Genomic DNA, 72089 nt, shown 5'->3' on the forward strand with positions numbered 1-72089 from the left:
GCGATTATGCAGATGTATTTCCTACAGAATTACCAGGATTGCCACCAACCCGAGAAGTAGACTTTAGCATTGAGCTACAACCTGGAACTACCCCAATATCCATGGCTCCGTATCGCATGGCACTAGCAGAACTACGAGAATTGAAGACACAACTACAGGAATTGCTCGAGAGAGGATTCATTAGGCCAAGTACTTCACCATGGGGAGCACCCGTGTTGTTTGCTAAAAAGAATGATGGATCGTTGAGGCTATGCATCGATTATCGTCAACTCAATCGAGTCACGATTAAGAACCGATACCCACTCCCAAGGATTGATGACCTTTTTGACCAACTTAGAGGCTCTAAGTGCTATTCAAAGATTGATCTCAGGTCAGGTTACCATCAACTACGAGTCAAGGAGGAGGATATACCAAGGACTGCCTTTCGTACTAGATATGGCCACTATGAGTTTGTAGTAATGCCCTTCGGACTAACCAATGCACCGGCAGTATTCATGAGCCTAATGAATAAGATTTTTAGACCACACCTTGACCAATTTGTAGTAGTATTCATTGATGACATCTTGGTATATTCAAGGTCTGAAGAAGAGCATGAACAACATTTAAGGACTATCCTCCAAGTTCTTAGGGATAATCGGTTATATGCTAAGGCGAGTAAATGTGAGTTCTGGTTGAATGAAGTAAAATTCTTAGGGCACGTGGTATCAGAGAATGGGATTACGGTGGATCCAACCAAGGTGGAGGCAGTATTAGATTGGAGACAACCAAAAACCGTGTCAGAAATCCGCAGCTTCTTAGGATTGATCGGTTATTACTGGAGGTTCATCCAAGATTTCTCCAAACTAGCTAAACCAATGACTCGTTTGACGCAAAAGGGGGAAAAGTATGAGTGAGACAAAGCTTGCGAAAAATCCTTCCAAGAGCTAAAGAAGAGGTTAACTAGTGCGCCAATTTTGACCATCCCAGAACAAGAAGAGGGGTACACTGTGTATTGCAATTCGTCGAGAGAAAGGGTTAGGTTGCATGCTCATGCAAAATGGAAAGGTAGTGGCATATGGGTCCAGGCAGTTGAAACCTTATGAGCGCAACTACCCCACACATGACTTGGAGTTAGCAGACGTAGTTTTTGCCCTAAAGCAATGGCGACATTACCTGTATGGGGAACAATTTAAGATTTTCACAGATCACAAGAGTCTGAAGTATCTATTCACACAGAAGGACCTTAACTTGAGACAGAGACAATGGATGGAGTATCTTGAGGATTTCCAGTTCACTCTCTCATATCACCCCGGTAAAGCCAATGTAGTAGCAGATGCTCTAAGTCGTAAGAGCAAAGGGATGACAGCTAAGATCTCCGTCAAGGAATGGGATATGGTTAAGACACTCAATGAGTTCAGGATCCAAGTGGAATGTCGAGATACGAAAGCATATCTTAGTGCACAGAAGGTGATGCCTAAGTTGATGAATGAGGTCATGGAGGCCCAGAAGCACGATCAAGGAGTAGCCTATATCAAGGGACGTCTGGGATCAGGAGAGCCCATGCCCGATTGGGTAATTCACCCTGATGGGAGTTTAAGATACCAAGGTAGATTGCTTGTACCATGTGACGAGTTACTTAGAGAAAAGGTACTGAAGGAATGTCATCATTCTGCATTTGTGGTGCATCCAGGAGAGACCAAAATGTACCAAGATTTGAAGAGGCAGTATTGGTGGAATGGAATGAAGAAGGAAGTGGCTAGGTTTGTAGTGAAATGTCTGACATGCCAACAAGTGAAGGCAGAACATCAGAAACCAGGGGGAATGTTGCAACCTCTACCAATAGCAGAATGGAAGTGGGAGTATGTAACAATGGATTTTGTGACAGGGTTGCCTAAGTCACCCAGAGGGCACGATGTTATATGGGTAATAGTGGACCGTCTCACCAAGTCAGCACATTTCTTACCCTATAAGATGACCGACACTTTAGAGTTTATGTGCAGACTCTACATTGGGGAGATTATTCGACTACATGGTGTAAGAGGAGGGTTCAAGAAAGGAGTTGGAAAATTCGAAGATCTTCGAAGGTCCTTGAAGAACAACTTCGAATTCTCTAGAATATGATGAGAGGCTTAGATTCTTCAATAATCTCAACTTAGGAACACAAAAACAAAGGAGATGATGGAGATAAGAGATTGGGTGAAGAAGAATGGCTAGAGAGAGAATAATGGCAAGGCTCTCCCATGGATCTCCCACTTTCACTCTCAAGGTTGATAATGGAGATGGGAAATTAGTTCTTTCCCAAGAGTTATCTCTCCAAAATCCATTCCTTGTAAAGCTATGGGTGGGTGCTATTTATAGGCACCTTATGATGTAGGATGGAGCCCATGTGCAAGGCACATGGGAAATATTCTAACCACCCTGTCCGAGGAGGTGACCTCTCCGAGGATGAGGAAAACCCCGAAGAGGAGATCAACCTCTCGGCGAACCCTTCTTCTTAGCCACACCTAACCAATGATCCCCAATCATCCCAAAGGGTCAGGGGTAGTCCCAGAGGACGTCCTGCCGCTAAATATTGTCGAGTCTCATGGACCCCCCAGAGTCGTGCCACCTCGACCCAGGTATAGGCTAGTTTAACCGAAGAGTGAATTTATCTCCACTCACTGTCCTCGGGATCAGGTCCTTTGTTCGAACTCCATTACGCCCATGGCTCTGGTGCGTAGATCCCGGAAAGCTTCGAGCCCGCAAGTGTTCAGGGACTCATTAATGGAGCGACTTCTAGATTGCATTTGAATCCGTTCAAAGCCAGGTGCTTCGGATCTCTAGGTTCGTGGATCCGAACCCTTTCGAGTCTGAACTTGAGTAAGTCTCTAAGTTCGTGGATCCGAACCCTTTTGAGGCTTAGAGTGATTCAGCCCGTTTGATGGCGATAAATCAGGGCCCACCAATCTTGGACTTGCGATAAATTCGGGCCCGCCAACCTTGGACTATTGGGCCTAATTAATTTAGCGGACTGAAATTAGCTCCTCTTACACATGGAATTTCGATATCTATTGTGTCAGATCGTGATCCACGATTCACCTCTCGATTTTAGGGAAGCTTGCAGGAAGCTCTTGGTACTGAGTATGTTTTAGCACCACCTTTCACCCACAGACAGATGGACAATCTGAGCGCACTATCCAGACACTCAAAGATATGTTGAGAGCTTGCACAATGGATTTTCAAGGAAGTTGGGAACGATACCTACCCCTAATTGAATCCGGCTACAACAACAGCTTTCAAGCTAGCATCGATATGGCACCCTTTGAAGCATTATATGGATAACCTTGTAGATCGCCGATTTGTTGGACGGAAGTGGGTGATGCAAATTTGATAGGACCAGAACTTGTTCTAGAGATTACTGAGAAGGTCAAATTGATTCGACAACGGTTAAAGACTGCCCAAGACCGTCAAAAGAATTACGCAGACAGGAGGAAAAGGCCATTGATGTTTGAAGTAGGCAGCCACGTGTTCCTAAAGGTACAACCTAGGCGTGGAGTTGTACGTTTTGGGAGCATATTTTGAACATTCTTAAGCATAAATTGAGCATCCTAAATGAATTAATGAGTTAGAAAGAAGCCTAAGAGAATTGAATAAGTTAGAGAATGATTCGAATAAGTAATATGATTCAACGTGTGTATGTGTTTATGATCATCCGTGAGGACTTATCAACAAACGAATTATTGTGAGTAATATCGTAGTAAAGATATTTTTCTTATTTACTCTATTTTCCGAATGTCCTAATGTGGTAAGCTTTCCAAAACAATGATTTTGCAAGTATCAATGAGTTTTTATCTGTTTGAACAACATGATGTCTGCAAATGTGTTTGATAAACTATGAACGTATATGATGGATGTAAGGTCATTCTGTATATCTGAAATGAACCCAAGGTCGTTCCGTATATTTGACAAGATGGACCCAAGGTCATTCTGAATATCTAATAAGTTTGATTATTTGTATGAGTTGACCGAATAGTCATTACACAGTTACAATTGATTGGACTCGAGATCGTTCCGATAAGTAAGATCTGTTTTTGTTTTGAATCTCTGTTTACATTAGACCCAAGGTTATTCCGTCATGTATTGAACCCAAGGTTGTTCCACTATGATACGAAATTAATACGTGAATGATTTTATTCAAGTATTAGAACCCATTCATATAACCTTTTTACTTTGATGTTATTCACTAGGCTTTCGCTCACTCTGTTATATATGTATGTAGGTGAGTAGTGGGAAGTCCAGCCCCAATCCTAATTAACCTGTGGAGAACTACCAAGTTTTTGTGAAGTTAGCCAAGGCTTTTGTCTTTTGATTTTCTGATTTCTTTTGTTGGTTATGCTTGACCGTGTCTGTATATAAGTTTGGTGTTTGTATGTTAATGACATATGTATGATATTGGACATGTGAGACTTCTTAAGTATGAATGAGTCTGAGTTATTAATATAGATGAAAATGTCTTTGATATGTCATATATGCATAACTCATTAGACAAAAATTGTTAGTCTACTTTCGCTTCTGGCTCCCTTATTATTAAATATGTTTGAATTTTATCTGAGGCTGTAAAGAATCTCATGATTACTGGCTAATTATGATCCTAACCTCTAGAGGCGGGTTCAGGTCATGACAAGAGGTTTATTTGTGAAATTGTTAGGCTAGTAGGTCCAAACTTAAATCTTTTTTGGCCAAAAAGATACCTATTTGTCTCTCTGTTCAATATAACTTGTCTATCCAACTATTTGTTCAAATGAAAAACTATCTGTTTAAATGTCATCTATATGTACACGTGTTACTTATCTATTTACCTAATTCTTCAATGTGACCAATTTGTTCACCTCACCACCACTAGTTGAGGGCCATCACCAGCTGTTGACCGCCAACAACTTTTCCTGTAACTTTTTCAACCAATTTTCTAGCTACTTTTCTGGCAACCTTTTGATGCATGTCCTTATCACAAAAAAAGATTAAACCTTAAGCTAAATAACATATGACCCCATACAAATGAACTTTTCACAAATTAACCCGTTTTAATATCATATTTTCAAACACAATTTTAATTAATTGAAATTGTGTCTTAAAAGTAAGGTTTGAGTTTTAAAATTGAAATTATGTTTTAATTTCAAATAACAACATAAATTTAAGAAATAAGTTTAAAATAGGATTATGTTTCTTTCAAATTGGCCATCTCAACTTGAGAGAGCATTTGGATTTGGTAATTCTATTTTATGACCGATTTCGGTGATCCGAATGATTCACTTTTTAAGACTCATTGAGTAAAATATTTATGCAAAAAATAAGATGATTGGATTTCGATAACTATATGTTTGAATCAATTTTGTATTATAAAAAATGAATAGTTATTCTTGAAATTATATTTGGCATTCATTTTTTTAAAACAAATATGATTCAAACATATAGCTACTGATATCTAATTATTTTGATTTTTTACATGAATATTCTACCCAACAAATCTTAAAAAATGAACGATTTGAATCACTAAAATCGGTATTATAATGGGCTTACTAAGCTTTTAAATTGATATGATAATTTAAGAGAAGCCAAATCTTTTAAAATAATTTGAATTCAAAAAATCTATTTTAAAATAATATGAATTAGGTAGAGCAACAACCATAATTTCTCGTAGGCCTAGTTTGTTTGGCTCCATAGGATTGAGGGGATTATGAGTATAGTATGATTAAGTGAGGAGATTATTAGTGTGGTTATATTAGGTTGGAGATGTAGGATAAATAGTATTTGGGTGTATACTATCAGATTAGTAATACTACATTAATATATAAAATTAATATTTTTTCTCTTAGGATAATGATGTGCAACATATGTAAGGTAAGACATTTATATGACTAATTAATATAAATATCATAACTCAATTTTATGAGAGTCATAATAAAATATATAAAAAAAATTATAACAAAACAAATATAATCAATGAATTATTGATTCATAATCAAAATAATATCATAATTAATATTATATCTTAATTAATATTCAAATAATGCTATATGCACTAATTAGTGTACTAACTAACGTACCAATTGATGATGTGTCATAATTTAAAAAGTTTTTGGTATTTGTAATGTAATTAATGAGTGAGATCAATAATAATATCATAACTAATATTAGTATACTAATTAGTACATTGAGAAATGTTTTTTTCCCCGAAATTTTCCCCTCCCCGAATAGCCCGAAATTTAGAAGAGAGAGAGAGAGAGAAGAGAGGAGAAGAGGAGGAGCTCCGCCCGCCGTCGCCTCGCCTCCGCCCGATCGTCGCCCGCCGTCGCCTCCGCCTCTACCTCGCAGTGCCCCCTATTTCTGCCTCCGCCCTCCGCCCCCGCCTTCGTCTCCCCCCGCCTCCGCCTTCAGCCCGATTTTGTTGGCCTCCTCCCGTCCTTCTTCTTCCCTCCTCCTTCTTCTTTCTTCTCTTCTTCTTCTTTCTTCTTCTGATTCTCTTCTTTTGAAAAAAAAAAAAAAAATCAAAACGACGAAACGACGTCGTTTCATCGTTTCGGGGGATTTGAGAAAGGCAAATTCGAGCTACAAACCACTTTTATTAGTACATTAATTGATGCATATAGCACCGCCGTTAATATTTTAATATATGATAATTAAAATCACAAAAATCATAATTAGGATGAATAGAATTTACTTTACATGCATTTATTTTCTTCGGCCGTAAGATACCTTGCGGTGCTCAAAGCCATAAAAGTAAAAGCAAACACTGCTTAATGGGTACGCAACGGTCTCCCAAGTCAAACACGAAAGGAATCGTTGGTGGACGCGTGTTTCATTTAAAACAGATGATTCGTCGTCATTGGCATCCGTAACAATTTTTATTAAAAAAAGTGTTGGCAAATGTTATTTTTTAATTTTTTAGATTAGAGTTTATAAAAAACAAAAATAATAGTTAACATAGTTAATAATATAAAATGTTATATCAAATTTATAATTATTTTATTTTTTCTATTATAAATGTCGTATCTAATTACAAAAAAAATTAATTATCTTCTAAAATATAAAAATTTTAACCTACTAAAATAATTAAAAATTAAAATAATAACTTTTTAAACACCCACTAAATACTTTATATAAATATAAACCTCATATAAAATTCATATTATATAAATCTCAAGTCTATATTAGATATTTAATAAAATTTTTAGTACTAACCATTTACTCCCCGCATCCTTAGCCCGTAAGTAAGTAAGGGGTTGTTTGGAGTGTCCTAAATAAGTGGACTTTTTATCTTTTTAGACTAAAAAGTTAAAAAAAAATATATAAATGTTTGGATTAACTTTTAGACTTTTTATAAAAAAATATATAATAAAAAATTATAAAAATTAGTTTGTAGAAAAAAATTAAAATTAAGAGTTATACAGTCATAATTGTTGATTTTTAATGAATAATATTAACTTTTTAACTTTTTAAATAATTTTTTGACTTTTTAATTTTTTTTTTAATATCCTAACTTGGCCTGAGTAATTTTGGAGACTCATTTTGGAGACTCTCTCTATATATTAATATTTCCACTCTTCTCTTCTTCAAGTTCTTTGCACTCTCGGGGAACGCGTTTAGTATTGTGGCACAAAAATGGACCTCCGACAATTGATCAACAAGCAAACAGACGTCTCGTTGGCCATCGCAAAGCAAGTGGTGCTAAGCGAGGCCAAGGACTCGAACCTCGTCTTCTCACCCCTCTCCATCCACGTTGTCCTGAGCTTGATCACCGCTGGCTCCAAACCCCCAACCCTTGACCAGTTGCTGTCCTTCCTCAACTCCAAATCCTCCGACGAACTCAACTCTCTCTCTTCGCAGCTCGTCTCCCTCGTCTTCGCCGATGGTGGACCCACCGGTGGTCCGAGGTTGTCCTTCGCCAACGGGGTGTGGGTAGACCAATCTCTCTCTCTCAAGCCTTCTTTCAAACACATTGTCGACACTCTCTACAAGGCCGCTTCCAATCATGTCGATTTTCAGACTAAGGTCACTTCTCTCTCTCTCTCTCTCTCTCCTACAACATCATTATAATATATAGTATAGATTACCATAATGTTAGCTGCAGAATTTTAGAATTGATTGGTAAATAAGCTATCTATCTAGAATTCTACCAGCTTCTATGGTGAAATATGGAAGCCTAGACGTTTAATTGAATCAGTATCAGTGTCGATAAACCCGGATAAAGATTGGTACTTCGACTGTGTTCACCATTTGGAGGAGCATAGGGGGTAATTCCTACTTTGATTGCCTCTTTCGACTATTTTTTTTTTATTATTATTTGCAAAAATAATACAGTTTGGATTTGCAAGAAAAAATAAAATAAGGGGAACTTATAACCAAAAAACCAAATACCATAAGAGGCATATCCAAAAATCTCATCTGTCAAAACTAATATGTTGTCATAACTAATGAAAAAAATTGGTCATAACTAAAAGAAAGAATTTTAGAAAATGGTATAACTAGGGATGGTTATGGTACACCCCTTTGAAGGAGTGTGTATGGTAGAATTTCCCAAAAAATAATAAGAGTTTCTGATCCTTCCAAAACAATAAATGAACAGAGCATTAGCTTTGACATGTAACTGTTGCCCAAACAAATTTGACCTGAAAGTAAATTTTCTTAAGGGTGTTGTGCCCAGGGAGAAACAACCACCAATACACGCTATCAAAGACAACAAGATTTACGTGGTTCAGTAGTGCACCTATGTCCATAGGGAGAAAAAAAAACAAAAAAACAAAAATATTAACAACCGATAAACTCAATACATAGATTACACATAGGAGGAGGAGCTCACTTTGCTCTACTCAACTCACATGAATCGCATATCACTCTCTCACCCTTTGCTTCTGCTACACCTCAGTTGCACTCAAAACCCATCACATATACTCCCTATTTATAAATGAAATGGGGGAGCCAAAGTCAAGTTTGGCCACCAGCAAGCCACCGACAAGCTTTACGACAACCACCCTCCAACGGATTGTTTGGCGGGCTTGGGCACCAAATCTACAGCTCACCTTCATTTTCTTCATTTGCATTCAATCTTGACTTTCATGTTACAATTTGGATGAGAAGTTGAGCCAACAAGCAACAAATCTCCATCTTGGAAAGGATTCTCCAACTACTACACTAAAACAACCATTGATTAAAGTCATGCAAACTTGAACAAAACTCCACCTTGGCGGGATACCCAACTAACCAACCAAACAAGTTCTTTGAAGCAAACACAATCCAATGTCAAACGAACCAAGCAAACGCTCGAGATACATTGAGTCAATCCAAGCAATCAGCCCGTCTACCCTTGTGGGGTAATCCACATTCCCACCCCCTAATGAGTGTCCTGCACCCTGTCGCCTAGGTTGCCCTACAAAGCTCACTTTGCAAACTATTGTGGCTCCTTCTCTCCTCCCTTTTGTGTACATTTGGTGAGATTGCAATAAGTCATCAAAGCTTGAGCAAAAGAAACTCTCTTCTTTCTTGGCGCACACTTCGCCGTGTTGGCCTCTTTGTTTTGAACGTCTTTCTAAATAGTTAGAAATTGTCCCTACACATTTGAACCGCCAACCAATGGCAACTCCAGGAATTTATAGGGATGGGGTCACTCCAAAAGCTTAAGTTCCACAAATTTTTTGAGAATTTCTTTTGAACTAATTAACATTTGAGCTTCTCCAACTTTAAGTAGAATAAACTTTTAATAAAATACTATTATCTTCATAAAACAAAAAAATACACAAACTTCTACAATTGCATTCGACGAGGTGCCATTTTTTGGAATCATTGCATGATAACTCATTGTCAATAGTGCCAAATGCATCATTTTCTATATATGTGATCAATCAATCATTTAACAATTGATCTCCTATTCGGTTACATGCCCGACTCTTTAAATATTTCATTGCCAAGAAAGCTCTTTCTACAATAGCAGTTGCAACTGGTAAAAGCAATGATAATTTCACAAGCAAATATACCAATGGTTATATAAGATTCTTCTTTCTCTTCACCAATTTCTTATCAGGCTCGACAATTCCTTTTACTTCTAAGAAATCATTGTTTGAGCGTACAATAAAAATATAGTTCACAAGTTGATCATCAAGCTTCATGAGTTCTAAGGAAGAAAAATTTGATGGATAAAACTCTATTAAACGGATCAACCTTTGTTTGTCAAAAGTAGAAAAAGTGTCATTAGGATTCAAGCAAGCCACACAAACAAGCAATTCAGTAGTTGCCTCAGTAAAGCGATTGTTAAGCTCTTGAAATTGCATATCTATAACTCTGTAGTTTAGCTCAACGCGAAAGTGATGTAAATTTGTGGTTTTGGGACTTTGCGTTGTGGCCTTCTAGGAACTACATATATCTCATCTATGTTCAGGATTTGAATATCATGTTTCCTACAAAATGGAAGACACTTCAGTTACTAAAAAATCCCACCCATCATCTCTCATCATCTATAATCGTTGCTTAGACACTCACTCTTACTAATGTCATAGCTTTTACAATATCTTGCTTTTGATTTTGTAATGGTAGTGACAAATCATTAGTGATTCCCAATATCCTTTTCATCAAGTGTAAACCAAAGGCAAACTCAAAAGTTTGCACATTTTGCATAAGAGAACAAGCCTAAACTCTTTGGTCGGATTGTAGATCATCTTCTACAACAAATTCCAATACATCAATCACAAAAGGGAACATTAAAATCATGTTTGCAATTGTCCCATGATGTGATCCCCAATGAGTATCACGGGCTCGTTTATGGCTAGTTTCTTGATTCAAACCTCTTCCACTTTTAAGTTCACCATTGTCTAATGCTTCCACAACCTTAGCAGCCTATTTTTCTCGAAGGATATCTCTTCTCTTACAAGAGCCTCCTACAACATTCACTAAACTGGCAATCAAGCAAAATATTTCAGCAACATCAATGTGATTTTTAGCAACAGCCACAAGAGTTAATTGATGAGCAAAGCAATGAACATAAAATGCAAATTTATTCTCTCTCAAAATTAATGCCTTGAGGCCATTGAATTCACCTTGCATATTGTTAGCCCCATCATAACCTTGCCCACATACTCTTGATAAACTTAATCCATATCTTGTAAGTAAAAACTCAATCCCCACTTTGAGTGATAACGCAGTAGTATCAACTACATGTACAATACCAAAAAATGGCTCAATAATACTGCCACATCTATCCACCTATTGAACAACAACGACCATTTGTTCTTTGATTATTATATCTCGAAACTCGTCAACTAATGTGGAGAAAAGATCATTATTAAGATTCTTGATGATAGCATTTGTAGTTTCACTCGCACAAGTATTTGTAATGTCCTTTTGAATATCAGAATGACGCATCTTTTTTGGTTTGAAGAGCATAGCCAAAACTAAGCATCCAGAGACCCAAGGAGACATGCCCGCTGTATATCCTTTGCAATCAATGTTGATAATGCCCGAGCGGCCAAATCTAGGATCTCACGATAAACCGTACGGTGGAGAGCATTCTTTGCCTAGAGTATTCCCTAACACAATCTCCTTGATGGATTTGTTATGATCATCAATATGCTTTAGAAGCTCAAGAAAATTCACTTTAATAATGGAATCATCAGATTCATCATGACCACGAAAAGGTAACCCATTACATAAAAGAAATCTTCCACAATAAATTGATGCACTCAATCGAGTTCGATACGCACTCTTATCTTTTTTAGATTGCTTATGGAAAACACTTTGAATACTTTGCTTTTGATTCATTAGAGCTTCACACTTCTTCCAAGCTTCGTTATGGGCACTATTGTGATCTACAACATGTGATTTTAGCCTTTCTTTTCTATTTCAAACCGAGAATCCCTCTGTCATAAAAGCATGCCAATTGACATTAGACCTAAACTAGTAACACCACAAACAAAAGGCTACATCTTTTTCAATAGTATATCCTAACTAGTTTTATATTCTTCAAACCAAGAAAGGATAAATCGGTGAGGCTTTCCGCCAATGTTTCTTTGAGGGAAGTTATGGCTTACTGCTGGCAAGGGCTATTTTGCAAATAAGCTCTTTTTCTTGCATTTTGATAATTTGGATGATAACTTGAGATTCTTTTTCTTAGTCCCGGGCCTGAAGGAATGCTTAAATCAAATCGAGTTTGTTTATCACGATGAGTTTCTTGAGTAGAAAGATGACTCTTGTATTGCGGTTGACTTTCTTTTGAGAAACTCAAACTAAAAATAAAATAAAATAAAATAAAAAAATTCAATTCTAATGAAACATTTACAATGAAATTTGTCCCTAAAACCAACAATTTAAAGATTTTATTCTAAGCATGAACAATTTAAAAAAATTGTACAAAGTATATCAATTTCATATATATATATATATATATATATAAATAGATACATATATTGTACAAACATAAAGGGTATTCAATGGAACATTGAAGTTAATTAAGAATACCTGTTCTTATTATTCAACAAATTTTTCACAGCGAAGCTCACACGAATATTATTGGCCAATAATCAGGTTCATGCAATCATACCAATGTTCCAACCAACAACCATGACAAAAAATTCTATAAAGAGCAACAAAAATATTTACAATCACAAAATTAATCCCAAATTTTATTTTCCCCAAATTGAAAATCATAAACCCGAGATTTACATAAACAAATTTGAAGTTGAAGAAATTTGTTTTGTTGCCACAAACGAGAGAGAGAAATGGATGTGGTCCACGAAGAAATATGTAAGTTAGAGGGACTTTCGGTTCCTTGAAGTTGACTTCTAGTGATAGTGGTGGGTCCTTATATTATTATTTTATTTGTTGGGGTCAGTTGGTTAACTAAAACTTTTGTTAGATTTTTGTAATTGACAATCTCGTTTGACAAAACTTATTTCAGTTGTAATTTTATTCGTTGTTTTGTTTCAGTGAGGTTATGAGTGTTTAAATGCGAATCCAATCCGAATTGTGCTTATGCCGAGGGGTTTGAAATCTTAATCCTTTCATGTTTACCACTTCACTGACTAAGTACTGGGATCGACTGTCCGGTTAGCTCGCTGGGGTTGAGGGAGTAGCGCCACGGCGGGGTCGAGGGGCAACACCCCAAAGCAAAAAGCAAAAATGCATTCTAAGTTGTTTGACCGCTCGAGCGATCATTTGTGCACTTGAGCAAAGAAAATGATCATTTAGTATTTTTGCAGAACGCTTGAACTTCTGGGAAGAAAGTTTTACCGTTCAAGCGGTGAAAATTTTGCTCGAGCGGTTTGTGCGATCATATTTTCTATAAAGTGCACTGTTTGCTGTTTTAAGGGTGGGTGTCGTGCAGATTTTCAGAGAGGAAGAAAATACAAAGTGTCGTATATTGGAGGGTGCTTTAGGAGCGTTTCCTTGATGATTTAAGAGTGATCAATGGATCCGTGAACTTCATATCAACATTATCAAGGATTTGTTTGTTTTCGTTTATTCACAAAAGAGAAAGTTGTTCTTCGGTAGATTCCGAGAAACTTGGACTTGAAGCTTTGGTGGATTTCGGAGTGGCTCATCGTTGTAGATTCGACATCGGCGTTGTGCATTCAACGTTGAGCAAGACAATTACAAGGTGAAGATGGTGGTGGAAGAAGCATATAGGAGTCGGTTCAATTCAGGTGTGGATTCACTAGGAAATTGAGGGTACATCTATGTAATTCCTTTTTGTCTTCGTAGCGGATTGTTTTATGGTTTTGGCCCGTGATTTTTTATCACTCCAATTGTGGGTTTTCCACGTTAAATCGTTGTGTCGATTTGTTTTTGATTATTTGATTGAGATTATTATTTATTGTTTAAAAATTGAAATATAATCACAAATCAATATCTCGAAAATTTTTAGATTTTTCTACTTTTACTATAATTTATTTTTCAAAGCTTTTTGGTTGGCTAGTAGGGGGTGTGGGACCCCTTCACCTGCTATGTACCGTCGCCTTGCTGCCAACTTGTGCTTCTGAACAACTTCATTGCATACCTAAACGTTTGTTGTCTGTGCCCTTTTGCTACTCCCGATTCCCTCGTTCAACCATACATGTTACCTACATATTCCTTTCACTTGTACTGGTTGACTGACAGTTGATAGTAGTTCTCTTTGTCAAAACATCCTCCACAAGTCTGTACAAGTCACCAATCATCTTTCCATGCAGCATCACCTAGTCTCCCTTGAAAACCTAGAGAACTCCATTACTAGATGAGAACCTGCACCCTCTCAAATCTAGCATTCCTAAGGAAATTAGATTCTTTTTCAAACCAGGCACATGTTGGATTCTTATCATTTTGAGTATGCTTCCATCCTTCATACGGAACTACATTGTCCCCATGCCAACAATCTTATTCACTATGTTGTTAGTCATCTTGATAGCTAAGAAACACGGAGACTTCTAAAAGGGTGGCGTGTCTGTGTCGAACACCGACACTCGTCGGATACTTTCCCAACACGTGTTCGACACTCATCTAAATGTGTCCTATTTTTTTAAAAAGAATTTAGACTCAAACACTCTTTGGATACTCTTTGGACACTTGGACAACACGTGTCCATTGATTAGACACACACAACTAATTATAAGTTTAAACAAAATAACTTAGAATATGATGATAAAGAAAAATAATATCAATTTATAGAAATTAGTGTTATATTGCATTTATTTATTGTTTTAGAATGATATATTCATATATACATGACATCTAATAAATATATAAAATTATATATTATGTGTGTGTCCCCCATGTGTTGTGTCCTACATGTCTTGAAAATTGCCATGTCGGCGTATCTGTGTTGTATTCATGTTGTGTCATGTCTCTGTGTCTGTGCTTCGCAGCTCGATAGTATTTTAGCAATAGCCTGATATGTAGAAAAATATCTCCTGTTCACACATGTGAAAAGAACAATCTGAATCTAATATCCAAACCATTTTCTCCTTACCTGAAGAGACTGTGAACGCTTCGGCCTCATCATCAGAAGTGTCAACTACAACTGTTGTCTCTGATGGACTTGCCTTCGCCTTGTCTACTTTGTGCTTCAGGCTCCTTAATGATGTGATCTTCTTGATTACAATAATAGCACCTTCTTCTATTGCCAGATCTTGACTGTGAATTGTTTGGATCCACTCCGTCTTCTTGATATCCTTCCTCTTGACATGTCTATCTTTCGATGCAACCATGACATTCTCTGGTGAGAATTTACCACTATTCTTTGTCCGCATTGACTCGTGCGATACGAGCATAGCAATCACCTCATCTAACTTTAGAGTGTCCTTTCTGTACATCAAGGTAGTCTAGAGACATTCGTACTTCGAAGGTAAGGAGACCAACAAGAGGATTGTCTTATCCTCCTCAATCTTCGCCTTGATGGCATCCAAATCCATTACGAGCCTATTAAACTCGCCCAAATGGCTTATCATGTTTGTTCCTTCGGTTGTATGAAATGTGTACAATTGCTTCTTCAAAGTGAATTGATTTGTCAAAAACTTGGACTTATACCTGCTTTCCTATTTTGGTCAAAGGGATCTGTCTCATTAATGATTTCCCAAAGTGTTATTTTTGAGAAGTAATTGGATCATGTTGTTAGCCAGTTCCCTCATCTCTTGCAACTTGTCATTCTTCATCTCTGTCGGCTTTTCATACTTCCATTTGAGAGCTTCTACCATGCCCTCTTGTGTAAGAATTTCCTTCAACCTTCACTGCCATATGGTGAAGTCATTGCTGCCATCGAACGGTTTAATATTGAAACTTGTATTTTTTCCAAGCATGAGAATGTTGATCTCCATCGATTTATCCTATCCCAAAACAACTTTCAGAATTTGAGAATTCTGACCTTGTGGTTGTCTGGAATGGTTAGTTAGTTTAGGACAAGGTTTCACAAGTCAGCAATTATGAGGGCCTTACTGAAATTCCCAAAACATGGGGGTTAAACTGCAACTGGAATTCTCCAAAAGTCAGCAGCCAAAAGGCAATTTTGGAGACTTGTGTTGGAATATTCCTCGCCGGTGACAGAATATTTCCTCACCAGTCATTGGAATCTATAGGTCTCACTGGAGAAGATGTGTGTAGTGCATGGGGCGAGTGTTGACCACTCTCGACAACTTTGACCGGAATGTGTGATTCACCCCGGTGTCCGTTTGAGCTGATTTTTGCGCTGCTGAACTTGTATCGACGAGACACACCTTTTGTTACACTCATTGATTTCGGGCAACTTGATTTCTCGACAGTTTCGGAAAATCACACAAAACCTTGCTCTAATACCAGTTTGTCATGTCCAAAGGTCCATAAACAAAAACCAATACACAAACACAATCAAAGACAACAAAATTTTTGTGGTTTGGCAATACGCCTACATCCACGGGGAGAAAAAAAAAATGCACTAAAAATAACTCAATAAAGAGATGACACACGAGGAGCTCACTTAGCTCTTCTCAACTCATATTGCTCTCTAATCATTCTCACCCTTTGCTTCTGCTAGATCTCAGTTGCACTCAAAATTCATCACATATACTTCCTATTTATACATGAAATAGGAGAGCCAAAGTCAAGTTCGGTCACCACATCGACAAGCTTTACAACAACCACCCTCTAACGGGTTGTTTGGCGGGGCTTGGGCACCAAATCTATAGCCCACCTTCATTTTCTTCATTTGCATCCAATCTCGACTTTAATGATACAACTCGGATGGAGAAGCTAAGCCAACAATCAACAAAGGGACTTATGATCTTGACCAGGACTTCACTCTATAGTATGACCAATATAATCCACAAAAACTTTGGGGATTTCGACCTTGGGACTTTGCCCCACCCTCACAATTGGATCAAGGAGCCTAACATAGATGGTGGTATTATTTTACCGTTGCCTGTGTAGCAACAAGAGGGGCTTCTAGGGGTTATTAAAGGCGTGCCTATGTGTGCGCCTAGGCCCAAGGCTCATCAAGGCGTAGTCAACGCGCTTTGGAACATCTCAGGCCTGGTGATGTAAAACAAGTCCCATAAAGGCGCATTTGCGGTTAGTCTCAAGGCGCACAATTTGTGCGCTTCTTTAAAAATGTTTGTTTATTACAATTACAACCCTTGATTTCACTTAATCTCTCTCTTTTTTTTTTTTTTTTTTTAGTATGTTGCTACTAGATTAAACCCATAAATAAACATTATACAAAGACGTTTGGATAGAGCTTTCTCTTCGACCAGACTAACAATTGTCGTTCTTTTCTTCTTCTTCATCTACTTAATCTCCGTATCTTTCTCTATGCTTATATTGTAAGACACTTTAATTTCATCGCTATTTTTAAATATTTATGATTTTTGAGTTAGATGACTGTGTTTATGTGCAACCTTAAATTATTTGTCTATAATAAAATATTGGTGTTTGTTGGTATTTATGTTTTAAAATATTTAATATTACATTTTCTTATGTTGAACCATGAATTATTTGCATAATTTAAATTATCTAATTTTTATCGTTGACATGAGCCTTGCTTCGATAAAGCCCACATCTCATCTTGCGCCTAGGCCCTAGGGCTTCAGTCCGCCTATCGCCTTTAATTACACTGCAACATCACTATGGGGTCACCATACTAACCAATATTGTGAAGTCCCTGAAAATGTATTCGCTTTTAAAAAAATAAATAATGTTTAAATTATTGCTTACGGCCCCTCAGTTACTAGAATTATTTTGAATCTTGTCGATTAGCATTTTTTTTATCGAAACAGGAGTATCCTAACTTGTCCATTCAATTCCAACTAGTGGTCCATTCAATTTTCCAATTTTCCAAGTAATGGTCCATTCAATTCCAACTAGTGTCCATTCATTTTCCAACTAGTGGTCCATTAAATTTTCCAAATAATGGTCCATTCAATTCCAACTACTGTCCATTCATTTTCTAACTAGTTGGCTTTAATGACAAGTAAATCCTAACTTGTCCTTTCAATTCCAACCAGTGGGCTTTTATGCCATGTTACACCAAATTTGCCTATAAATATCACCACTCCCTAGCATGGCAAACACTAGCAACACTCTCACACACACACATTTGACTAAAGGAGAGGAAGGAGAACAAGAGAGAAATCTTGAGAGGAAGAGGAAGGGAGAAGAGAGCCATCTTGTTCAAGCTTAGTAAGTAAGCCACAACACAACCTTCTCTTTCATTTTCCTTTTTCAAACACATGTTCTTAAGGGTTCTAGACACTGTTTTCAGATGTGTTATTGATGAGTTACTTGTGTTAAAAATGATAAGAGCTGGGCCATGATTCTATCTCTCTTGTAGTTTCCCTCATTTCGGTACAAAACTATCATTTTCATACCAATCTCTCAAATTTTCCAAAGGCACACCTTCAAGCAAATTTTCTGAGTTTAATATATGTTAGTTAGCATGTTTTCATCACAAAAGAAATGAAAATTTTCCCGTAATGGGTCCCTTTTCTCACAAATCTTCTTGTTTTGGGTATTATGCCATAGAATCTATTTTCGCAGCCAACTTTCAAAATTTCTAGATAAATGTATAAAATTATTCTGGACCTTTATTTTATGTCAAAATCTTCTTTAAGGAGTTAGCTTTCAACTAAAATTGGTTTCGTTGAAAAACAGTGAACGGTTGCAAGAAAATCAAATTTTCGTAACGGCCGACGAATCTAGACAGCGCTGGAGTGTTTTCTAAATAACTTAAAATCTAAAAAAGCTATCCCATTTCCGAAATATGTTCTGGAAACTAGATTAAATTCTCTACGAACCATAGAAAGGCCGAGTCCGGTAAAAATTCTAGAATAGCCCTTTTCATTCTAATCCTTATGTGATATTGAATCTGGAAATTTTGTTGTACATGGATGTTTTATGCTCTAGTATTCATGATAATGCTTATTAGCGTATGATCGTATCTTGGCATGATATTATATGTGTTACGGTTATGTTCTTTATCTTCTTCATCTTAATGATGCATACTTTTGTAGATATTATTATCTTGTTAAGTTGGTCTAACCTTGATTTAAACCATTTAACTCAACGGATAACTTAATTGGGATGATATTGGGTTTTCGACCACTTGAGTAATGAAAAGATGATGATATGTAATGTATGGATTGTTGGGATGCGTTCCCTATTTGGAAGTTAAAGTCTTGCGCAAGCGGTTTTCGGAACCCTTGAATGGAGCGGTTGTATTCGGACCCTAGGTGGTTTGGTGTGAGGAGGGATTTGGGCAAGGCCCATTATTACCGTCTCTTTTGAGGCCCTGCGGTTGGCGCTACGCGGTATATAACCGTTGGTAGGCATACGAGGTTAGTTCTGCAACAAAGTAGCAAAAGAGGGGGCATACCGAATAATCCGCGTCCGATTCTTGTGGTTGGGAGGACGAAATCTCTGTACTAACATCTAACCTGTAACCCTTTGTTTATCTATTTTGAGTATCATGCTTTACTACTTGTTGTTATATTTGTGATTGTGTATTGGACTGGGAAAAATGGATGGGGTGTGTGTGTGTTTACTGGGCATTCAAAGCTCACGGCGTGTTATGCCAGGTGCCGAAGAGGAACATATAGCTGGAGACGACGAGCCTGAAACCTTCGAAGACCTTTGGCTACCTTAGTAAAGTTAAAAATTTCTCTTTTAATATTTTTGGGATGTAAATGTAATGTAATGGAACAAGCTTTTGCAATTAAGAATATTTGTGGTTGTTATGTATTTATATTCAATATAATCAGAGGTATACACCTTATCGTTGCTTATGAGACCTTGTGTCAATACTTGTTAGGATCTATCAAAATTGACCATAGGACTCAGCAGTGACTCTCCCTTCCCTACAACCAATAGTGTAGAATCGGGGCGTCACAAATATTCTCATAGAGACATGAGGAACCTCCTGCATTCCGGCCGATGGTAGAAGATGATTAGCCTATTGATGAGCCTTCTACTTTGTTGAAATTAACATGCCAATGTAGGACAAAGAGATGAGCAAAATCCGCGATGAGATACTGAAGACCTGCTCGAAAGGGTAACCAAACCTAGATTTTCACTTAAGATTGAAATTGCAGATTGGGAAGAAGCCTTTGAGATGGAGGTATTTTACACCATCGCAACAAGGTTAATGTTTCCGGAAGCCTACAAGAAGCAACCAACGTTTCAATCAACAGTTGAGTGGAGGAAAATGAAGTCAGATTTCACAACTTGCACAGAAACAAAGATGGCGAAGTTGAGAGAATTCGTAGAAGTAGAGGTGATTGTTGGTTTAGCTTCTCCATTTGAATGGTAGTATGAAAGTCAAGATTGGTTGCAAATGAAGAGAATGAAAGTGATACATATTTTGTAAATCTATTTTAGCCGAGCTAGACTGTTGTAGGGTGGTTGGTGTAAATGTTGGCTTTTTCTGTTGGTGGCCGAACTTTACGCTCTCCCACTTTATGTAGGGTCTTGCTAACAAGTGCGCTTAGGGCATATGTAAAAGATGAAAAATTTGAAGAATACAAGACACTTTTCACTAAATTCAATGCACTTTTACTTAAATTAATATACTTTTCAACATTTTTACATATTTTCAAAAGACTTTTTACGTGCTTCCCAACATTAAACAATGCCCGTGGCGCACTTGATAGCATTTGCCATAGGGAGTATGTGTGATGGGTTTTGAGAGTAGCAGAGGAGTAGCAGAAGCAAAAGGTGAGAGAGTGATGTAAGTTGAATAGAACTAAGTGAGATGTTCCTCTTGTGTGTAATTTCTTTATTGAGTTTGTTCTTAGTGAACTTTCTCTCTCTCTGTCTCTTTCTCTTTCTCCGTTGACGTAGGCGCATCACTGAACCATGTAAATCTCGTTGTCTTTGATTGTGTATTGGTGTTTGTTTCTGGGCCTTGGGCAAAACAAACTAGTATCAAACCACGATTCTGTGTGATTTTTCACAATTGTGCAAAAATTATGTTGCTCAAAATCAACTTTTGAGCATACCAAGAGGTGTGTCTCATTGACGTGAGTTCAAAGGCTTAAAAATCACAGCTCAAACGGACGCCGAGGTGAATCACACCTTCCAGTCAAAGTTGCCGAGAGCGGTCAACACTTGACCCACACGCCACAAGAATCTTATCCAGCGAGATTGTAAGATTTCTAAATATTTTATGTATATTCAAATTGTGTTGTAATACAAAGAATACATCTGATTATATAGTAATCCTATAACCCTAAGACTAAAATGGAAAAGAAAACAGAAAACACTGCCATATACATACACAATCTCTCAGAATATATATACAATATACATTACCATATATATAAACCTAACCTAATATTCTCACACCCCCGCTCAAACTCAAGGTGTTTTAGTAGAAAATACTGAGAGTTTGCCAAGAAAAAACTAAAGCCGAGCAGTGGTGTGAGTCTTGGTAAAGAAGTTAGCAAGTTGCAAAGCTGAAGAGACGAAGGGAAGTGAGATAAAGCCATACTGCAGATGCTGACAGACAAAGTGACAATCAATCTCAATGTGCTTTGTCCGCTAATGAATACAGTGTTATGGGCAATCTGAATAGCATTATGGTTATCACAATAAAGGGAGGTCGGAGAAGACTGAGGGATGCCCAAGTCAGAGAGAAAACGAGGCCAGACAATTTTAGTAGTAGAATGAGCCATAGCACGGTATTCAGCTTTGGCAGTAGAACGGACAACAACAGTTTGTTTCTTGCTTTTCCAATAAAGCAAGGAATCACCAAGAAACATACAGAAACCAGAAGTGGACTTACGATCTGTAATATCACTAGCCCAATCAGCATCAATATAGGCTACTAAAGCCAAAGAAGTAGAGGATAACAACAATCCTTGGAAGATAGTATTGCGAAGATAGCGAAGAATCCGAACCAAAGCAGCGTAATGTGTAGAACGAGAAGCAAAAATGAATTGACTAACCACATAAATAACATAGGTCAGATCAGGGCGAGTAACCGTCAGATAGACTAAGCAATCCACGAGCTCTCAATATAAAGTAGCATCAGGTAGAGGAACACCATCAGTAATATTAAGTTTCACATTAAGCTCAATGGGGGTATCATCAATCTTAGTGTCAGTATGACCAGTATGGTGAATAACTTCATTAGCATACTTGGCTTGAGACAGAAAGTAGCCCTTGAGAGAAGAAGTCACCTTAATACCAAGAAAGTACCGCAATGGGCCCAAATCCTTCATTTCGAAGGTGCAAAAGAGATGCTACTTGACCTCAGAGAGAGCAGAAGAATCAGAACCAATAATAATCATATTATCCACATACAGTAATAAGGCAACAAAACCAACAAGCAGAGTCCTAGGCAGATGGATGAAATCCAAGCTCAGTAATAGTAGTCTGAAGCGATCATACTAAACACGAGGAGATTGCTTCAGACTATACAGAGCACGCCAAAGACAACACGCCTGTCCAGAGGAATAATAATAAAGGCCAAAGGGAGGACGTATGTAAAGTTCCTCAACAAGATGACCGTTAAGAAAAACATTTTTAACATCCATCTGATAAAGAGGCCAATGATGTATAACAACGACAGATATCAAAGTACGGACAATAGTCATCTTGGCAACAAAGGTCTCCTCATAATCAATACCATACTCTTGTGAAAAACCCTTGGCAACCAAGCGAGCCTTGTAGTGCTCAAGAGAACGATCAGAATGAGTCTTGACTTTTTAGACCCATTTGCAACCAACCAGATTCTTACTAGCAGGCAAAGGAACTAATTCCCAAGTACTAGTTTTCTGTAGAGCAGACAACTCATTCTCTATAGCTTGAATCCAACGAGGATCCTGACAGGCCTTCTTGTAAGACTGGGGTTCTGAAAAAGAGAATAGCAAACAAAAACATACAATATGATGGAGAGGAGGGAACAGACTCATGGGAGTCAGTGGAGAGCGACTCATTAGGAGGGATGGTACAAGGAGAAGAGGGAATGTACCAAGGTTTTGAAAAGCGGTTGCGGTCGCTGTAACGGTGGCGGTGCCGCAGTTGCGGTTGCGGGGTGTAAAGGCCGTAGCGTAACGGTTGTGGTAACCGGAACCGTGAATTTTTTTATTTTTCACACAATTTGAAAAAAACTTACCAATACGCATATTTTTTTTCCATAATCATATTTATTGGGTTTTAAAATAAATATTGATCAATTTTTATAAATTTTTAAGTATGATTCAATATATTTCATATTTTTAAATCATTATAAACTGAGTTTTTTACATTTTATTTTACTAATTAATGACTTTATATGTCATAAGTCCATATTACACTTATGGTAAAAAAAAAATATTGGAGTTAGACGTATAAATTTATTTTTTAATTATTATACTTGTAGAAGCATATGCAAATTTTAACTTGAATAGTTTTTAAAAAATAAATTAGACATGCTAATATAATCATATAAAAATTAAAAAATAAATTATAAAGAATTTTTTTTGGGGGGGTTTGGATCAGTTGAATATTCATTCTCTTTTTAGATAACCTGTAAATAAAAATAAAATAAACTAATAAAACTTGACATGTGTAAAATATCTATTAATATATAATTATAGGTGTTATGTTTTCTAGATATTTTATAAAAAATCAATCACTAATTATTATATATAAGATAAACCAAGACAAAAGTAAGAGAATAAATAAGAGTCTAAATATATATATATATATATATATATATTTTAATCAAGCCAAATCGATAATGACCACATTATTATTATGATTTTCAAATAATATATAGATAGATACATACAAACAAAATGGTTGACTGATAGTAGCTGAATAGAATATCATAGGTCTTACAACTTCAACAAATCAATAACATATTATTCATCTTCCCTTTTCTCTCTCTATCCCCTTTTCCCTATTTTCAGTTTTTTTTTTTTTATGTTTTTTTTTAAAGAAGCAGTTCGGAACCGTTACGTAACGGTACGTAACAGGCCGTTACGGCACCGTTACGACCGCTATAGCGGCCGCTACGGCCAACACACCTGTGAATCTCAATCACACTGCAAAAGCGGCCGTAACGGGTGGCGTTAACCACCAAAACCGTTACGTAACGGCGTTACGTAACGGTTGCGGCCGCTTTTTAAAACCTTGGAATGTACTCATCAGGAGGGACCTTAGAAGGAAATGGATCAATATGAACCAAATCTTCTTTGGAAACTGGGGTTGTGAAAGGAGGAAGCTGAAAGTAAGATAGATGTTCAAGAGAGGCAACATGGCGGCGGGAGACATAAAGGCGACAGAAAACAAGGTCATAACAACGATAAACTTTCTGAGTGAGTCTGTAACCCAAAAAGACACATAGGACAAACCAAGCACTAAGTTTGGTTGTATCTTTACGAGTAAAAGGACAAAACAAGTAGATCCAAACACACGAAGGGGGGAGTAATTAGGAAGTTGAGAAAACAGAGCCTCATAAGGAGACTGACTAGAAAGAAGGGGGGTAGGCATATGGTTAAGAAAAAAGTAGCAGTAAGAATTGCCTCACCCCAAAACGGAGCCGGAACGGAGGCAGAGCGGAGAGACCTAGCCGTCATGCTATTTACGCTTAGTTCGACCATTTTGGGCAGGTGTATTAGTACAGGAAGTTTGGTGAATGGTACCCAAATTGGCCAAATATTCACATAACTTAGTTTTAAAGTATTTCTCACCGAAGTCAAACCGCAACAATTTAATAGTGGACCCAAACTATGTAGTGACCATAGACTAAAAAGTACGGTATATTTGGTAGAAGTCAGACTTATGAATCATAAGATAAACCCAAGTGTAACAGGTGCAGTTATCAACAAATGAAACATGGTATGTAGAGCCCCTTTAGTGAGAATAGGAAAAGGACCACAGATATCAGTATAAACTAAAGAAAACTGTGTATCAGATATAGAGGCATTTTTACGGAAAGGTAAGGCTATCATTTTGGCAAGTTTACACCTCCGACACTTGGTAAGTTGACCAGGAGAAATTTTATCCAATATACCTGACTGAGCTAAAGACCATAAGCGGTCAGTAGACAAATGCCCTAATCTGGAATGCCACAAATAGAAAGGACTTGACAAAGAATCTAACTGAAAAGAGGAAAAAACAGTCGGAGAGGTAGTCATATGCAAATGTAGGCTCTCCATCACACAGAGGTCTCCAACTCTACGACCAGTCCTAATCTGCTGCTTGGACATCCGATCTTGCACAGAACAAATAAAAAAAGAAAAGATAACATCAAAATCGAAGGCATCAAGTTGACTAATAGATAATATACTGACAGATAATTGAGGAACTTAAAGGACAGACGGAATAGAAACAGTAGACAGAAGACTGTAAGACAAACCCAACATATATAACAGACATACTAGACCCATTAACAGCATGAACAGTAATAGGAAATGGAGGGAGAGTATAATTTTGAAGTAAGGAGAGATGGGAAGTCATCTGATGAGAAGCACTGGAGTTCAAAATCCAGACAGACGAAGAGATACCTAAAGAAGACCCAAGCAAACCTGAATGAAGAGAGGAAACAATGGAGGCAGATGGGAATGGTTGGAAGGTAGACAATATATGCTGCAGCTGACTAATTTGAGTACTTAAGGAAGCCAAATCAACATCAGGAGCCAGAGCAGATGCAATATAAGCAGCAAGAGGAGCCCAGAATTGGTTCTGAGACTGTTGAAAAGATGAGGCAGGCTGACGTCCCTTCTTGGGACAGTGGTATTTTCAATGGCCCCGTTGATAGCAGAAGGCACACTTACCAGGAGCCAGAGACATCATAATAACTTGAAAACTGAGGGGATCAAGCAAGGTTTTGAAAAGCGGTTGCGGTCGCTGTAACGGTGGCGGTGCCGCGGTTGCGGTTGCGGGGTGTAAAGGCCGTAGCGTAACGGTTGCGGTAACCGGAACCGTGAATTTTTTTATTTTTCACACAATTTGAAAAAAACTTACCAATACGCATATTTTTTTTCCATAATCATATTTATTGGGTTTTAAAATAAATATTGATCAATTTTTATAAATTTTTAAGTATGATTCAATATATTTCATATTTTTAAATCATTATAAACTGAGTTTTTTACATTTTATTTTACTAATTAATGACTTTATATGTCATAAATCCATATTACACTTGTGGTAAAAAAAAAATATTGGAGTTAGACGTATAAATTTATTTTTTAATTATTATACTTGTAGAAGCATATGCAAATTTTAACTTGAATAGTTTTTAAAAAATAAATTAGACATGCTAATATAATCATATAAAAATTAAAAAATAAATTATAAAGAATTTTTTTTGGGGGGGTTTGGATCAATTGAATATTCATTCTCTTTTTAGATAACCTGTAAATAAAAATAAAATAAACTAATAAAACTTGACATGTGTAAAATATCTATTAATATATAATTATAGGTGTTATGTTTTCTAGATATTTTATAAAAAATCAATCACTAATTATTATATATAAGATAAACCAAGACAAAAGTAAGAGAATAAATAAGAGTCTAAATATATATATATATATATATATTTTAATCAAGCCAAATCGATAATGACCACATTATTATTATGATTTTCAAATAATATATAGATACATACATACAAACAAAATGGTTGACTGATAGTAGCTGAATAGAATATCATAGGTCTTACAACTTCAACAAATCAATAACATATTATTCATCTTCCCTTTTCTCTCTCTATCCCCTTTTCCCTATTTTTAGTTTTTTTTTTTTTTATGTTTTTTTTTAAAGAAGCAGTTCGGAACCGTTACGTAACGGTACGTAACAGGCCGTTACGGCACCGTTACAACCGCTATAGCGGCCGCTACGGCCAACACACCTGTGAATCTCAATCACACTGCAAAAGCGGCCGTAACGGGTGGCGTTAACCACCAAAACCGTTACGTAACGGCGTTACGTAACGGTTGCGGCCGCTTTTTAAAACCTTGGGATCAAGTGTAATAAACCCTAAATAGCCAAACTAGGGGTCGAAGCGTAATAAACAAAAATCTCAAATGGGTCACACGATCAAATCAAGATCCAGAGAGAATCGCGAGGTGACTCAGCATCAGCGAGAGAAAGCGATGTCGCGAGGTGAACCAAAACCAGAGAGAAACAAAGTTGCGAGGTCCAAAGAGAGAATCAATCACCAGCTGATTCACGAAACACCAGGTGAGTTGTGAGAACTAGGTGATTGACCGTAGGTAAGTTGTGAGGAATGAACTAGAAGGCAACCACGAACCAGAAGTTGAACAAGATAAACCTAAACCATGAGGGTCGTAAATGGATCGCGATGTTGGGGCAAACGAGCCGATGGAAGTTGCGAGAGAAACAATGTCACGATTTCGGCCTAGAAAACTTGATTCCGATGGTCACCCACAAGACTCGAACTTGATCGAATTCAGAGATCAAAACCAGAGATGATTTCGAACTAGAGGGAGAAAACCTCGAACCAGAGGGAACCTTCAAATCGAAGTGAGAACTTCGAACTAGGGTTTCAGACACGACTCTGCATATAAGATTTTTGAATGTTTTCTGTATATTCAAATTGTGTTAATACAAAGAATACATCTAATTATAAAGTAATCCTAACCCTAAGACTAGAAATGAAAAGAAAACAAAAACACTGCCATATATATACACAATCTCTCAGAATATATACACAATATACACTACTATATATATAAACCTAACGTAAAATTCACACAGTGACCTACAGATTCTGGTTACTGGCGAGGGAATATTCTGTCACCAAAGAGAATATTCTAGTACACGTTTTTGAAATTGTAGTTTGGCTCTTGTTTTTTTTTGGGAATTTCATTTTGGCCTCTAAATTGTGTAAATTTGCAATTTAGCTCCTAGGTTTTGGGAATATTTAGTAAGGTCCTCGAAACAGCATTGAAGCTTCGTTCGAAATCTAAATGGACTATTCTGGACGCAACTGTGAGGTCAGAATTTTCAAATTCTCAATGGTTTTTTAAGGATAACATAAATAAATCAGTGGAGATTGACATTCTCATGGCTCGAAAAAATATAGGTTTCAATATTGAACCCTTTCAATAGCAGCAATGACTTCACCCTAGGGTAGCGAAGGGTGAAGAACATTCTTACATGGGAGGGTGTGGTAAAAGCTCTTAAAGGAAGTTTGAAAAGCTAACAAAGATAAAGGATGACAAGTGGTAAGAGATGAGGTAATTGACTAACAGCACAATCGAGTTATTAATAACACTCTTCGAGAAGTCATCAATAAGACAGATCCGACAGAGCTTTGGCTAAAATTGGAAAGCTAGTATAAGTTCAAGTCATTTACAAATCGGTTATCTTTGAAGAAGCAATTGTACGCACTTTATATGACTGAAGGAATGAACATCATGAGCCATTTGGATGAGTTTAATAGGCTCATAATTGAGTTGGATGCCATCGGGGCGAAGATTGAGGAGAATAAGGCAATCCTCTTGTTGGTCTCCTTGCCTTCTTATGAATATCTCCGGACTACGTTGATGCACATAATGGACAGTTTCAGGTTAGATGAGTTGATTGCTGCGTTCATATCGCATCAATCAATGCGGACAAAGGAGAGCGGCAAATTCTCACGTAAGAATGTCATGGTTGCATCATAAGGTAGTCATGTCAAAGGAAGAACATTAGGAAGATAGAGTGGATCCCAACAGAGGAGCCATTCATAGTCAAGATCTGACTATAGAAGGAAGTGCTATTATTGTGATCAAGAGGATCACATCATTAAGGATTGCCCGAAACACAAGTAAACAAGGCAAAGGCATGTCCATCAGAGGTAGAAGTTGCAGCAGACACTTCTAATGATGAGGTTGAAGCTTTCATAGTCTCTTCAGGTAGGGAGAAATCGGTTTGGATATTAGAGTTAGGTTGTTTTTTTCACACATGCAACATGAGGTATTTTTCCACATATCATGTTGGTGGAATTACTGTCAGGATAGCTAACAACATAGTGAATAATGTTCTGGCATGACGACATTGTGGTTTTGTATAAAGGATGGAAGGGTGCTCTAATTAACAGTGTCTGACATGTGCCAGGTTTGAGAAAGAATCTAATTTCCTTACGAATGCTACATTTGAGAGGGTGCAGGTTCTCATCGAGTAATGGAGTTCTCCAGGTTTTTAAAGGAGACAAGGTGATGTTGCATGGAAAGATGACTGGTGACTTGTGTGGACTTGTGGAGGATGTTTTGACGGAGGGAGCTATTGTCAACCGTTTGTCAAGAAGTATGAGTGGAAAGAATATGCAGGTAACGCATATGGTTGAGCACATACAAGCACAGGTTGGTGGTTCAAATGTGCAAGGGCAATTCCTGACTGTTCAGAAGGAAGTTCCGAGCAAAGAGGCCGACATGGCTAAGCACGCGCTAGGAAAGAAGATTTGATGACTTAATCTCTCCAAATGTACACAAAAGGGAGGAGTGAAGGAGCCCCGACAATTTGCAAAAGTGAGCTTTGCAAGGCATCCGTTTAGGGGGTGCAAATGTGGATCACCCTACAATGGTGGAGAGGGTGATTGGCTCAATGTATCTCAGTTGTTTGCTTGGTTCGTTTGGCATTTGATTGTATTTTCTTCAAAACACTTGTTTGGTTGGTTAGTTGGGTCTCTCGCCAAGGTGGAGTTTTGTTCAAATTTGCGTGACTTGATTCAATGGTTGTTTTGGTGTAGTAGATGGAGAATCCTCACCAAAGGTGGATATTTGTTGATTGTTGGCTCAGCTTCTCCATCTGAATGGTAGCATGGAAGTCAAGATTGGCTACAAATGAAGAAGATGAAAGTGAGCTACAGATTTTGTAAATCTGTTTAAGACGAGTTAGATTGTCATAGGGTGGCTGCTGTAAATGTTGGTGTCTCCTGTCCGTGGCCGAACTTGATTTGGCTCTTCCATTTCTTGTAGAAATAGGGAGTATATGTGATGGGTTTTGAGAGCAACTGAGGTGTAGCAGAAGCAAAAGGTGTGAGTGATTAGAGAATGATGTGAGTTGAGTAAGCTAAGTGAGCTCCTCTTGTGTGTAATCTCTGTATTGAGTTTATTCTTAGTGAATTTTTTCTTTTTCTACCCATGGATGTAGGTGCATTGCTGAACCATATAAATCTCATTGCCTTTGATTGTCTGTTAAGTGTTTGTTTCTAGGCCCTGGGCAAAAAACTCACATTTTAGGTAATTTTTGGAGCAAAAATTCATGACAGATGGCATTTTCCCCCAATTATTGCTGCAGGAAAGGCCCAAGTATAATGCATTCTAGAATATCATCATTTATCAGAGTGTCTCCAATGGGATAGCTAAAATTGTCTATTAATTGACAAAAGTGGTAAAAGTGGACTGAATTTTATGTGTTAAATGTTTGTTAATTAGGGAGTGAACGAGTGTTCAGTGGATTTACAAAATTAAAAAAGAAAAAATGTGTTAGTTTTTTTATTTTTGAACAAGCATCAACAGAATTTTATTAATAACAAAAGGTGAAAACGAGAGGACAAGAAGTCCTCATACAATGACTAAAGATCAAAGCAGTAATCCAAACCAAACAGTAAAAACGAGAAAAACGAAAAAGAAACCAATCCATGCTTATGCACAAAAAACGTACAAAGCGCACCTAAGGCGCATGTCTCAAACTGTGATGCGCAAGCCTTTGGGGAGTAATTTCTAAAAATCAAAACCTTGATGCGTTTTTACCTTAGTCTCAAGGCGAGGCGAGCATTGAGGTGAGCCTCAGGAAAGAGTTTTAAAACTAGGGTTTACTATAGTTATGATTTATCCTGAGAGATCAGTCTTGTAAAGATAACCTCTAGGTGTAAGTGAAATACAATTTTATGTTAGCGTATGCCTCTATTTGTAAGACCTTTTTGTTCCATATTGTAAATAACCTATGCTAGTTCAATTTTGTCATTTTGATAATACTGCTGTCAATACTGTGCATGATTTTATAAGATCTGATCTCAGTTTGTTGTTCTGTTGGTCTCTGAAGCATTATATATATATATATATATATATTTTTTTTGGATAAGCTCTGATGCATTATATTCATTACCTGAAAGTTTATCTACTAGTTTTTGCTTAACCTTAAAGATAAGATTCTGGGTTCTCCTGGTTATCAATGTTAACCCTACAAACTTCAAAATATTTGAAAGAGGAAATTTTATTTTGCTCCCCAAACTATCACTCAAAAAATCAATTCAACTCCTATCCTTTCAATTGTATCAATTTGACACGTAAACTATTCGATTTTTGATCAATTTCACCATGTCGTCAACTACCCGCCTATAATTAGACGTAACTTGCTAGCATGGCACCAAAGTTCATTTAAAACATCATTTTAAACCCCCCCCCCCCCCCCCCAAAAAAAAAAAAACTATTGCTCAAAAATCAATTAGACTGCTGAATATAAAAAATAATAATTTAAATTTAAATATTTAATAATAATTTTTCATCTAAAAAAGTGAAATAAATTTTAAATAAGAAAGGTTTGAGTATTGGTGATGTTGAATACTCTTTAGAGAGTAATTGCTAACTTTTGCGTTAAAGTGTCATTTAATCGATGATATTATCGAATAAGTACTAATCTCAATTTTGTAGGCGGAGCTCTTGGCATATTCATTTTCATCCTTCAATATAGTTTCCCAAATGTGAGAAGAAGATGTTTCTCTCATAATAAGTGTGGTCAATCAATCCTATTGAAATTAATCTAGGGAATAAACTAGCTACGCACGTGTGCGCGCATGTACACACATAAATAGAGTAGCTAATGAATTTTGAGTTCAATTAGTTTCTCCAAGATCAGCTCATGGTAATTTGAGACTAAAATAGACAAATTCTAAATGAGGCTTTTTATATTTTTCATTTTTTTTTTTTTTGTAATGTATACTATTTAAAATTTATTTTTCTCATTTTTTAGTATATAAAAATGTATCAATCAAATATTTAAATTTAATTTTTTTTATATTTAGGGTTCTAATTGATTTTCAAGGGATAGTTTGGGAGGTGAAATGAAATTCCAAATGATGTTTTGTGTCACGTTAGCAAATTTCGTCTAATTTTAAATGGCAGCCAACGATGGGGTAAAATTGATATAATTGAAACTAGAGGGGTTGAATTGATTTTTTAGTGAAATGCTTTTCGTCGCCCATTTTTTTAAAGTTATATTTGGAAGAATGATCCGGTGAATTGTTTTATCCATGGATGGATGAAAGTTGTAATGGAGAGGCATCATTATATCTCCACAGTCCCTGGCTGTTGGACTGATTATATATACACCAGCACAATGTAAATTAAGGGTTAATTACACTTTTCATCTCTGTAGTTTGATCCAAATTTCACTTCAGTCCCTATAGTTTTAATTAGATCAATTTGATCCCCACATTTTAAGTCTAGTTTCAATTTTGTCTTCCCTTTAAATTTTTATTAATTTTCTATGTGTATACCTTAGAAAATTGACGAGTATCTCAAAATTGTTAATTCTAACTTTCAATTTAGACAGAAGGACCGAATTAAAATTAAACTTAAAGTGGACAAGTGTCCTAAAACCATTAATTTTAACTTTCAAATTAGATGCAAAGACGAAATTGAAACTAGACTTAAAATGTAGGGGTCAAATTGTTCAAATTGAAACCATAAGGAGTAAAGTGAAATTTGAGTCAACCTACAGGGGTGAAAGTGTAATTAACCCATAAATTAATTATGCTTATTGGCTTCATGTTGACTGTTTTGATAATAGATGTGCTAATATCATTATTTTTGTTGTTGGTCATGGTGAAGGCAGTTGAGGTCACCAGTATAGTGAATTCATGGGCTGAAAAGGAGACCAATGGCCTTATCAAAGAAGTTCTTCCTTCTGGTTCAGTTGATGGTTCAACCAGGCTCGTCTTTGCAAATGCACTGTATTTTAAGGGAGCATGGAATGAAAAATTTGATGCATCAAAAACAAAAGATCATGATTTCTACCTCCTTAATGGGACCTCAGTTCAAGGGCCCTTCATGACCAGTAAGAAGAAGCAACTTGTTAGTGCATTTGACGGTTTCAAAGTCTTGGGGATTCCTTACAAACAAGGTGAAGATAAGCGCCGTTTTACTATGTACTTCTTTCTCCCAGATGCAAAAGATGGATTGCCTGCTTTAATGGAGAAAGTAAGTTCTGAATCTGGGTTCTTAGATCACCACCTCCCATACCAAGCAGTAGAAGTGGGCGACTTTCAGATCCCAAAATTCAAGATTTCTTTTGGGTTTGAAGCTTCAAAAGTTCTAAAGGGATTGGGGTTGGTCTTGCCTTTCTCTGGTCAAGGGCTTACCGAGATGGTGGACTCCCCTGTTGGTCATAACCTATATGTTTCAAGCATTTTTCATAAATCCTTCATTGAAGTTAATGAAGAAGGCACAGAAGCTGCAGCTGCTTCTGCAGGTGTGATAAAGCTGAGGGGTTTGATGTCAACGGATAAAATAGATTTTGTAGCTGACCATCCATTTCTGTTCGTCATTAGAGAAGACATGACCAGTGTGGTGCTTTTCATTGGCCATGTGCTTAATCCCCTTGCGGGTTGATTGAACCTGCTGCAGTGGTTGAAAAAAGTGTATGGAGATGAAGCCTAATGTACACGAGTCTAGTGACTTTAAGTACCTGCTTTATGTTTGTATTTTGCTTATGTTAAAAACCCACCAGGTAGAGCAGGGTTGGCCAACATCTCTCTGGTCTTTCAATTTTTGGTCAGTGGTTGACAGTAAACTGTATTTTTATCTGTTTGATGTATTGCGTTCTATCTTTTACCCGTAGTTATGGCAAACTCTTTTTATTTTATTTATTTTTCAAATGTGTTTCATCATTGATAATACATTCCCCTGTCATAATACCTGATGGATCTAGTATTAAAATCAACATAGAATGCATCTTGTACAGCCTCCTGATGGTTCCAATGTAGCAACTACCAATAAGTCAAAATCAAACACACCAGTATTAGAAACTTGTCTCCCTTGAAAGGGAAGATGTTTTACTTAGCCGAGACTGAAATTTTACGATTCATTCATGTGGGGATGCTTCATTTTGAGAAGATGAGAAACACCTACATGTACCCAAACTGCGTAAAATAAATAAATAAATAAAATTAAAGAGAGAACTATTATTGCGCAACACAAACCATCCAAAGGCATGAATTAGGGGTTTTAAGCTTCTGTCAAGTTAAAGAGAGCACTGGACTATTTAGTTTGGCCTCATGGTTCAAAATCATCCTGTATTTTGTTAAGCAGAGTCATTCATTTCTTAAATTTTTGTGTGAATTATTAATGAAAAAAATCACATTGATCCGACTTAGTGTTACCAGAAAATACTAATAAATGGCTAGATTTGAAGGATCATAACTTAAGGCTGGAGGCGCCGGCAGAGTAACGGCTTGATTTGAAGACTTGGGCTCGGGTTCGAATGCGAGCAAGGCTTTAGAGAAGTCGGGATAGCTTTTTCAGCTTGGCAATGGTCCAATTCTTGTCCAAAATTCCTTAAAACTAAGGGAAGGAAGCCGGTATTTATAGGCAAAAGCCCAGCCACATGATGCAACTAAATGCATTCTAGAAGCTATTTTGTGTTTTCTAAGTGGGCCAAAATTGATTGCCAAAAATAAAGAGAATACTTTCTTTTATCGTAATGGCGAAGTCTGTTTTGAAAACCAATGCCTCAATTTCTGAGTTTGAGTGGTTGAAAGATTTCTCTCGATTACTCAAATTCACAATTGAATGCTTTCCAATTTAATTGGAATGAAGTTGAAGATAAGGGAAAAGCTTACTAGGGTTTATGTATATCCCTGTTGCATTGGCAGCGTTCGATTAGTTCCATTTTTCCTTGTCCACTTCCGAAATAGAGGAAGTTCATAGGGCATTTCCAAAGGGTTGAAAAATGAAAAGATCCTATTGAAACCGAAAAGGATACCCCTATAGACACCCCATTTTGACCGGCTTTAAGATTTGGGCACCCTTTTTCAAGCACCTGAAAAGTTTTGAAACGTTTGTTACTTTCGATTTCTCCAGCAGAAAGCTCTACCTTTTTTCATCCATTTTGGACAAATGTTTTTAGACCTTTAAAGAACTTGTTTTAGAAATGATTTTTGTCGTGCACAAATATGATCATTTCCATGATGTTCGAGCTCGTCTTTTTAATCAAAATATTGTGATTTTCGTTTTAAACTAAGCAAAGACAAAGTGAGAACGAATAGTGTGTGTATCAATTTCTAACCACACTACCAATCAAACACTCTGCTGGAGAACACTAGCAGAATAGATTAAGCCCGAATGACCTGTCACAAAAAGAAGAGATTCCGGCGGTGGTTCGTCCACCCGGGGGCACTCCAACGATCAAGTCAGCTATCTCTCAAAGATAGCAAAAGTGCTTAACTCACTATTCAGAGCATAAAAAGCATACCTTAGACCTATAAGGGTGCATCTCTTTTATAGCCAACACAAACCTAGTCCCAATTGTAGCCTAGCTTCAATGGACTTAGGATTACTGCTAATCTTGAACTCCCAGTAGGATTGGGATAAACTCTCTAAGAGTCCTATCTTTACCCAAATTAACGGCCTAGCCAAGATGATCTCGGTGTTATGAACAGGACATGTGGCACCTCGGCTGGCACTTCGGTGCCACCTCAACCACGTGTTGTCATTCAAAAAATATGCCCCCACAACTGCCCCTACGTTCTATTACCTCGGCATCCTGAGGTGATGGAACCTATATCGTTCCTTCCTTTAATCATGACGCCAGTTTAACTTCAACTTGTAAATTTTTCTTAAAATTTCAACAAGTGTTAAACATGACCTTGGTTTAACTCCAACTTGTAAATTTTTCTTAAAATTTCAATAAGTGTTAAACACGACATCGGTTTAACTTCAACTTGTAAATTTTAAATTTCAACAAGTGTTAAACCAACCTTAGCTTGTAAATTGCACCTTCCAAGTACCATTCTCCAGCCCTCTGCCCACGCACGTCTTCCTCGGCTCTAGCATATTTCTCAATTCTGGCCATGAGTTCCTCCATACTCTTTGGCAGTGTCTTTGCCAGTGACTTTCGAAGTAGACAATCATCTTTCAGGCCGTTCTTAAAGGACACGACCGCCACCTCTTGGTTGCATCCTGGTATTCAGTTGAATACCTCATACTACCTCTTGGCATAGGCCCTAAGGCTTTCATCCTCGTTGATTCTCAGAGCCATCAGGGAGTCCACCCTTAATGGTTGTAGTTTGTTTGTCACAAACCTAGCCACGAACATCTCGACTAGGCCTTCCCAGGTTTTCACAGTTCCTTTCGGCAACTTGTGAGACCATTCCGATGCAATTTCCCCAAAGGACGAGGGGAACACCTTGCAGAGCAACAGCTCGTTCCCGGTGTATAATGTCATCAAGTTCAGGTACAAGCTAACGTGAAAGTTCGGGTCCGACTTACCATCATATATCTGGAATCTCGGCATGTGGAACCTTTTCGGGGACTCAAATTTGTCCAACTCTACTGTGAACGGTGTCCTCGGCTTGACCGGAGAGGTCATCTTGGCATCTTGTCGCTTTCTCTGGAGGTAATCCCTCAGACCCTCCTTGGTTCGTCCAGGAGCTCGGCTATCTTCGGATTTCAGCCTCTTTGGTGCACTACTTCAAGTGTCATTGTGAGTCCCTTTGGACCTCCCTTCATTGGTCGTGTCAAAACAGAGTTCCTTCCCCTGAATATCCCAATGTTCTTTGGTGCAGGCTTCCTTGGTTCGACGTGTCTTCTGGGATTCTCTTCTCGTTGATTCTCCGTGCCCGACCTCCCGTGAGGGCCGGTGAGAATGCCCCTTTGCCCTGTCGTGCTGAGGGACTGCAGGAATTGTTTTCTGCCCCCCTTTTTGGGCATCTTTCTTGGCCGCTGGAATCGGCATATCTTGCAACGGGAATGGTGGCTGCATGACGTTGTTCTGTATCATGAAATTGACGACCATTTGCAGGTCCGCCAATTTGTCTGCCATTCCCTTCATCTCGTCGTCCCTCCGCAGATATCTTTCCAGACCTGGAGGTCATCCTCGTTATAATATCCGCTCCGGTCCAATTTTTTCGGTACGCCGCCCTCCTGGCCAACGTCCTTTTCTCCGTGATTCTTATCACGAGTCTTTTCGTTGCAGTTGTCTTCTTCGATGTCAAGGTCAATGTGTTTCCCACTCTCAGTAGGGGTGTCGTCTCCAACCTTCTCTTTCTGTCCGTCGTTAGCCATTTATTCTCTCTTTTTTTTCCCACAGACGGCGCCAAATTGTGTGTGTCAATTTTCGACCACACTGCCAATCAAACACTCAGCTGAAGAACACTGGCAGAATAGATTAAGCCTGAACGACCTGTCACAAAAAGAAGAGATTCCGACGGTGGTTCGTCCACCCGAGGGCACTCCGACGATCAAGTCAGTTATCTCTCAAAGATAGCAAAAGTGCTTAACTCACTATTCAGAGCATAAAAAGCATATCTTAGACCCATGAGGATGCCTCTCTTTTATAGCCAACACAAACCTAGTCCCAATTGAAGCCTAGCTTCAATGGACCTAGGATTACTACTAATCTTAGACTCCCAGTAGGATTGGGATAAACTCTCTAAGAGTCCTATCTTTACCCAAACTGAAGTTCTCTCCCATTCTAGGACTCTTGTCCCTTATCTTCTTATCTCGGATTCTGGTATCTTCGCAGATAACCTCGGCCTAGCCGAGATGATCTCGGCGTCATGACCAGGACACGTGGCACCTCGGCTGGCACTTCGATGCCACCTCAACCACGTGTTGTCATTCAAAAAATATGCCCCCACAAATAGATAGGAGGAGAATCCTCTTGAAAAACCTCATTTTCTCTAAAATTTGCTTCAGCCATACAAAATTAGTCCAGTTGTACCAGTTTTATGCCTGGCCAGCCATACTCTAGTCGGCCGGCCATAAAAGAGATGGTCGGACATATTTTGGTTAGTTGTACAAATTTATCGAGAAACAGAGCAGTTTCTAGGAGATGGTCCCCTTATGCATATGAGGTTGCCAGCTCCGCAATTTTTGCATGAATTTCGAACCAAGCAACCTTCAGTCTATAAATTCATCACTCTTTCACTTGTTAAAAAGGAAAAGAGGTTTACTAAGACATAGAGACACTCCTCTTTGATCTCAAAGCCTTTTAGGACCTTCAAATTTTCTCTCTCTATACTTACACCTATAGATACACCTTGGAGCTTGGAGCTTGAAGTTATTTTATGCTGGACATTCAAGTCTAAACCTAGAAGATTGAGGGTGCTTGGAAGACGGATTGCTAATCAAGGACCCTTTTTTTCTTCACTTGAAGTGAGTTCTTCAACTTTCTTTACACTTTCATTTTCTATTTTCTCTCCTTTTTTCTCTTGCCAAACACTCTGAAATTCTGAATTTAGTAATTTAATATGCGATTGGGCCTTGTGAATAGTGGAGGGAATTAACCACCCCTCCATAGGATTGACTGGATTACTTGAATTCTAGTTTTTCTTGCCCTTTCTCTCTTATTTTCTCACCTCCCAAACATTCTACTTTATGATTTTCTGTGGTAATTTAGATTAGATTTGGGCTTGTATAGAGAGTTCTAGTCCTACCCTATAACTTGTTTTCGTGATTCTCTTGTTTTCCATTATTTTCTTTCATCTTCCATCATTTTCCCACCACTTTTCTCATCATCCAAATAAGTTTAATTCTCATGATTCAATCCATGTTCACATTCTAATGAGCATTTGGGTTGTTTTGGGATATTAATTAAGTGATCCATGAGTCTAAATTGGTGGTTAGAGATTCGTAGATTCTATTTTCTTCACTTTCTTTTACTTTCCATCATTTTCTCTCTACTTTCTTGGAAGCCAAACATGGCTTTCACATAGAAGTGATTTGTAATATATACTCTCCATCTATTCTTAACATGGATTTGGGTATTTATTTTTCCTTTTTCACGAGAGATGATATATATTCATATTCACTTCTTTGTTTTGCTTCTTGTGTTGTTTTATTTTATTTGATTTTTCTTCTATGATCATCATGGATCTTCCATATTCTTGATGATTATAGGAGATCATCATCTCATCTATTCTATCATGAGAATGGTGGATTTAGGGGTCTTTTGGAAAGTGGGTTATAATCCACTTCCCAGATTATAACTCACTTCCCCCTCTCACAAAAAGCCGATTATAATCAGCTTTTAACTAAAAAGCTAATTATAACCATTTTTCCAAAATAGCCCTTAGTTTGTTTTCTTTTCTTTTTTTTCATTACTTGATTACTTCTACCTCTTCCTTGATTATCTTCATGATAGAGAGAAATATATTTTGTTTTCTTCATCATTTGCTACTCTTTCTCTCATCTTGTGGTGATTGAGAATGAAATTCTCTATCATGTTCATTATGAAGTTTCCATGGCATAGGTCAATTCAGTTCTCTCATTATTCATGGTGATTGAGGAAGAATTCATCATGTCTAGCTTCTAATAGCATTTTAAGAGGATTAGTGCTTCTCTCTTGCTTTTCTATGCTTGAGAATCACTTTGGCTTATTTTTTTTTTTTTTTTGTATTATTTTGCTCCTTAGTTCCTCTTATTTGGTAGCTTTTCCATTTTTATTTTGATAGCTTTGTTAGCATAGTTAAGTCATCCATGTTAGCTTTTATTTTGGTTAGTAGTTGTTTCCATTATCCTTGTTGAGTAGTCTCTTTTGTTTGTAGCTTTGCTGTGTATCTCCCTTATCTCTTCTTTTCTATACCTTTTATTTAGAACTTTCCCTATCTTGGCATCATGTTTTCTTTATTTCATTATTCTTTACATTTTGCATCCATTTTTCATGTATAAGACTTGGTTAATTTTATCCCTCATTTCTTTACTTCTTACGTGATTATATGTGTTGCCACATATCTTGAGATAGTTTATATATCATATGATTGGTAGCCAAGTCTTTAGTTATATTTTTTTTGTGTGTGTTGCATTAGTTCGTTTGCATCTAGGATTATACATATTTTTCTAATGCTTTTTGCTTAGCTTGGTGGGGATGATTACTAGGTGAGCTTCTTTCATCTTTACATCTCGATTGTGTGTATTTTTCTCACGATGTTTAGTATTCTTACCATGCAGCTATTTGCTTACTTGATATATCTCTTTGGATGCCAGCGGATGGAGGTTATTTTGCTTAAATTTGGATGATATTGATGTCCATGCATGCAGACTCATCTTTTCTCTAAGTTGCATTTTTTCAAAATGCATGAAATCAAAGCATTTCAAAGTAAGTGATTTAATTTAGTCTATACTTGTTTACTTCACATAGTAATTTTAGCATTAATAATCGGAAGATGAGAAAATATTAGTAATGAATCTCACATCTAGAATTAGTAGAGCCCAATCTTTGATCGGATGAGCGGGAGTGCTCAATTCATGACCTTCCTTCCTTATACCTAAGTTCCTGAGCCGAGACACTTTGGTTACGATAAACAATGGCCTTTCACACGAGCAAGGTTTTGAAAAGCGGTTGCGGTCACCGTAACGGTGGCGGTGGCGCGGTTGCGGTTGCAGGGTGTAAAGGCCGTAGTGTAACGGTTGCGGTAACCGGAACCGTAAATTTTTTTATTTTTTGCACAATTTGAAAAAAACTTACCGATATGCATATTTTTTTTCCATGATCATATTTATTGGGTTAAAAATAAATATTGATCAATTTTTATAAATTTTTAAGTATGATCCAATATATTTCATATTTTTAAATCACTATAAACTGAGTTTTTTACATTTTATTTTAATAATTAATAACTTTATATTATACAAAAAATCAATCACTAACTATTATATATATAAGATAAGCAATGATAAAAGTAAGAGAATAAATAAGAGCCTAAATATATATATATATATATATATATACATATTTTAACCAAGCCAAATAGATAATAACCACAATTATTATTATTATTATTATTATTATTATTATTATTATTATTATTATTATTATTATTATTATTATTATTATTTTCAAATAATATATAAATAGACACACACAAACAAAATGGTTGAGTGATAGCAGCTGAATAGAATAGCATAGGCCTTACAATTTCAACAAATCAATAACATGTTCTTCATCTTCCCTCTTTTCTCTCTCTATCTCTTACTCCTCCATTTTCTCTCTTTATCCTCCGTCTTCTCTCTACCCTCTTCCCCCATTTTCAGCTTTTTTTTGTGTGTTTTTTCGAAAGAAACAGTTTGGAACCGTTACGTAACGGTGCATAACAAGCCATTACGGCTGTTACGGCGCCGTTATGACCGCTACGGCAGCCGCTACGACCGATACACCTGTGAATCTCAATCACACTGCAAAAGCGGGCGTAATAGGTGGCAGTAACCGCCAAAACCGTTACGTAACGGCGTTACGTAACGGTTGCGGTCGCTTTTTAAAACCTTGCACACGAGTCATGGGTGTCCTAATTTTTCCAAAAGATTAGGTGGCGACTCTGAGTCTAGAGATGTAGTCCATTTCTAACATTTTTTTATGATTAGTGGATTTTCTATAGATTTGCCAAATTTGAACTCTCATTATGTTTCATATTGCAATAGGGGAACCAGATTGAGGATTCTAACTGTTGAGCCTGCTCGAACCCCCTTTCTGGGAGATCCCACAACCCCAAAAGGGTCTTTAATGTTGTAGAAATGGTGGAAAAGTTTGTTTACTGAACAGGTGTATTGATCTTTCCCTTTTGGTGGTCGAAACATGGCTGTTGGGGCTCGAATTGCCTATTAGATATTTTACAATGTATGAGGATCGAGCGAGAAAAGACATTTTCTGAGGTTTTGGTTTGATTCGGTTGCTGTGTATGGTTACCACACCTTTTTTTAGTGCACACTTTTTTACACATTGATTTTGACCCATTCATTTTGAAATTGAGTGTCAATCATTGAAGTCTAGAATGACAATAAATTGTTTTCCTCAAGAATCATTGGATTCCATCATATTTACCGAGGGACATATCAAGTGATTATGAAATCCAAATGACCAAACCTCTATAACCCACAATTGCCAAAATAGACTGATTCACTAAGGAAGATGTCACCTAATTTTTATGGGAAAATTAGGAAATTCTAACTCCATGTTAATTTATGCCAGCAACCCATCAGCACAAAAAATTTTGACTTAAGAGTTCAGGTATGAAAGGAGAATGTTTGATTGAACACCCCTTTTCGTCCAATCTAAAATATTGACCTCCTCCAATTCCTTTTTAGAGATTTATTTCCTTGTTTAATTCATATACGGATTTTATTCATCTTGTGCCTTTAGACTAAGGCCAAGTTTGGAAAGACTAAAAAAGTATACTTTTTGTTTTTTTGGACTAAAAAATTGAGGTTGAAAATATGGATGTTTGGGTTAACTTTTTGACTTTTTATTGAAAAATGTGTAATAAAAAATTATAAAAATTAATTTGTAGGGAAAAATTTGAATTGGGAGTTGTGCAGCCGTAATTGTTGACTTTTGGTGAATAGTGTTAACTTTTTAACTTTTTGAGTAACTTTTTGACTTTTTGACTTTTTTTAAAGTCCCCAAACTTGGCCTAAACCTACCAATTATGTGATTCAACAAAATTAGGTCATGATGCTCTACTAGAATGCTTATGCACTTGTAATCTTTTTCTTTCTAACAATTTACGAATTTCATAAAAGTTATGATTTTTTGTGATTTTATTATAATTTAATCATGTAATATGTGGATGACCAATGTTGCAAGTCACTTTTTATAACATAACATAATACCGCACAATAGTTGCATATCATACGTCCTTTCAAGGAGTGCATATTTAATTTAGCTCAAAAGTTAGATTTACTTTCAAACTCAATAATGTGGCAATTTCTTAGAATATATAAGGCAATTCTCTCTCTCTCTCTCTCTCTCTCTCTCTCTCTCTCTCTCTCTCTCTCTCTCTCTCTCTCTCTCGTATGATTTTCTAATCATCTACCAATCATTACTTTTACACCTCACTAAGGAGTGATTTGGGATGATCTAAATAAGTGCACTTTTTGACTTTTTATGAAATATAGATTGGGTTTGGATTGAGTTTGAAGTGATGTATTAGAGAGGTGATGTGACCTAAATAAGATGATATGACTTAAATAGAATAATGACTTTTTATCTTTTTTAAATCATGCCAAACAAGACCTAAATTTATAAAACAAGTTTACAATTTGATAGAATTATTTTTCGCACATGAATATGGGTTTTTTTTTTTTTTTTTTGAGCTCTTCTAGAAGTTGACAATGAGTTGTAGACTTCACTATTTTAATATTTTCATCTTGATCTTTAAGGTGGCTGTTCAATAGTTCAACAAGAATGACAAATGTTTTGGCGCAGCCCAATTGACATTTTGAGTAATTGAAAAAGCGCATAAGCACACTTATGAGTCGATAATAACAATGTAAGATTGCTTATTTTATTCTGTATATTATGATGACATATGCAATTTATGTATTTCACCATATTACATAATTGGAGCACATTATTACGTCAAGTGATACATGCACATTGCTTAAGTCTGACTTCCTTCAAAGTTGTTAGATTTGGGTCAGACCACTCGTGTTTAATCTAGAATGATCAAAACTCATAATTTTATTGTGTTTTCGATGATATTCCATCGTTTAAGCTTTTAAATTCTTGCTTTTTCTATTTTTGAAATTTTTTCTTTCCGTTATAATTTAAATTCAGAGATTTCAATTTTATAGTCTCTGGATGTGATCTTAAATTGGGTTTGTCATTTATGATATTTTTTTCACTTATTATTATTATTTTGTATTTGGTCAGGAATATGATGATTATTCATTTCCAAATAATATTTTTCTCGTAAATTAAAGATTGCCAACAAATCCAATATATGTTTGGATGATTATTTAAAAAAATGTTAGGCTTCATAAAAAATACTTCATGAGGATAGTCATGAAAGAATCTCCATCCTTGTATGACACATTATAACTTATTGTATATGTAATATAGGGATCAAAAATCTTTCATGTTCATTTTCGTGAAATATTTTTCATGATTTATCATTTAATATGACATACTTTCAATTAGGAACTAGAGTGTCTCCACTCTACTATCGGATTGGATTGGCTCGTTTGGCCCATTTTGTTCATTTTTGGGTCATGTTTCGATAATTCAAACCGTTCACAATTTAGGATTCGTCGAGTACATCATCTCTACAAAAAAATCAAGTCAATTGGATAATAGAAACCACATGTTCGAATTAATTTTGTATAAACTGTTTATTTTACCGTTGTACATTTTTTTCATATAAAATTGATCTAAATATGTTATTTCCATTATCCGATCAACTTAATTTTTTGCACGAATTATGTACTCGACAAATTCTAAAATGTGAACGATTAGTATTATTAAAATAGAGCTCAAAAGTGGGCCCAATATGCCTAACAGGACCTCTTAAGTCCGAGTTGGGACTAGAGAGAAGCCAAGCCAAAAGTGGGCTCAATATTATTGTTTGGATTTCATAGTAATTTGATTAATATCCAAAATTTATGATAAAATCACATCAAATACTAAAAGAATGTGATAAAAAGGTATAATAGCATATATTGTTGCAACTCTAATTAGAACTCAAGAAAGAAACTTATGCATAGGTGGTTCAATACTAGGTCTAAAATTTTTATAATCAGAAACTATTACAAAACAAAGCAAAGACTTTCGAATATCACAAAACAAATCAGAGACTTTTCATCAGAATTAGGGTAATTACTTTGAGCATTGACATAGCAGTTATGAATATAATAATCACACTTACACCAAAAATTTCATTTGATTTCCAGTTGTCTAATACACATACTTCAATTCAAATTAAAATTTGGTAGTGTTCCCGAATGAGCAAGTTTCACACATTTCAGGAACAAACAATCATGTTTACAAACCAAAAAAAAAAAACAAACAAATTGAATCTGAAACATAATAATGGCACGAATGACTCATTTACGCGAAAATCCGAAGCCATTGGCAAGTGCATGAACTGCAGGATTGAAAGACAGCCTCCCCAAAATCCCCTGTTTGTATGGTAAAAAGGTCTTCTTCTTCAAGTCCTCTGAAACTGCTCTGTTCTTTGTGTAATGCAGCTCGTGAGCTGAAACTACTTGTCCTCTTCTCTTGGACCCTTCACTCGATCTGAAGCTCGAGTTCTTCACATCTTCATGTTTCTTGAACAAAGCTGTGTATTTCTTCAGAGGATCTTTATCTGATGCACGTCCTTCTGACGCGCTCCTGAACAAGAAAAAGTCCTTCAATCTCCATTTTCTGTAACCTTTCGATGTTGAAGAAGACAAGGTAGGCTGTTTAGTGCTCTGTTCTTGTTGTTGTTGTTCCTCTTCCCATGGGTACTTGGAAACTCTGTATGGAGACACAGATCTTGTTGCTCTGCGACTCGACGATGATAAAGAAGAAACTCTTTCTCTTCCTCTCTCTTGCTCTCTTCTTTTACTGATTGGCGTTGCAGAGGGGTCGTTTTGTTTGTTTTTTCTTGGTGACAGAGTAGCCCGGATATTAGAAATTGCACTTAATGGTCGGATTTTACCACTATCGAAGAGTTCTTCAGCTGGGATAGTAGTCTTCTCCGATTCCTCACCCACATGAAATGCAAAATCGTCTTCAAATTCAAACCTGGGTGATTTTGGAAATTGTGCAGCTGAAGGAGTAGTGGTTGTTACAGACAAGTCATTGAAATCATGATAAAACTCTGAGAGGCGTCTGGGACTGGTGGGGGCGCTGAAATAGTAGTCACCGAAACGTTTTGGTGTCGATGGAGCGCTCACGTACGGCGAAGACATGGCACTGTTGAATTCAAAATCCATGGTTGGTATCACCACTTCCATCTCTCTCTCTCTCTCTCTCTGATTTGTGTCTGATGGTTTCTTTGAATGCTGAAGAAACAAAGACAGGTTGAAGCCTGGCTGAGGTATAGGCTATAAAGAGGGAGAGAGGAAGGAGGAGAGAAGGGTCTCAGAGAAAGCCAAATATAATTGACCCATCATCAAGGGAAATTTATGTATGCCAATAGAATATTACGTGTCACTACTTTTTACTAATCACAAATTTATATATTTATTATTATTTTTCAAATACTCAATATAAATATAGTAAATTTTATTATCAAAGCCAATTAGAATAGTAGAAAGTACTACATGACATATACCCGTCCATATACAAAAATTTCTCCATCTTCAAAGTCTGTAAAGAAGCCGCCATCTATTACTTTTTTGTGATGATGTCTTTGAATGCTGTTTTAATTTTATTCTAGTTTTTCAATCACATTTTGTTGTTATTGTTTGTATATAGATATGTGGTGAGGCAGGCACGCACATGTGTATTGAATTTTCTTTGGAGTAGGGTAGGTGGGAAACAAGATAATACTAATACAATATAATTTCGTTATTAACAGTAAAAATGTGTGCGTAATGAATATAATCATCCATGACATTGCCAGCCTTTATGGCCAAGGTTTGATTTGTATTCAGAGTTGAGGTTTGCCGTGCAAGATGTATACACCTCACCTGATGCGCGCCGTAATTAGTTCATAGATTAGGATGGGAATCGCTTGATGTGGATTGCAAGATGCTGTTTTTGAGTCGATAAGACTCATCACGACTTTTATTTTAATTATTTAAATTATTTATTTTATAATTTTTTTATATATATATCGTATATATAAAAAATTAGATCAATTTAATATTCGTAATCTATATAATTTATAGCATTTAACTCTTAAAAAAAAAAGAAGGAACAAGTGTGTATTTTAAAATAGACTATATATTTTTTAGTGAAAAATATAATAAATTGTAAGGCCTAGTTTGGCATATCTTAAATAATCTAAAAAGTCAAAGAGTTACTAAAAAAGTTAAAAAGTTATCACTATTCACAAAAAAAATAATTTTACACACAAATTATTACAACTCAATCTGACGTCCCATAGACTGTGGCTGAGTTTTTTGGAAAAATTGCACAAGTGGGATGCACAAACAACACGGTGTTGTTCGGCCCATGAGAGCCCATCACATCGTCGAGTACTATATGTCTATAAAAAATCACGTTGATCGGATATCGCTAACTACATGATCAAATTAATTTTGTATAAAAAAAAATGAATAGTGTTATAGTTAACGGTTGAAAAAAAAAACTAATCCGATCAAATAACTATCGATATTCGATCAACATGATTTTTTACAAGCATATAGTACTCGACGAGTTCTACACATTAAATAGTTCAGATTATCAAAATAGGACCCGTGATGGCCCCCACGGGCCAAACAGCACCGTCCAATGCAATGCCTGAAAAGTAGGCAACACACTAATTTATACAATTTTGTAGCACGCATTTTTTCGTAAAAAGACAAAATGTTAACCCAAACAAGCATCTTTTTTTCCTCAACTTTTTAGTCCAAAAAGTCAAAAAGTGTACTTATTTAAGACATCCCAAACAACCCCTAAGGTTTAGAATAGGGGACTTATGTATATGTTCTAATAGGTGGACTTATTGTCTAACAGGTCTTATAATAATTAATGGCATTTTTCATCAAACTATTAAAAATGTCACTAATTATTAATTTTCAACGACAGTTTGAAAATTTTATCACAAAAAATGTCACTAATCATAAGTTTTGGCGACAATTTAAAAAAATTGTCACAAAAAAGTTCATTAATTTTTAACTTTCAGCGACAGTTGGAAAAATTCACCACAGAAAAATGTCACTAATTGTAAATTTTAGGGACAATTTATAAAAATTGTGATAAAAAATATTACTAATTATTAATTTTTAACGACATAGGTAAAAAATTGTCACAAAAATTATTTTTAACGATGATTTTATTAAGACTTGATAGGAATTAAGTCCAATTATTAGGACTTATTAATAGTTTACCCTAGAAAGAAATATTGAATCAATCTAAATTTTTGTATGGATGATATACATGAAGAACTTCACAAAATAAACGATTTTAATTATCAAAACAATACTTGTGGTAAGTCACACAAAGCCGAACAACACCCTTCAATTTGGGTCATGGACTAGAGGGATCCAGGTCCGATAAAGGTAAAGGCCTCTTTTGGCATTTGACTAAAATAGTCAAAAAGTTACTATAAATTATTAAATTACTCTCTCTATATTTTTTACATGTTTTTTATAAAATATTAAAAATTTAATTAAAATAGTCAATTTCCAAACCAAGCCTAATACACAAATCAATTTGGAGCAATGAATCTAGGTCATGGGGTCATTCCTATACCTAAGACATAGGAATAGCATGGCTGATTGTGCTTTTTGGGGGGCTCTTGGTTTTGGACTCTTTTTTTGTTTTGTTTTTCTAATTTAAATCGTTTAATTTATAGGATTTTAAAGATGATTAGTTGATAATCCTAGAAAAAGATGATTCATTGTCTAAGGCATAGGAATAGAAAGAAGGGTTGTTTTTAAAGTTGATTTTGAGAAAGCTTATGATCAAGTGAATTAGTATTTTTTGAATTTTGTAATGTCTAGAAAGGGTTTTAGAGAGAGGTGGTGTCACGATCACATCTCGCCTTTATAGGATAGTGAGGTGATCGGCCAGTAATTCCTAATTATCAAAAGTTTTGCTTAACAAATCAAATAATAGACTAATATATATAGGGCTAAGCAGCGGAACATCATTGTTAAATCATTAAGTCCATAGAATAGTACATAAGTAATATGAAATGAAACAAACAACCTTTATTGCTTATCTTTTTAATAATTTTCATCAATGTACATAACCATAAGGGAAGAACATAATTTACATTCATAATACAAAAACTTGTTACTCCTACAAAACTTGTCATTCAAAAACACGCCTTCCAAAAAAAGAAAAAGAAATAAAAGTAGAAAATAAAGAAAAGACTTCATGACAGGTCCACAACCTCTAAGAATGAGTTTCAAAGCATTCAAATAATTCACACGAATAGCTTATAATCAAAAGCATGATAACATGGTACATCCAATAGAGTAAACTATCCAACCATACATGGTTGTTAAAGGGAGATCTCTACAAATCAAATAATCAAAGGGTCATAGTATTCTATCCCCCAATGGCGAGGCCTCATAAAAGGACACCACTATTAGATTCACAGAAATATGAAACATTCATTCATTCCGAATAAAATAAACATTTCATAAACAAAGCACTTTTCACTTTATAAAACACATTTTTAAACATAACTTTACTAAAATATTACTCACAAATAGCTTGTGCTCAACAAAACTCCTTAATGGTCTTGACCTACACAACAGAATACAAATGCCGATGAAACAAAGGTATACCAACCAAACTATTTTAATTGAGTTTTTCTTTTGTAACGGTTCTGGTCAAGATCCGAGTTTCTGTCAAAAATTGGACTTAGTTCTAAAATTATTCTAAGTGTAAAAATTGGATTTTTCAAAACTTGTGATTTTGAAAATAATATTTGGCAGTAATTGTTCCTTATATATTAAATAGTTTAATTTGATTTTATGGGATTTTTCTACGAGATATTAATCACTTTACTTCAACGTCAAACTTAGAAATGTCAGTCAAAAAATTATTTTTGTACGAAAACTGAGGGAGTCACTTTTTGATTTAATTGGATTTTGAATTTTTTTTGTATTTTTCTTTGAATCCAAATGGAGGGTATTTCCTTATTTACATTGTAAACTTCAGTAAATGAAATATAAATGTAGGAGGCTAAATAAAAGTATTTACTGGGAGTGTCCTAGGAACTGAGCTGTGTGACTAGTTGTGTCTAGGGTGACCGCTCAAGCGATCAAGTGGTCGCTCGAGCAAAGATGCGAGGCTCCCAGTATTTTCACTGTAGACTTGCAAAACTTCTGAGAGATTACGTTCACCACTAGAGCGGTGAAATATTCATTCTTCCATATTCTTTCTCTGTCATCTCCCTTTTTTTCTGCCATTGTTGAGCTCCAAACCTCCTTAAACCTTGGATTTCACCTCCTTAGAGTGAGATTCTCACCCTAGTTCCTTATACAAAAAGGAAGAGCATGAAGAGGGCTTCTTATTAATCTGAGCGGATCGTGTTTTCATCAATATGGATTTATGGGTCTCCTTCTCTCCTTGTTAGAGGTAGGGATTTCTTGCTTCTCTTCAATATCTTTGGGGGTGTTTGGGAAGAAGGCTTTTTGGCTTTTTTGGCTAAAATAACACTAAAAGACAAAATAGGCTAAAATAACCAATAAGACAAAATATCACATCAAACTCATAATCATTTCACTTTTTCTTTCACAAACATCACGTCCAACTATAAAAAATCCAATCATCTTCTCAAACACAAAAATTTAGCCTACTAAAATGACAACTTCCCAAGCACCCACTTTGTATAGATAGATTAGTGGTATGTTTCTATTGCATAAAACCTTGTGTTGAAAGGGATTTCCTTGAAAAGTATGTAAAGAAATGTTAGGATTTCTAATTTAAAAGAGTTAACTTATGATTTAAAGGTGATTATGGAAGTTTGAGCTATTGAAATATGATTATTCATTTTAGAGTGAAAAGCTCTAATTTTTTGTCCAAACCCTAGTTTTGAATTTTATTTAAACATGGGTTTTTCTTCAACTGGCCTTACATTCTTGAAATTGACTTAATGCTTGGTTGAATTGATTATGAATGTTGATTATTAGATGTTGCGAGAATAATCCTTGCCGGATGGGTTCATAATATAGTAATTGGTGATGGAAATTTGTGTTACAAACTATGGAAAGTATATGATACTAAATGGGTTGATTTATTGAAATGAAAGGAGTTGATATTGAGGTGTGGGGAACATTGTGAAAAAATAAGTCATGTTTGTTTATAAAGGAGAAACTTTACTTTTGTTGTTAAATGAATTTTGGTGTGACTTTTTGGATTGAAATGAAGAATTGATGGGTTAAAAATTTAGAAAGAGGGTCTGTTTCCTTCCGGCTTGGGACTAGTAAAGCGTTGCACTTGATAGAGGTTTCACCTTCCTCTCAGAGTAGCACCCGGTAAAGCGTGCAGATTGTTGGGCTATATAGAGGTTTCGCTTTCCTTCCGGTTAGTCACCGGTAAAGCGTGGTGCTTGAGACAAGTTCCAGCTTTCCTTCCAGAGTAATGCCTGGCAAACTGTGTTGGCATGACTTGGTGAAGCAGGTTATTGGCATGTGGATATTGTTGAAAATTCTTGTAACAATTTAGTTATGTGATTGTGATAATTGTTAGATGTAAATTGAAGTGTGTAATGTAAAATATGTTGTTAATGAGTTCACTCTTATAATCCAATTATATGAAATGTGTTGACATATGTATAAGATTGGTGTTATGTGGATTATGTTGGGGTGAAGGGTTGTAGTAGAAATTGAAATATATAAATGGGACAAGATTGAAAACACATCGAACTTAATAACTGCAATGTGCAAAATGTATGTGGTGTGTATGTGTTTGTTGTTTTGTGGGTAATGGTAAGGTGATGAGTTGTGGCATAATTGATGAGTGTGAGATATGAATTAGAAGTAGTAAATGATTAGTCAGCTTAAAACCTTTATCTAAGGAAAAGAGATTTATGGAAATCATTCGAGTGAATTTTGATGAGATAAACAATTAAAAATGAGGTCTCTATGAGATATTCAAGTGGGATTTTGTCAAAAGAGTATCTATTTATGTAATCCATTTTGCATATAAAAGGACATATTAATTATATATGTATCACTTGATAGTATTCATAATCACATTTATCTATTGATTATTATTGTTTAGAATCACTGTAGATCCATACTGAACCTCGTGTTCATTCCATATTGTTTAACCATTTTTCAAGGACGGAATCAGGTGCAACAATTGGAAGATCAAGAAGTTATTTATTGTGTTATGAGCCCATCTTGTGTAATTGTAAATGAAAGATTAAATAGTAGTGATGTTAAGGTGGTTCTTTCTATGTAATTAATTATTTTGAAATCTATTATGAAAGCCTTGGAGGCGTGTTTCGTGAGTATTTGTAGTGAACATTTTTATCATTGTAATTATGAGAGAGAGAACCTCATTTATTCTATTTAGTTTGTGTTGCTCCTATAACTATTATTGGAAAATAGACTTTTATAAGGAATTTGGTAAATTATCTGTGATATAAAATTGGGGGCGTGACATCTTTCATATCTTATCTTAATTTTGATTAGTTTATAGTTGTATTCAACTTCTAATTAGGTTCAAAATACGTATAAGGATGTCCAAGGGATGAAGAAAAAGAAAAGAAAACGAAACGAAACGGGCAAGTGGCCTACAATCCGCATGTGCAATTATTTTTTCTGAAATTTAGGTTCTGGGTTGGGTTACCACATGTGCAGGGACTAATTTCGCACGTGTAGAGGGCTGGCCACACATGCAGTGCATCATGCCGCACGTGCGGAAAAACCTGGAGAAGTTTGGCAATTGCTATTCTTGGTTGTTCTTGAGGTCTGAAATCCATTTTTCAAGCTTTCCAAACCTAAAACATGTTATATAACTCCCTAATGCATAGAAATATGATGGAAAATCACTAGAAACTCATTTCATACATTGATTTTGAGATCAAAACAACTAAAAGATGTGATTTGATTCAATTCCCATATCTTTTCTGAACTTCTCTTTATCTCACCACTTCCAATCACAAAAACATGATTCTAAGGCTCCTAGGTATGAAGAAATGATATAAATGCATAGCATAGTACTTATGTTGCTCAAATCTAACATTAAACCAATTCAAAAATATAATTTTTCAACCAAATCTTCAAACCCTTTCTTTAAGTTTTAACTTTTCCATTTTCTTTCACTTTAATCTTCCTAGAACTTATTTCAAATGAATTTCTAGCTAGGTTATGATATCAAAATATGAAAGAGGATTGAGTTTCTTACCTTTTGGTGATTTCTCTTTGATTTCTAGGGTTCAATCCAACTTCTTTTGAATTTTCCTTTCTTTTCTCCTTCTTTCCTCCCGTATTCTTCCTAGCTTTCACTCAAGAACACAAATCTTCTCTAAGCCTCTCTAACCTTCTCAAACTTCCTAGTTTTGTAGGATCTAATTAGCTTATTTCACTAATTACCTCATTAGCTAATTAATTAAGCTTAGCTCTAATTAACTATGTTTAATACTAATCTTAATTAGTCTAATTATCCTCACTTAAGCTTAAGCTAATCTTGTTTAACTTTTGCTAATCCTACTTAATTTTCGATTAAGTATTCATTAGACTCTATACATTAGACTAAGATCTTTAAGCTCCTCACTTAAGGTTTTCGAAGTTATCTAGACATTCAATTTCCACCTTAAGTAACTTCCCTAACTTTCCATTGTTTGCCTAGTTTTCCATCCTTAGGTTTCATATACAAATTTTTCAAAACTACTAAGGCTTTCTACTCAAACTCAACAAATCTCAAGTCCTATCATAGCGAACATATAGCATGCATTATGCCCATGAAATAAAAGAATTTTCTAGCTAAAATGGATGCATGAATGTATTATGCATGCTAGGCTATCACAAGTGGAGGAGATGGATTTGGGGCTATTTGTCAACATGCAATATGTCAGTCATTGTTAATGGGAAATCGGGAAATTCTTTCAAGGCCACAAAGGGTTTGTGTCAGGGCGATCCGTTATCCTCTTCTCTTTTTATCCTAGTTGCGGATGTTTTGGGTAGGTTGGTTGATAGGGCAAAAGAGTTAGATCTGGTAGATGGATTCATGGTGGAGAGAGATAGAGTTTGTATTTTCCATCTTTTATATGCAGATGACACCATTTTTTTCATTACGGGAGGAGAGTAAGTAAGATGCCTACTTTTGCTATTAAGTAAGAGTAGTATTGTGTGTATTAACTCGCAACAGAGTCGAGTTCAAAACTTGGCAGAGATTCTAGGGTGTTCCATAAAGGTTTCCCATGAAATATTTAGGGCTCCCTCTTGGGGGAAATCCTAGAAGTGAATCCTTTGGATGCCAGTGGTAGATAAGATAGACAAGAGATTAGAGGGTTGGAAGAGAGATTTTCTTTCAAAAGGCGGGAGGTACACTTTGATCCAATTTGTTTTAAGTAGAATTATCGTTTATTTATTTTTTATTTTTTTTGTCCCTTTTCAAGGTGCCGGTTAGGGTTACTAAATCTATTGAGAGGCTAATGAGGGATTTTTTATAGGAAGGAAAGGATGAAGGGAAAAAATGCACTTGGTAAGATGGGAGATTGTTTATTGGTTAGGGAACATTGTAGCAAGAAACCTGGAGATTCTCTTTGGAGAGTGACTCATTATGGTTCTTTATTATTAAGAGCAAGTATAATGTTTATGATGATGGTAGGTCTATTCATGTGGTTTTGAAGGGTAATTGGTGTTCTCCTTGGAAATCAATATCTCATATTTTTCCTCTTTTCTATAGATTTCTCTCTCTAAGGGTGGGAAATGGGGAGTCGATCCGGTTTTGGGAAGACATTTGGGTTGGAAATTCTTTTTTTGCTAGAGATTTCCCGAGTCTTCATAAGGTTGCAAACTCTCATGGGTTCTCTATTGCGTCGTTGGCATGTTCTAGTTTGGCTCTAATCGCTTGGAATCTTAGTTTCACCAAGAATCTTACTGATAGGGAGGCTTTGTCTCGCATTGATCATGTGTCGTTGGTACCTTCCTCGAGTGACAAATTGGTTTGGCTCTTTTATCCTTCCAATATATTTTCTTGCAAATCCTTTTTTGAAATAAATCATTGGAAAAGCAAAATATTCTATTTTTTCCTCTTCACAAAAGAATTTAGAAATCTTTTGCGTCCCTTAAAGTGAAGTTTTTTATATGGTCTTTGGTTCATGAAAGAATATTGATTGATGATGTCTTTCAAAAGAGGAGGCCTAATTGTTCTCTTTCTCCTCATTGGTGCATTATGTATAAGGAAGAGGGATAGAATCTGAATCATCTTTATTTGCTCTGTCCTGTGGCAAGAAGTTTGCAGCAACAATTTTTTTGTTTGGAGTGGATTTTCTTGGTTGGCTTTAGAATCATGTAGTTCAATGTTATCCATTGATTTTCGATTCTCAGGCCTTAACATAAAAGCAAAGGTGTTGGGGTTTTGTATAGTTTTTGCTCTATTCTAGGTCATATGGTTAGAAAGGAATGCAAGGATCTTTAAGGACAAAAGTTCTAACATTTTTTTCAATGTCGGGAAAAAAAAAATTAGATTTCTCGCATTTTTTTGGGCTTCTGTTGCTCCCTTGTTCAGGGGAATTCCACTTTTTTTAATTTCTAGCAATTGGAAGGTAGTATGCTAGTTGTAGTGTTTTTAGTTTTTACTTTCAAGGATTTCTTGTCATCCTTTGTACTTTTTTTTTCCTCTTTTTAATAAAACTCTTCTTTGTTGTTGATAAATAAATATATATATATATATATATATATAAATTAATGAAAAAATTATCTAAAAATTCCATATCAGCATCAACAAGCCCATTTAGTCCTACCAATTTACACACTTACTGGGAGATCCCATCTGTTATAACATTATTACCAGTGGGTCCCGTTTTGATTTTTATTTTCATATTATGGTCATTTGTACCCTTTCCTTTACTAGGTCACACAAAATTAGGGATTACGCCCATTTCCTAATACCCATCTTGTGGCACAGAATTAGGGATCACATTAATATCCTAATACCATTTCCTTCACTGGGTCACACAGAATATTGTGGAATATTTCGTCACCATAGTCAGAGCACAGAGGGAGCACATACATATTCTCATACCCACTCCACTGTAGGGTTACACCGATATCGACATTGCAACGCCATAAGCATATACGCCGGTAGGTACGCTATTGTTTTCCCCCTTGTACAATGGTTGTTGCATAAGTTTTCATCATCATCTGTGACCCCCCCCCCAAAAAAAAAAAATCCTGATGTATTTTTTACCATGTGCATTATGCAAACCATTTGTAATGTATAGTTTGGGTTGTTGTGTGGTACACACAAAAGTGTTTCTGTCACGACCCAAACCCGGCCCTATGGGTTTAGCACCGTAACCGGCCAGGAATCCAAGATTACCGAAGGCCTGCTTAACAGTAGTACAGTAAAACAGAGTTAAGGGCCCGGCGGAAGCCAATACAGTAAATAAATAATGTCCATTGAGCTGTGACAGTCTGTATGCCAAAAAGATTTTTCATGCATTCATACATACAAACAGTACAATCTATACAAAATTTATAGTCACACAGTACAGGGACCTAATCCCTTGATAACAGTACAATTAGTAGCTGACAGTCTATACAGTAGTCCAAACAGTATGGAGACAGACGGGGAAAAAACAAAACACCCTAAAGCCATAACATGGCAACTCGGAACCTCGCAGTGAGGCACAAAGGTTGGCTTGACAAAACTGGAGTCTAACCCACACTCCTAGCTCCGATCTGGTGGCTGAGCACCTACATATATATATATATAAACAGTGAGCTAAAACCCAGTGAATAACATAATGCGTAAAGAGGTTAAGAATGAAATGTCCTTATAGTAATGAAAGCAGTTCATTAACCAATACTTCAGTCTTTCAGTCAGAACAGTTATTCAGTCATATGTGGTACATCCATTAGCATAGCAGTAAACAGTAGGTCTTAAAGACCGAACAGTAATGATGGCCATCAATCAGTAAACAGTAGTGTTTCCACGAGGGAACCGATAGAGATCTCTGTAACAGTAGCAGTAACAGTATACAACAGTTGTTACTCACAGAGTTTGGGCTACAGTATGCTAGAGCGTGTTTCCCCAGTCGCCAACCCTACACAGTTCACAGGTTGAACACACTAAGCTACACAGCTGGGAAAGATAATAACTTAATCCCTAATTTGCCTCGGTGTGTTCTACATCTATATCCTCAATAAGATGTCTTAAACTAGGCCTAAGAATGCCTAGGATGAGATGAGGATGCAAAGATGTGATCAGAAAACAGTTTCAGGAGTTTTCAGAAAAACAGAGTCCCGCTCGAGTTCAGGTTTCCCCGCTCGAGCGGTCATGCAACAAAGGTACACGCTCGAGCGTCAACTTTCTCGCTCGAGCGTACTGTAAAAGTACTGGATGGGTGAAATCTCCGCTCGACGGACGCTCGACGCCCGCTCGAGCTTGAGACACATGACTCCGCTCGAGCGGACTGTAAAACAGTGCAGAGATACTGGACGCTCGGATTCCACGCTTGAGCGTCACTAGTCCCCGCTCGAGCAGAAGTGCAGAATCTGGAAAACCCATATTGCACCTCCAAGCTCAAACCAAGTTTTAACAACTCAAAACTCAACCTCTTGGGCTGAATTTCCAGAAAACATTTGTAAACGCATAGAATAACATGGTTTAAAGCTCAATTTTAAGAAATCAAAGCCCAAGGGTGTTTAATTCAAATCCAATTTCAAGCCAATTTCATGAACAATCCTCAAACATGACATGCATGAATTCAAATCAATTCAAAGCTTCAATTTGATGCTCTACGGAGCCAATTGTTTCCAAAACATGATGAAATCATGGCCTACACTCAAAACATGGACATGCATGTGACAATTTGCCATGAACTCAACTCAAAATCCAACAATACTAACATGCATGCATGAATTATGCTCTATATCAACATGTATGAACTAAAACATGACTTAGCTCTACAATTTAACATGGACCATGCAAGAATTAGCTCAAACACAAGAATGAGAAGATGAAATCCTTACCTAAGTCTTGTATTCGAGGTTTAGGAGCTCAAATTAACAATCAATCTTCAATTCTTCAAGCAATTCTCCCAATGGACTCAAGATGGAAACCAATTCTCTCCCTCTCTTCTCTCTTGGTCGGCAAGGCTCAAGAAAAAAGGTTGAGGGAATTGTGTTATGATCAAGTGTAAGCTCTCAAGGTGTTAAGCTAGTGGCCCACTAAGGCTAGTTTGGTAATTAAGTCAAACTCTTTCAATTCATTGATATTTAATCTAATTTAATCATACCTAATCAGTTTTCAGATAATTATACCATAAGATCACATAAATTATGATGATCATAAAACATCAATCAAATCCCGGTTCGGTCGCCGATAAGGCCTCCAATTAGCAGTTTGAACATAAAACAGGAACAGATCAAATAAACAATCAAATAGATAGAATGCAAATTAACATACATACTCAGTCAATTCAGTTCCAGTTTTCAATCAGTCAGTTCAGTACTTTAATCAGTTCAATTATCAGTCAAAATCAGTTCAGTTCAACGGTAATCAGTGTTTATCGGTAAGCAGTGGTGAGGGTTATTACAGTTTCTGTGTTGTTCATTTACTCCTTACCTTCTAAATCGTTTGTAACTAATTTTTATGCAGGGATAGACGACGTTATTATGTTATTGTGCTGTTTTCGGTCCACCAATGTCGCATACAATCTCAAATCCCCTTATGCATTTGTCGATTTGGTTAATTTTGTGTGTGACAAATTTGGTGGTCTTACGTCGAGTAATGTTCACTTGTTCTTCAATATTTCGAGTTACAACAATATCTCATTACAAAATGATGTAGATATACAAAATATGGTTCACCTTGCATCATCTTTCTGTTTGCAACTAATCGACGTTATGGTTGAGTCACACAATCATGTAGGTGTAACAACACACGATGATTTTGTGGATGCCATATCAAACCCCGCCATACGCGAAATCTAACGTTGTGTTCACCTGATTAATAATGAGTCCGATGTCGATTTGTTGCCAAATTACTGTCCACATGATGAAAAGACATTCTTATCAGCACTATGGGCTAACAGATTAACTCATGTGGGACAGAGTTTCGAAGGGGGTGCGCTTAAGTTTCGGACAGTACTTTGCAAATATGTGGTGGAATGTGGTTTTGAATTCAAGTACTTGAAAAATGACTCGGTACGAATTACCGCTATGTGTTCCCTGCGAGACTCGAAGGGTTGCCTATGGTTGGTACACGCGCGAGTGTTGGACCCTAATGGTTTTTTCTAAATGGAACAATGAACACATTTGTGGCGTCACTGTTCGTACAATCAACAACCGCCGTCTTGGATCAGACTTGGTCTCCAACATCTTCGCACATCGTATCCGCGACAAGCCTTTAAACAGGCCTACTGATGTTGCATTTTATTTGAAAAAGAAAAAATTACGGCCTTGAAATAAGTTACCATGTTGTTTGGTTAGGTGTCGAAAAAGCCAGAGGCGAGTTATTTGGGGCCCAAAGTGCATCTTTCGATGAGCTACGGTGGTACAGTAGGGCCACGATGGAACATAACCCGGGTACTTATATCAATATTGATTGTGATGAGCATAACAACCAATTCGAACGTTTTTTCATATCATTCAAAGCATGCATTGACGAATTCAAACATTGCCGACTATTGCTTTTCCTAGATGACACTTTCTTGAAGGGAAGGTTCAAAGGGAATTTACTTGCTGCCACGTCTAAGGACAGAAACCGAGGTACATTTAACATTTACACAAATATAATGCACATATGGCACACAACCATGCATGTCAATATGCCACTACTGCTTTAACATATTATGTGCCACACATCTAACGTCACCTTCACACACAACTAACCAACATAGTCCCATGCAGGATTGTTCCCAGTCGCATTTGCAATTGTTGGTGCAAAAAATGCAACAAACTGGTCATGGTTTTCGCAATATCTTCATAACACGCTCGGTGATGACAGAACGATTACATTCATATCAAATCGGCATGTTGGCCTCATGGAGGCAATGCCCATTATCTTCCTGAATGCTCACCATGCGTTTTGCATGCAACACCTTCAGAGGAACCTAAGGGACAAACTAAAATATATGAACAATTTCCATCGAATTGGGTTGATCACCAAGTTCAACAACTATGCTTACACACCGACTGTTACTGCATTTGAAGAGATGGTAGGAAAGTTCACCAATTCCGGTAAGAAAATTGCAATCGATTTCCTCAAAAAATCTACCTTCACAACATTGGGCGAATGCTTATTTCAGGTGCGTATCTTAACATGTTCCACTTGCACCTTCCGCTTCCAACATACATCGTATAGTGCTACATTACGTTATGTACACTAATGCCACTTTTATGTTGGGAAACACCTTGTAATGCAAAGGCAACCAGTGTGGCGAGATGTCCTCCAACGCTGCCGAATCCTTCAACAACTAGATTTCTGAGGCATGTCACCTACCAATAACCCATTTGGTGCATAGTATAAGGACACAAATAATGCGACAAATGTCAACCAAGTGGGAAACATCACAAAAATGGCATGGTGTGTTATGTCCAAATTTGGAAAACGTCTAGGAAAGAACGGCGGTCGGTCATGGACTATAAGTCAATCAAGCCCCACAGTGTACGAGGTACACTCACACCCGTCCGTGATGGTCGATGTTAACAAACACACATGCTCGTGCTTTCAGTGGCAAATTAACGAGTTCCCATGCTCACATGCCATTGTTGTCGCTCAGAAAAGTGGGTAAGATTTGTATGCATTAATTGAGCCTCATTTCCATGTCGTAAAATATTGTTTATCATACAGCCCAACCATAACACCAATACCAACAGTCGAACAACCACAAATTCATGCCCACAATTTAGTCATACTGTTGCCTACTGTCAAACGACCACCTGGCAGGCCCAAGAAGAAGAGGATACTGTCACACGGTGAGGAAGTGCAACCGATACGTTGTAGTAGGTGCGGCCGCATGGGACACCACAACCGAAAGACCTACAAAGAACCAATATCGCAGATCAACCCAAGCATGTGGAAACACATTATTTCAAATTTTTATTATGTTATTTTCCCGGTTAATAATCATGGGTTACACATATTTTTCATGTATGCATTTCATTTTCAAGTAATTTTGCGTTATGGACAATGTTCCCAAAAAGCCTACCATTAATAATGTAGTTCGATATTCATTTACGTTTCTCCATTAAATCATTTTCAATTATCCATTTTCTTAATTTGATTCCTATTTTTAGATATTGTGCTTTCAGCAACAACAAAAACTACATAACAGTACACAAATTGCATCACTACCCACTCCTATGAATTGCCACAACTAACGTAATGTCCGTACACACGCCACTGATAACAGTTACCCTTAACACTTTTGGAATGTCACCCATCCACATGTTACAATACACCACTACCAACACTTGTGTCACTTACTGTTAACTTACATGCGAAATGCAATACTCTTCTTCTATCATCACACAACTACGACATACCTGTTCCATACACCTTGTGTCCACGCATCAGCACGCTTGACTAACGAATACCTTCCAAATGCAAACTTTCGACCCATTCCTAACACTCTCACTCACAGGCCATCAACACCATATACCATACCAATGGCAACAGGCACACACGTACATACATAACCAAACAATACTGTCGTTCCCACTTACATCAACAATACATACTGAACATACAAAACTCCAAAGCAGTAAATTTACAAAACACCATCACAGTTGTAACATAACATATAATCCTTTAACTGCCATCCGTAATTACTATTATTCATAATTTAATACCCACTATTAAAACCAATCCAAATATTAACAAGAACTAACACAAATTAAATAAACTAAGTTCATCACAATGCAAAAAGTACCCCACAAAAAAATTCACTCTAGCGTAACACCACCGTATTGCCAAACAAAAAACCAAACGACAGATCAATCCCAACCACAAAAAACAAACACTAGCATACTTCATGTTGGCACGCAAGATGACACAGTTATCCTCCTGCAACGATCTGTTGACATCAACATGATGTACATACTAACGCATCACAGCACACATAATGATTGCGCAATCCTCCTTGCAATATGCGACAAGACAAACACACACAACATATTAACTCCTCCAACAAACCATATACTAGATTACATTTGTTATATCTACTTTCAAATCAATCTGTAAAAGACACATACGAGTCGTGTTTCTACTGCAGGCAGTCAATGACTACCTCCACACCCGTTTCACCAATCTACGTTGCGTCGTCATCGCCCAATCCGGCCACGGTTCCCCGCTGGATTTCAAGAATGGTGTCCCTCTATAAAACAATACCGCCCCATTACTAAACAAACACAACTAAAACACAAAAAACAAACAAACACCACACAGATAACGATACACTTCACTCACCACAAACAGCTCCTCCTTAAAGTGCTTGTCTTCCATTCCAGCCCGGGGCCTCATAGAGTTGTAATGTTTCCAAACACCCATTTCAGTGTCATAAACAACCAGCGTCCAATATGCTCGGAAACAAATAGGGAAGTGGACGTACCGACAATCTTTACATGCCACGATGTTGTCCAACACGAACCTTTCCTGTGCATTAGTGTTATCGTTCTTTAACATATCTTTTATCATTATTTCACCCGTTCAATTTTTAGATTTAATCGTTCCAAACATACACCACACAGTTTCCCAATGGAACTTGAAAAAAAAGTGACAAACTCACAAGGCATATGCTACTAAAAATGTATGACTTATCCGGAAACTCCACTCCAATAGCAAGTCTGTCTTGTTCTTCCATCAACAAGACTGCATACGAATCTATCACCTGCCACAAAATGGTACATTACTACACCAAACTTTAAACAAAAGAGACATTCAAATAATAATATTAGAACTGTAAACCAATTACTTACGTTGCCACGCAACGACGACGGCCGAACAAGCGACTTAATATCTGCGAAGTACACACACACACATCATGTCCACTGCTAGCCCACATAACTGCTCTACAAGTACAAACATAATGCATGTCAAACGTATGTACACGCAAACCTAATTTTATTTCAATCACGCATACATTACATACATGTCCCCATCTTTGTTATACGCGTCTCTGATTTTCTCTTTCTCCACCTCAGTCATCATTTTCCACACCCCTAGACGGTTGTTCAAACCAAACCCAGACCACTCTCTGCTCCTAACCGCACACGCATCCACATCAATAACGCGTCCAGCATTACCACGTCCTACACTGCTTCGTACAACATCCACTACCTCACTATCACCCACAACGTTACACTCCATCATCAAGTTTCCCATGCCGCAGCACTCAAAATCTGGCATTCTAAGTTCCTTTCTCACCTTACACTTCAGGTTCCTCACAAATGAGTTTTGCACACATTTCACATGTTTTCCAGCCGTCACACACCTACCAACTTCAACGACATCGGAACCATTTTCACTAACTTCAACCAACACACCACTAGTCATGTCATCGGAGCCCCCACAATTGTCAGCCTTGGTTAACACATTATTTCCGCGCTACCCAACAATATCCAATGTAGTCCCATCCTTAATTCCAACAGCCTTTTTGTCCCCCCTATCAGTGCATTCGTCATCGACCATACAAAATGCTTGTGCGACATTGTGCACATCTTGTTCAGCTAACTGCTCCTCCAAAACACCTATCGTCTTCCGTAGCTCAACATTTTCTTCCACCACCTTCTTCATCTCGTCTTTCACCTTGAAAACTAAGGTGAAACCATCAACTATATCCACAGCTTGTTTTTCTTTCATCCTCTCCAGCTGGTCAACCTCTGTTTGTAACTCCACAATCATGCCATCTTTAAGTCTACATTTCGTCTGAAGTGCGTCTAATTCGATTAATGCTGTCTCCAGTTCCCCCCTGCCATGACCAACCTGTTCCACCCGTCTTGCACGTACAATACCACCAATATTATCGACCCTTACGCCATCGACCGCGACACTGTGTTTACCCTTTGCAACCACACCCACCTCCGCTGCACTTCGGCTTCAATCACCACTGCCCCTCACATTTCATTTAACAGCCATCCCAATACCAACCACACCTTCATTTCCATCATCACCCATGCTCAAATCATTCCCACCCCTACTGTCACCACAAAAACCATCACTGCCATTACTATTGTACTCTCTACCCACTTCTCGATCTCTATCAACATTAGCATCTTCCCCACCATCAAACTCTTCCCCTGCTATTATAACCTTTTCGTACGGTTGGCTCACAAGTCTGCCAGGAATCACTTACCACAGAAATAACACATCAATAGTATACTACTACAAACAAACAAAATGCAAACACGTTAAACACACACAAATAACACACATCAAACTTGTACTCACACACCTCAAATTGTGACACAGAAGCTAAATCCAAACCATGTGTTCTGGCCAACAGTGTGCTGATGTTCCATTTCAGAAACCGCGGGAACATTATGGGTTTAGTTGTGGACACAATGTTCATATGCTCACAAAGCCAGTACTGTGCATTCACAAAGACAACATTAATTATTACATACAACCAACAACATGTTCAACACATATTAGGCAAAATTTTAGATCAGCAACGTGTAGGATATGTGACATCAGCGAAATAATAATAGCAGTTAACATAAACAACAAACCAGCAGCGCGACGACACAACTCGTAACTTTCTCCAGAGGCTGCCAAAATTCATACACAGACCCCATCAGTGTGTTTAGTATTGCCGTTGTCCAATCATAATTTTGCACAGTGTCCAAGTTGTCCACATACCGCACAAACACCTAACTCATCATCTCCCCGGACGTTGAGAAAAATAACTTCACGCACACATACAAACACAGCAGTTTAGCAGTGTTTTCCTCATCGCACTTCGAATTACCTTTCACCGCATCATCAAGTAAAGTTCTAATTAGACTAGTTGTTATCCGCCCTACGCCACTACAACGTCGCTGAATGAAATCAGATACAGGGCGTGTGCTCGGCGTCAGGTCCAAATGCTGGACACCACATTGCTGCCCGAAAACCAGACTAATGTCAGCTTTACTCACTTTACCAGGTCAACCACCAAAGTAAAACGCATCGTCACGCAGATTAAACATCCTCAAAATTTCAACCACCAGATCGTCACATTTTCTGTACTCATTGTCTGGCTTGTCGATAATGATGGCTTCCAACATTAGCCAAAACAGTGTTCGCCTCAACTGCCGAAAGTGTCTTTCACTCAACCCCAACTCGGAAACAACCTTAATTACACCTGACATATTGGACCGAAATTTATACATTGCGTTGCTTTCCGAGGCGACCGTGTACTCTGACCAACACTTTGTGGCTGTTTAAACAAAGCACGCCCCTGCAACTTCACACCAAGCCTCGACAACGACGTTACACTTGAATCCTCTAAACGTTTACGCTCAGCCGACGTAGTCCATGGGCCCCTCATTCGCACAATATTTTCTGTTTCAAACAACAAAAAACATTCAGTGTGTGATCCCAACAACATAACATATACTGGAAAACATGTATCACAACAAATACTATTCGGAACAAAATTAATTTACCATTCCTTGTACAGTTCACACATTACCATTTACCGGTCCATTGACAGATTACAAATACCACACATTGCAACTTACAACCCCACCCCCTACTTTCCCACACTATTGAACACTTGTTGCACACGCGGCACATACACATTTAATGTCACCCAAATCTGACAACATGCCAACCGTAACAACTCCCCTATGGCGCACACCCATCATACCACGTTTCGGTGTCATAACTATCGTACTACCTTTTACAACCACCAAAACACATACATTGCAACATTACCACCCCCTCCCCTCCCTCCAACTTGATTACATCATCAAACGTTATGTTCACAACACCATCGTGAAGCACTACAAACAACCCCATAAAAACATTTACACAAGTGAATATCTGGGCTACATGCATTTATAAACATATGTCAACATGTGACACACATGAGGATTGTACAAATTATTAAAAAACACTACAGAGCAACACGTTTAGTACATAATGTGGGGACCAAACATGTGCAAATCACACACACTTTTGATTCTTCCACAACCCTACATATGAGTTCACACACAACATCCAAGTCACAAACATACACCCCAACATTAGACACATGCCGACACTCAATAACATCCACATCGCAAATGCACAAAAACACATAATGGTTTAACAACGTAACATGCATGTCACACAAGGTAATGGACCACACAAACACACAAATGTCCTACTCCACATCCAAATACAGACCCACCCTTCAACAACTTTCAAAAAAAAAAAAATAACGTAACAAGACTACCAACAGAAACAAAAAAAAACTTACGCTTGTGCGTCATTGCCACTGTCGATGTTCGTCCCACACATCCCATACGTCAATGTTCCCACCATCACACCTTACACACACCGACCACTGTCTAAACCCTATAATACACTACGCCTCCAATACACAAATTCGAAAAAAAATTGAGGACAATCTCACTCGAAACCTTACCGTATTCCTCCGAATCCCAATCAATATCCACACACTCACCCAATGCTACACAATCTCCCCATTCCAGTAACACTAAAATGGTAACAACAAAAAACTAGGGATTATGCGACATTGTTGCTTGATTTGAGGGTTTGCATATCATAAAAGTTGGCCAATTTAGCCAGGCCGAGTTACATCGATATGACAGCGCATCATCATACAATTACAATTCAACCAAAACTACTATAGCGTTTTTTGCCGCCGTGACACCTAATCACACCCCATGCTAAAAACTCACTCAAAATCGTCTTCACACACAACCCAAAAAACAAGGGCATTTCAAGAAATACATATCCACCAGGACCAAACGGAGTAATAAATATATTTAAGGATTAATTGCACCACCTTTTCAAATTACAGGATTTATCCGTAATTGTCCCTAAATTAATGTAATTATATTTGATATGTATGTAATTGGAAAATATTTGTCTTTAAAAATAGATTAATTTATTTTTAAAATTATTTTATGATCTAAATGTAATTCAATCTTAAAACTATCAGTATTCAATCAACTTAATATTTTACATTAAGATTTTGTTTGTTTCAACGTAAAATATTTTATACAAAAAAATATTTTTCTTATAAATTAATTTTACAAAGAAAATATATTTTTGTTTTTGTTTTTCGATGTTTGGTTGACGTTTAAAACAATAAATAAATAAATAAATTATTACCTAAAAGAGAATTTTTGATTCAATAAAGTGTCATTTATGACTTTTTAGTGACCTATGTTTATTTGAAAAGATAGTGAGTGAAAGTTAACTTTGTAAAAGTTGATTTACGAAATTTTTAAAAATAAGTCATTTTTGAAAAAATAATACAAAAATATTTTTTTTTTTTTTAAAAAAAGAATTTAGTTATTTTTTTGTTCAACTATACAACAGAAAATTATGTTGAAATAAACAGGACCTAATAATCTATTTGGTGAATTTTTTAAAATTAACGATTTGAGAGTAGGCTTATCATAGAGCGTAGCATGCTGTAGGCCACATCGTAGAGCATAACACACCATGTTGTGTTCCAAGGCACAACTATGGGAGTGTAAAAATGACTCGCGGCCCGTGGGCGGCCTGAAACCTGCCCGCAGCTCAAGATGGGCCCGGCCTGTTTAGGCCCGAGCCTAGGCCAAGCCCCTGGACTAAGGCTTGGGCCATTGTTTTGAAGCTCGGACTGACCCATCGGCCCACTTAAGGCCCACTTAGAGCTCAACCTGAATCCCAATCCATCCGGCCCGCCAAGGCCCAGTGTGTTTTTAATAGAAAATAATAAAATTTTGATAGAAAAGAAATTTAAAAAAACAAAAAAAAAAATAGTTAGACCCGCCCAAGCCCATTGGGCCAGCCCACCAGCCCCAATACCCCTGGGCTTGGGCCTGGGCCTGAGCTTAATTTTTGGCCCGTGGCTCAGCCTAACCCGGCCCAAATTTTGACAGGAGCCTGCGAAGCCGGACATGGGTCCGGCCCGATCGGACCCGAGCCCAAGTAGGCTGAGCCGGGTCAGGCCGGGCCAGATTTACACTCCTACACAACTAGGACTCCTTCCCATGAATTTGGACCACACAATCAAATTAATAAACAACATAATCTTTTTTTTCTTTTTTCCTTTTGGGGTATACTTAACCAGGAATGGTGATTTGTCTGGCCCGTATGCCCCCAACCATCTTGTTTAGATTTCCCAACTCTATTAAGAAAATGAGATGGAAAAGATAATTGCTTCCTTGTCATACTCTACCACCTCTTACTGGTTTTTATTATTATTATTATTGTTATTATTATCATTATTATTTATTTTTTTATGTATGTACATTTATATATCTCTCTGTCATCTTTAATTATTTTAACTCTCATTATTATCAATTATTATCTCTCATTGTTATATATTATGAAGTATTTTGGGAAGTGAATTAAAAGTTTGTTGATACAGTTTATCCCCGGTGAATGGAGCGAACTGGTCCAAGCTCCTCAAGTCCAAGCCCAAATGATTGAGCTCACCGGATACCCTGCAAACAAGTTCAACGGGGAACGGGGTAGTCCCCCAGTGAACCCTCCGACAATCAAGTTAGGAAGAGAAGTAGAGTATATGGGAGAAAATTAGAGATAGAAAGCTTAACATTTTTCTTGTCTACAACGTTTGCTTATATCCTTTGGCAATCATTTTGCTGTCCCTTCCGACCTGCTCTCTTTGCCGAAAGCCTATGCTGTAGCTTACCTTGCTCAGGGTAAGGGGGTCCTGTTCCGGCGGAGAGGTGTTGTCGTAATAAATGCTGTGATGGGCTGCATTAATGGTGATGTGCAGTAGCAATAACTTTGCAGATCTTTGTCTGCTGATGTGGTTCGTCCTTCTCTTGTCGTGTGTCTGAATGTCATTGGCTCTTTATGTCATGTTGGACTCTAGCTATCCTGGACCTCGTCAGCTGGGTTATGCACAGGGCTTCAAGTGATGGGCCATAGGTGATTCATGGCCTTTATGGGCTTATACATGTCAATAGTCCCCCATTCCCGAGTGCAGCTTTAGTCCAACGAAGGGAATATTAGTGACATAGATGAGTGTGTTAGGGATTGGCAAGATGGAGGTCGACCAGAAGGGGTGGTCAAAGGGGGGGCCGACCGTGGTGGTTGGCCGAGCGGGAGGGCCCACCGCGGCGTTTGGCAGAGCGGGAGGGCTGACCACGAAGAGGGCCGACCGCGGTGTTGGCCGAGTGGGAGGGCTGACCACGAGGAGGGCCAACCACGCTGTGGGCCGACTAGGAGGGCCGACCGCGAGGAGGGCCGACCGTGGCATTTGGCCGAGCGGGAGGGCTGACCGCGGGGAGGGCCGACCGCGGCGTTTGACGGAGCGGGAGGGTCGACTGTGAGGAGGGCCGACCGTGAAGAGTGAGGTGGAGAGGCGTGGGGCTCGAGACGCGGCGGGTCACGTGGTGAGTTGAAGTGGAAAATACAAGGTAAGGGGAGGGGACAGTGGATCGTGGACGTACACGTGGCAACATCCCGTAAGTGGGGGAAAATTAGGCGTTGGATCAGAAATGAAACGGTAAGTCATTATGGGTGTTGAAGAGACAGTTTTGGCAGATGATTTTGAAAAGTTTTCAAACTGGCGAAAATTAATTGGGATCCTTGGAATACGGGCAAACCGTGGGCTTTTGGCATTATTCGATTTACCTACCTGTTTACGAAAAATCAAAATATTCCAAGTGTGAATTCCTTTGTTGCTCACAATACACCTCTGCAACACTTTTTCAATTTCCTTGTTCTTGCCGCCGAAGCGAGTCACAAACATACCCCAGAAATGGCCGAAGAAGGGAGTGCGATTGTCAGGGTGGACCCGCTTGGAGATAACGATGCTGTGGAGCTAGCGGCGCAGTATAGGACAGAGAGGATGGGGGAGTCGGTGGTACGACCCCACGGTTCCACCATGATAGCAGCTCCAAAGCCAATCAGCCAGGCGGAACCAGATCATTGGCATACGAAGGCTGACAAATCCACGATTACTGGGGCAGAATTGGAGGCTATCCGCGAAAAATACCAGATCCCTGGGGAAGTGGAGCTATTGCTGCCGACATCAACGGAAAGGCCGTCTGACGCCAGGCCAGGAGAGTTTGCTCTCTACGAGGAAGCTCTGAAAGGTGGACTGAGGTTACTACTGCTGCAAGTGGTGGTGGATGTGCTCAACCGTCTGGAGATAGCACTGGGGCAACTAATGCCCAACGCATGGAAGATCCTACTGGCCTGCGTAAGTGCGTGGCCGAAAGCGAATGGAGGGGAGGCCATGACAGTAGACGAATTCTTTGCATGTTATAAGGCCTCGGGGCAGCAGGAGACGTGGGTCACTCTGCAGGCAGCAGTGGGAAGAGGGTTAGTGGCGGGGCTACCGTCGTCGATTAAGGGGTGGCGACCACGATGGTTCTACATGTCTGCCAATAGGGGGCGTGGAGTGCGCACCATTTGGAAAGTACCCATCAGGTCGGTGGAGCCGAAACTGGGGGCAGCTGCGGAGGGGAGGGTAAAGAGGGTGAAGGAGTGGAGGGAGAGAGAAAAGGCCAAATGGGACGAGCTCCCTTCAACCGTCGGCATTGTTTGAGGCGAGGTTGGGGCCAAAGCCAAGTAGTGGGGACCTCGACTGAGTGGAGTTGGAGGCGAGGAGAAGGGCTCAGGAGGCAGAGGATCAGGCCATTCTTGCTAAAGCCCAACAATTCAAAGAGTCCCAGGCCGACCGACCACCAAAACCAGTTGCGAGGGAGAGGATTCGACCTCGCCCCAAACCCTTGGGAGAGAAAAACTTGGGCGATTTTGTGTCGCGGTCGCCCCCAACAGACCCTTTGAAGGAGATGGAGGCGTTGGGCGTGGGGAAGAAGAAAAAGAGAGTGAGTCGGAGTGAGAAAGTGTCTGCCCAGAAAAGGAAGGAGGGAGACGAGTGTGAAGGAAACCAGTGCTGCCAAGGGAGCTGAGGATGGAGAAGCGGAGGGGGCCCCAGGAAGGGTAGGTGGCCCAGAAGTGGTGGATGCTGCCTCAGAGGGCATGGAGGTGGTGCCAGTGGTGGCGGTGATCGCCGCAGGGGCCGCCACCGAAAGGCAAGTGGAGGATGAGGCAGTTGGCCCTGGGCCAAGGAGAGAGGAACAGCCCCAGGGGGGTCTTGCACCTCAAGAAGGGGGAGTCGGTCTGACCACGGCAATCTACCATGCTTGTGCGGTGGCTGGGCGGCTGGAGGGAGAAGAAGGCCCAGCCAGGGCAGGGGCAGACCGCCTGGTAGGGATTGTAGAAGAGGCAGCCTTACGCTCGGCCTCCAAATTCAACGAGGCTGAACTGCTAAGGGGGTTATACTCCGCTCAAATGGAGGTAACCACCTTAGCAGGGGCCCTGCTGAGGAAGGCGGGGGCTACCAAACTCAAGGCAAATGAGGCCAAGGCTCAGCTTGCAAAGTTAAAGAAGAAGAGTGCAGGTTGGGAGAGTGCCCACACTGAGCTGCAATCAGTTAAGGCAGAGCTGGAGGACACACGCTGCCAAGTTGTGTCGCTCGAGTTCCAACTTTCTGGCGAGCAGAAGAAGTTGGAGGAGGCCCAAAGAGCCTGCGCAGTCGCGGTCGAGCGACATGAAGAGGCTATGAGCAGTAATAAAGAGCTGGTCAGGCAAAAAGATGAGGAGGATGGCAAAGTGGGCGATCTCCAGAGGGAATTGGAGGGCAAGCGCGCCAAGACGGTGGAGGAGAAAGGAAGGCTTCAGAGGGAGTTGGAAGCAGAAAGAGTGTAGGCAACGGCAGAGAAGGAGAGCCTGAAGAAGGAATTGGAGGCAGAAAGGGCAAAGGCTGCGTCAGAAAGGGCGGTCCTGCAGAAAGAGCTGGACGAAGAAAGGGCAAAGGCAGCCTCTAAAAAGGCGGCTTATCCCGATCTGTGCGTCGCAACAGTGGAGCAATTCAAAGGATCTGCCGAATTTCAGACAGCGGTTGATGCCGCGGTCGCGAGTAGCTTGGCTGGGCAAGAATCTGGGGAGGCGGGCCCATCGAGGACGACCGCTGGAGGCAGAACTGACGCAGAAGTTATTGAGAGCTTCCAGCAGTCAGACTTTTATAAGCACGAAATGGCTGAGTACTGGGACAGTGGCTGGAAGATGTTCAAACGTAGAGCTGAAGAACTGTTCCCAGACTTTGACCTTAGTAGTGTAACGATTGGCGAAAACAATGTGGCCCAAACCCCCCTGGATGAGGGCATTGAAGAAGAAGACCTCCTCTCCAGTGAGGAGGAGTAACTGAGGAGGAAGGAGAAAGAGATACTTTGTTGTTGTTTTTTTTTTTTTTTTTTTTTGAATTGCTGTAATGAACATTTTGTACATGAATTGCT

At 37.8% G+C, this 72089-nt stretch overlaps 2 protein-coding genes across 2 annotated transcripts; one reads left to right on the forward strand and one right to left on the reverse strand.

Annotated features, from left to right (window-relative positions):
* Nucleotides 1–7513: 7513 nt before the first annotated feature.
* On the forward strand, nucleotides 7514–33748 carry LOC114291199 (serpin-ZX). The gene is made up of 2 exons (XM_028235250.2): nucleotides 7514–8007; nucleotides 32712–33748. Exons 1-2 carry the CDS (start codon nucleotides 7618–7620, stop codon nucleotides 33489–33491), a joined length of 1170 nt encoding a protein of 389 aa, XP_028091051.2. The 5' UTR covers nucleotides 7514–7617; the 3' UTR covers nucleotides 33492–33748.
* A 10967-nt stretch (nucleotides 33749–44715) lies between these two features.
* LOC114303527 (uncharacterized) lies at nucleotides 44716–46198 on the reverse strand. The gene has a single exon (XM_028248666.2). The coding sequence runs from the start codon at nucleotides 45810–45812 to the stop codon at nucleotides 44916–44918; it is 897 nt and encodes a 298-aa protein (XP_028104467.2). The 5' UTR covers nucleotides 45813–46198; the 3' UTR covers nucleotides 44716–44915.
* Nucleotides 46199–72089: the final 25891 nt, after the last annotated feature.

This window comes from Camellia sinensis, chromosome 6 (assembly GCF_055761805.1).
Source record: "Camellia sinensis isolate YWXY chromosome 6, ASM5576180v1, whole genome shotgun sequence".
NCBI lineage: Eukaryota > Viridiplantae > Streptophyta > Magnoliopsida > Ericales > Theaceae > Camellia > Camellia sinensis.

Excerpts from the sequence above, each read along its gene's own strand:
- LOC114291199 (XM_028235250.2), top strand. The coding sequence starts at position 7,618 with ATGGACCTCCGACAATTGATCAACAAGCAAACAGACGTCTCGTTGGCC. Across the intron at positions 8,008-32,711 it reads ATGTCGATTTTCAGACTAAG|GCAGTTGAGGTCACCAGTAT; the intron begins GTCACTTCTCTC and ends GTCATGGTGAAG.
- LOC114303527 (XM_028248666.2), bottom strand. The coding sequence starts at position 45,812 with ATGGAAGTGGTGATACCAACCATGGATTTTGAATTCAACAGTGCCATG.